Below are 72,089 nucleotides of genomic sequence, written 5' to 3' on the forward strand. Positions count from 1 at the left end.
CGTGATCAGTCAAATCTCGTCTCGAAAAATGCCACAGGGACCGTCTGGGATCGAACCCAGGCCGACTGGGTGAGAGGCAATCACGCTTACCCCTACACCACGGTCCCGGCTTAAGTTGTATGGTTCGATTAATGTCTCCCGGTAGAACCTTCTCCAGGGCACTGGCCACTCTGGGTGTGGCCAATGTTCTACCAATGTGGTCCCAACCCCATTGCCCCAAATTATTCTGGTTTTCCGGAGACCTTCCTAACAATCTTCATTAGAACAGAATCCCTCCCAATTTGGTGCACATACTGTGTCTTTCAATGTGTGCGTGTGTGTGTGTGAGCAATAAAATTACCACCGTGGATCCGTCTTTGACGAAACCTCGTTACGCACTGAAATTTTCTGAGGCTAAGTGCTAGCTTATATAGTTCGCATGAAATGTGGCAACATGGTGCAAATTTTGCTTCCTCTCCTGCTTTCGCGAAACTCTCACGCGAGAGTTTGGCACCACTGTTGCCACATTTCATGCGAACTATATAAGCTAGCACTTAGCCTCAGAAAATTTCAGCGCCTATCGAGGTTTCGTCAAAGACGGATCCACGGTGGTAATTTTATTGCTCACACACACACACGCACACATTGAAAGACACAGTATGTGCACCAAATATTGGCCACACCTGGAGTGGCCAGTGCCCTAGGGAAGGTTCTACCGGGAGGACATTAATCGAACCATCCAACTTGGGGCAATATGGGTATCAAAATTCATGGTTTTTGATACTGGACATGAAAATAACCATTTTGATAATGAAAATGGCCATTTTGACCGGATTGGCCACACCCAGAGTGGCCAGTGTCCAAGGGAAGGTTCTACCGGGAGGACATTAATCGAACCATCCAACTTGGGGCAATATGGGTATCAAAATTCATGGTTTTTGATACTGGACATGAAAATAACCATTTTGATTGTGGTGACCACAACCTAGAGTGGCCGGTTCCGTGGCATTTTCCGAACCATACTTGTTTTGGCAATATTTTCGTGTTTTGGCAATTTATTTCCACAGAGGTGCCAAAGATTGGAAACATTTAATTAGAATAAATTATTCAGGATTAAATAAATAGGCCACGATTTAAAAATAAAATGTAATAGAATATTTTTTTAGGAGTTTTGTACAAAGTTCTTTGTCATATTGGTCATGTAGAACATAACCACCTGCACCTTTTTTTTGTAACTTTGCAGGGTTTTTCATAGAGTGTAACAATGTTCTACCAAGTTGTAGTTCAGACAATTACAAAAAAATGTATATATATAAATATAAGGGGTTTCTTTATAAACATCAGTAGAGGTATCGTGATTTTATGAAACTATACTTAAACAATACCTATTATGGGAATTCAACTTTTACCATTTTCATTTCTGAAAATCCAAATCTACGTCTACGTCTTCGAAGGAGACACACCGCATTGATCAGAAAAACACTTTTGATGATACAGATTTTCGAATATGTGCAATTCTTTTCGAAACCGGTCGATTTCGACCATTTTTTGCCTTTTTTTTTGGCTCAATTTTGTGGGGGCCTTCCTTACGACCGAAGAAGCTATTTTGTGTCATTGGTTCACCCAGACAAGTCTCCATACATTTTTGGCAACTGTCCATTAAAAAATGGTACGTAAATATTCAAACAGTTGTAACTTTTGAGTGAATTTTCTGATTTTGGTATCTTTGGTAAAGTTGTAGGTATTGTTGAGGACTATTGAAAAAAAATGGGTACACGGAATGAAATTCCGATTTTTTATTAACTTTTTTTCCACAAAAACTAAATTTCCCAAAATACGTATTTTTTTTTTATTTTCGAGATTTTTTAATATGTTTTTGGGGACAAAAATCCGCAACTTTTGAGCCATAGAGAAGTGTGGTCAAAAATCTTCCGCAAAGTTATGAATTTTTGACAAAATAGTGATTCTTTGAAATAAGAAAAATTTCCTCCAAAAAAAAAATGAAATAATTTTTTTTATCAAATCAAAATCAAATTATTCATTCTACAGCATTGCCTTGGCCTTCTCGATTGCGAGATTCCTACTCGGAACTAGGAGTCCGAATTGCTTTTTGTTGAGGCAATTGCAAACCTCTTTTTACACCTTAGCTTCCATCCACCCCGGGATTCTAACTGACGACCTTTGGATTGTGAGTCCAACTGCCTACCAGCGAATCCACCGAGGTAGGACCCAGGGAGACGACTCCTACACCTGGACTGAGCTAACGACCTAACACCTCTAGGTTAGACCGGGACCAACATTTACTTCCCCATCCGACGGAAAGCGTGATCAGACAAATCTCGTCTCAAAATTTGCCACCGGGACCTTCTGGGATCGAACCCAGGCCGACTGGGTGAGAGGCAATCACGCTTACCCCTAAACCACGGTCCCGGCTCGCAATCGAAAAGTACTTAACAGATTTTTTGATAATGGGGTCCGTTTTCAAGATATAGCCACCAAAAATTTGATTTTAGCGAAATAGTTGCAGATTTTATTTTTTTTTAAATAGTGACCATGAGTGACCATTTTTGAAAATATTTTTTTCGGAAAGTTCAGAAAATTTGCTATAAAATTGAGACATTGAAGATTGTTGCTTATATTCAGCGGCTTAAACAAAAAGAAACAGGAAAATTGAAGTTTTTTTAAGTCTTACCCAAAAAAAACCCACCATTTTCTAATATTGATATCTTGGCAACTAATGGTCCAATTTTCAAACATTGGTGAAATTTTTCGATCTATTCGAAAAAAAAATTAAAAATTTTTGAATCAAGGCTTAAATTTCAAAAGGGCCAAACATTCAATATTTTCTTAATTGTCCTCAACAATACCTACAACTTTGCCGAAAACACCAAATTGATCAGAAAATTTGAATACCATTTTTGTATGGACAAAAATTGCCTAAATTGTACGGAGACTTGTATAGGTGAACCAATGGCACAAAATAGCTTCTTTGGTCATTCAAAATTTGATTTTTGTAAGGTTTGGAACGTAACTAGAATTGAATATTGTACACATATTGCATAGGATTTTTATTCAATTAAAAATTGTGTCAATTCCTATGGATCTTTCTGGGAACCCCACCTGAATGTCAGAAGGGAAGGAGAGGTGGATCAGCAAATGCAGCACACTCCGAATGAAGGTGATCCTGGGCTTGGAGGCAAAGTCGAAGGAAAAATCGAACCCCCTCCTTTAGTGGCGCCTCACCTACTTTGGAGCTCCTGCTTGGTACCAAAAGCCAAGATAGTGGCGATGTGCTGGTAGTGGCTAGTGTGGCTTTACTAACTTCCGATAAATTTTATCGAAAAAGTGTCGTTCTCCACTCGAGTGTGGTATAAATTTGAAATTATCGACTATAAAATGTAATTTACTCCGCTCGATTGGGCACTTTCTTTCCGTTTTTTTTTTTTTGCCAAGCCAGGTCGGGGAATCTGTGGAAGCTGATTTCAGAACCACTTTACGGTGTACCTATCTGGGGGGAGCTTGCTTTTTGCTATCACCTTAGTTGGTGAGAAAGTGCTGTAGCTTCAAGGTGTTGCCCATGGGAAATCTTACGAAACTAATGAAGTGGGGCGGTGTTACTCGCTGGAGGTGGTAACGGAAATGGTTTGTGTAAATTGAGGGTTCAGCTGATAATCGGGTGAATTTATGGAATCGAACAAAAGGAAAGTACTTAGAGGTTATTAATCGTTATTTTAGCTACAACTCTAATAACCATATTGACGGTAGACAGTGGTCTGGTCATCATTCCCATAACCATCCAATATTACGAAAATGCTTTTCATTCATAAATAAACCACCGAACAATGAGGCAGTCATTACCAAAATTGCTCAACTTTTTTTCGTCCAGCATTTCCTCCATTACTGTCTAAAGAAAATGGACGCACATTTGTCATGGTGAATAAACTTTCGATTCAATGCAAGCATTGTCAGTCGCGGAAAAGAAAATATTCTTGCCTACGCAGACTTGAAAAAAAAAACAGTTGGTAACGGCTGGCTGGCTGACTTGGTACTTGGTGGTCGAAACGGGGATTGACCGAACTAGCCAACCGGCTCCTTCACGGAACATTACCGTGCGCCATCTGGGCTCGAAAAGTTGTCGGAAGTGCAAAAAATGCGGAACATCTTATTCAAACAAACTCGACCAAAATTAGTATGACAACTCCTCTAACCATGAATGATTTCCCAAATCCTCTGAAGTGCTCATCACACTGCCATCACAGTCATCACATCCAATTACTCAAACGAGGGCTGCGGCAGATACCAATCACGAAACAATTGTATTTTGAGCCTCTCCCGAGCTGTCACTCCACACACACACACACACACACGCTCAACAAAGTAACGCCACCTCCCACACTCAGATGAGCTAAATTTTCCCGGGAAATTTGCTGCTCCTCAAAGTCTCGTTTTTGCTAAGCCCTGTGAAATGTCGAAAACTTTCACCGGCTGGCACGTGATGTTCGTTGATGAGCCGCGACCTTATTCAAACGTCAGCACAGTTGAAAGCTTTAACTCCAATTTGCAAATTGGAAAACAATCCGCCCCGCTCGGGTGGTGGATGGTGATGGGACGGCCTAGAAGCCGTTGTTACAAAGTAATGATTTGGAAAAAAAGAACTTGTTGTAGATAAATGTGATAAAATTATTTACAGCAAAAAAGGATAATTTAAAGTATTTTAGAGGCAGTTTATTAGATTTTTTGATATTTGAGTTTAAAAGATAAATTTGAAGGTGAGCCCACGATTTTTTTTCGCTCAATTTTTTTTTTTTGAAAACAGCCTAAGATGTTACAAAAAGACTCACAAAAATGCAGGATGGAGCAACTAACCTAAAAAAATACAAAAATCATTTACTGAAACTGTTTTTTTTTTTGAAAAGTGTTCTAAACGTCAAAATTTTCAAAAGCCGAATACGGGAATCGATTCTCCAGACAATTTTACATAAAAGTCTCCATATTGACCATTGTCCGAAGTCCAATCCTTGTAAAGTTACAGCGGTTTTAAAAATAAAAATGTTGAAAAAATTGGTTTTTTGATGGTTTTTGGCAATTTCTATATGACGGACTTGATTTTTCAGCTTCGAAAATATTTTTACCGAAAAGCTCGTCCAATTTCCCATAAGTGTGTCTTTGACCACATTTCAATTGGATGTATGGGCTTACAGATATAAGCTAATTACATTGCTCATAATTCAAACATAACATTTTTTCAGTGTAGTAAAGTAACCTGGATAATGAATTAGCTTATATCTGTAAGCCCATACATCCAATTGAAATGTAATCAAAGACAAACTTATGGGAAATTGGACGAGCTTTTCGGTAAAAATATTTTCGAAACTGAAAAATCAAGTCCGTCATAAAGAAATTGCCTAAAACCATCAAAAAACTTATTTTTCAACATTTTTATTTTAAAACCGCTGTAACTTCACAAGGACTGGACTTAGAACAATAGTCAATATGGAGACTTTTATGTAAAATTGTCTGAAGAATCGATTCCCGTATTCGGCTATTGAAAATTTTGAAGTTTAGAGCACTTTTCAAAAAAAAAAAACAGCTTCAGTAAATGATTTTTGTATTTTTTTAAGTGAGTTGCTCCATCTTGATTTTTTTTTGAGTCTTTTTGTAACATCTTAGGCTATTTTCACAAAAATTTTGAACGAAAAAAAATTGTGGGCTAACCTTTAAATTTATCTTTTATGCTTAAAAAATGAAAAATCTCTTAAAAGTGGAGTGTTTTTTTCTTTCAGTGTATTTTTTTTCAGAAAGACCGTCAAATTTCCTACAAGTTTGTCTTTGACCACTTTTTGATACGATGCAACGGCTTCGAGATACAGCAATATTTAAATGACGAAATACAAAAATATTGAAAACACGTACGCTCTTCTCAAATGTCATTATCGAGTGTTACTGGCTCCATATACACAAAAATGGCTTATATATGCCTAGGATAACATGTCTACAAAGTTTCGTTGAAATCGAAGAGGGTCGAGAAAAAAGTACCTAAAAAATTCCTGTTTTGGGCTGGAATTGCTCTCCATAATTTTCAAGATATCACGGAAATTCTTTACCACACGGAATTGGAAAAAGTTGCCCCGATCTCTTTTCGATTTGCATGAAACTATGTGCTAACTCTATTTTTTTGGTATTTCGCGACGGAGGGGCTGTACAACCCCTCATTTTTGAATTTCGAAAAAGATGTGTTTTTCCAATCATTTGAAGCCTGCATTGGTTTGGAATGTTGATGTCAAAGGGACTTTTATGTAAAATTGGATTACCGATTTGATGGTTTACATCGAATTCCGAAAAAAAAACGTAATTCTCATCGAAATTTGTTTTACAAAAAAAAACAATTCCAAAAATTCTGTTATTTTTCGTTATAGAATTATTATTTGAAATTTAATGTACTTTTTAAATCTGCAATAACCCAGAGTAATCATGTTTCCATGAAAAAAAAATGTGTTTTTGTAACTTTGTAGAGTTATTTTTTAGAGCATAACAATATTCTTCAAAATATGCACATTATCTGAATGCCCAGGAACAATGATTCATTTTGCAAACATGAACAATAGTTTTTAAATTGTTTTGTTTTTATGATGCCAATAATTTTAAATAAAATAAATTATATATTATCAAATCTATGAAGCCCCACCAATATGAAGCCTTTCACAACTCTTCTCCCATCCAGTACAAAACGGCATTCAATTACACGACAGAAAATTTCATTTGAGGTTTCCGCAGAAATTTGATTAAGTCGGAGATGAAAAAAAAGCACTCTACAAATTGCCTGCTACTGCCTGCAGTAACAACGGGGCCTAATGAACATCGAGTAATCAAATGGAAAAATGCAAAAATTTCCTTCATCAACTCTTCCAGCAAGTTTGCCTCCTCCTTCGCAGTGCAGTTCAACGCTGCTTAATTACTTTGTTTCTTCATTTCCCGGCGCGAGCTGTGCCATTTCCTTCATTGACTGTCTATAACCGAACCGGCTGGCAAAAAAACGTGGCGCAAAATTCAAGGACCCTTTAGCACCACCAGCACCCTCATCCTTCTACGCCAAATTGCTGGCACTACGTGACATCGGCCAGCTGGCAGTCCCTTCTTTCGCACGCTGGGGCTGATGAAGAGGAGGAAAATGCAATTCGCGCCAACCGACCGAGGCCAACCCGGCTGGAAAAACAGCCCCCCCTGCCTCTCCCAACTCTTTAGTTTCTTTGCTATTAATTAATTACAGGAAATCACGTAAACCGTTGGCTACGTGATTTCAGCCAGCGGGACAAGATTAAAATGAATTATGACCTCTCCGGGGGGCCCGGGAATCACAGTGGGTGATTTGAAATGGGTTTCATTTTCAAGGGTATGATGCATTTAATTGTAAATAAATGGTTCATATTGCAGAGCAGATTGTTTTTAGTATAAAAAACTTTAAACTGAAAAGGCAAATGATTCCATTCAAGTTGAGCCCACAGTGCAACCCCCTTGGAATCATGCAAAATTCTCCGAAAACGGGGTTGGCCAACCAGCTCAGTGCGTGTTTGCTTTGGTTGATTGAGTTGCTTCAAGAAAAAGGAGCAAGTTTGCAAGTCCCCCCTCCACCCCTTCAACTCCTCACTGCAACGGAAGTTTTCCTGGTGCTAACCCCCTTGAGAAGGGAACCCCAGGGGCAATTTAATTTTAATCGGATTATGACGGACATGGGGAGATTATAAGGCAGCAGGGTGTTCGTGATGGCTAACGAGTGATGTATTGCATTTGTTAACGAGAATGTTGGAAAACACCAATCAATTTGATTATTATAATTGAACAGTGCAAAAATTACACGTGAAAGACATGTGGATTTCTCTATTTTTATTTCGAGCGCTGTTAAAATTTCAACCAAATTTATTTAAATTCTCACGATGTCATTTAATGTTTAGTCTTGCAAAAAAATAAATGCAAAGAAAAGATATACATTTAAGTTCACAAATTCAAAAGTTTTAGTTTTCTCATAAGGCTGTTGCAAATATTTTTTGAAGTTTATGTCCCTCGACTCTAACCAAAGTCAAGGGGGTGGGGGGCAAAACAATAATTGAATTCCATTTTTTATATTTCAGAGGTACATTATGGGTCGCAAGGTAATTAAATTTAATTAAGGAAAACATGGAATTGACATTACTAGAAAAATATAAAGGGTACTCAGTCTTTAATGTTAGTCTATGATTAACTTTAAAAAAATATGTATCGCTATTGCACTTTGTTGATCTATTATGAGAAGCCAAAAATAACACTTTCACGCGCATGCTTCGACTTGACGACATGTCGATCTTTCGAGCGAGATCGTGCCGGGACTTCGAATTTGATGTTCAGTATAAGATTCTGTATAAAACCAATAGGAAAAGATAGGGTAAAAATAAGACGAAAAACACTAATATGGCTATATCTCTGGAAATACATTTTGGAAAAGCTTCAAATTTTGGGCCCAAGTAGTTTAAGGCGAATGTTTTTGAATGGCTTTTTGTTTGAAACTGAATTCTTGTAATTTGATAGTGTTATCTGTAAAATAGTCCAAAAAATACCTCTAAAAATGGCTTTGACCACAATTATTGGTCGAAAATTGTGAATCGAGAAATAAAATGTTTGTCTCCGACCCCATGGCTATAAATCTGAAATATAAAAATTGTGGGTATAACGAGCGGATTTCCAATGATGGAAAACAAAAAAATTTAAGAGCGGATGCAGACATCGGTCAAGTATTTCAGAAAAAGAACTCTCTAAATTCAGACTTTGAGAACCGGGTTTCGGGCCAAAATTTAATCGAAAGAGTGTATTTAAACCTTCAATTTAGTAATAGGATTTTTTTCTGGGACGACTCCTCGCCGCGCACGATTTTTTTAAGATTTCTGAGAAAAATGTTTTTCCAAAAGCAAACCTTAAACCTTTCTTTTGTAAGAAAGGCAAAAAGTGTTTTAAAATGCATTATACACCTGTCCAGTTATTTTGCAATCAATAGTTTCCTTAATATCCAAGTATTGAGGAAAATTCTATTTTTTGCGAAAAAAAAGTTTCTGCGAATAACATAAAAAATCTGAATAATTTTAATCCAGCCCAAACATGCTAAATATCAAGGCAGAATAATGAATTTTTGATTGTTTTCAGTTGATTTGACTTAAAATTTCATCAACATTTTGATTTTTTTTAAATATTTTTTCCCCTGATTGTTCCGACCGATTTTGAAGGCCGTTCATCGTTACCCGCGACAGACACGGACGACGAAACAAAGAGAAACACAAAAATTAACTTTTTCAAAACTTTTTTTTCGTAAAATCGCGATAACTTGTGATATTTATATGGGTCGTTCTCCGCCAACTCACACAGCAGTTGCCCCGACCCCTCTTCGATTTGCGTAAAACTTTGCTCTAATGGGTTATTTTGGTTCCTGATCACGAATCCGAGGTCTATTTTTCGATATTTTGTGAAAAATGTTCTAAAATGAAAAAAAATTCTAAATGAAAAGTTGACCCTTTTTGGTTATTTCAGATTCAAAAAGTACATTAAAATTCCCATGAAATGACATGTCTCACGATTTTTGACAGATGATTAATGGGAAATGGCAGCGATTTTAAAACTATTTAAACTTTTTTTTTGATGAAAAATACGTTTTTTCGGAATTTTGAGTACCTCACAAAAGTCCCTTTGACACCAAATTTTTATCTCTTCATGGTTGCGAGCTACAAATCACTGAAAAACGTGTCTTAGTAAAACACCAGAAAAATGAAAGTTTTACGAAAATAGAAGGGGGTTGGGGCAACTTTTTCCGATTTCGTGTGAGTTGTTGGAGAATGACCCATATAATATTGGCAATTGTTTGCTGTTTGCAGGTGATCTCCGCGTCAAAGTTTTCATTTTCTTTCCCATCAGTTTCCACCTCCTCCACCATTTCCACCACCCAACTTGTTGCACACCGCTCACTGTCATTTTCCCTCCCGGGCACTGCTCCTTTTTCGATGTCAACTTTGTATGCGGCTCGTAAAAACACTATTTAAAAAGTTTTCTCTCTGTTTCTGAGTTTGTTTGGCCAGGGCTGGGATCGGCAGCAGTGCCATCATCCCCGGGTAGAGAATGCATCTCGGGGACAGCTATCGATTCCTGATGCCACCGGGCATTATCGTCATTTGAATCGCAAACTTTCGAGCCAAAGTGAATGCTCTTTTATTATGTTGATTCAAGTCGAGTCGGTGGTGGCGGGAGGGTCTCTTATTTCGACATGCTTCTAATTTGGACCGACGAGCCAATTTCACATATAGTGGTTCAACTTGGCAATCTCTCAGTTGCTCCAACAGTGTGTCGGAATTACAGCCCTTGTCTCAATAGCCTTTGGCTCGGAATCGAGGACGAACTTTCGGAACCGAGGCAAAAGTTTTCCCCCATTGTGACACTTCCAGCGAAGATTTTGCACACAATCTACGGGGAAGCAAAGGACGCCGGAATTTCTGGCCGCACAACTGTGGAGTACCAACCAACAGAGTGGTGCTGCCACCCACTTTCTTGGAGAAAGACGATAGTTGCATTAGATTCGAACGGGTTATAATTTGGCGCACTTGAGATGGGTGATTTTGACGTTGGATTATCAGGTATGCGGGTTTGATGAAAGTTTTCCCGAACCGAACTGGTTGTGGTGAAACGTGAAACTAGGGCATTGGAAGATAAACTTGGGTAGCGGTTGAGTTTCATGAGTCATTAGATTGCAGAACATGCAAAACGATTAGATAGAAGGCAACTGCTTTAGCACAAATGGGTTAAACGTAATTTAAAGATTTTGTGAAACAGCAAAAAATTTATTTGTTTAAACGATCCGGAAATTTTTCACAATTTTAAATTAATCTTCAGTTGTATAAAAAGCTTAATGATTGACACTAGATTTCCAAACCTCTTTTGTTCAAAAGGTCCTTTTCACCAATTTGAACTGGCGCCCACTGGCAATTGTTCTTCGAGAAGTATCCCAAGTAACATTTTTTTCCAGGAGTTCTACAAGAGCTCTTCAAGATAGCTACAGCATAGCAGTTTGGACCGCGGTAGGATAAAACTCTCTTCAAGTACTCTTCCAAACTCCTGAAAAAGTTTTGAAGAGAATTTTATCCTACCGCGGTCCAAACTGCTATGCTGTAGCTATCTTGAAGAGCTCTTGTAGAACTCCTGGAAAAAAATGTTACTTGGGATGTTTACTGTAGCTTGGTTGAGCGTTTTAGCAGATATATTCCTGTGAATATAAAAAAAGTGTTGTTCAATCGGAAAAAATGTTTAAAAACCCTAATTTTATTACGATTTTGTCAGCAGAGTGCACAACTTCATTTTTTCTCGGCACCATAATGAACACCCTAATGTACACGAATACTCAACAAATGTGTGTTGAGATTCAAATTATAACCCTTCAATACCAATGGTCACAACACTTCACCTTTACCTTCCAAAAAAAAAAAAAAAACAGTCAAACTCCAAGTGAAACTTATTTGGGGATACTCGGAGAAACCTTATCCTCTTAAAAAAATGGATGCCATCTTCCAAATCTCATGCTTTGTCTGTGTTGTTAATTAATTTTAAATTATCCTAAATTCAAAATGACTCTTGGGCAACCTGTTCTTGAAAATCATCACATCTCATAGCGAAATCTAGTCTACGGTCCGCTAAAATCTCCGTCTCTAATTGAAGCAAAGATGACTGCTGGTTGCTGAGACTCAATCTCCTAATGTTTCAAATTTGAGAAGTTTTAGAAAACTATATTTAAAAAAAGACTTCCATGTTTTAGCCAACTTGATTAATTCCTGTAAAAGACCAAATCCCACTGAAAATGCTTTCTCTGAAAAGGGTGTTTTAATAATGATTCACTCTTGGGCACTGTCACCATCAGGTGGTTGCAAAGAGGGTCTATTTTTATAGTCCGGATCAAGAGAGTTAAATTTCCAGTATTTAGAGGGAGTGTAACTTTTAAAAAGCTTTTTCTCCGAGGGAAGTTGTGTTGGGTTCTTCATTGAATGAAAAAAATATTACCACTTTGCTGTTTTGATTGCATCGCTTGGGTGCTAAATTCATTGCAGATCAATGTTTGAATCCGGGGCTCTGGGAGAGAACAATAATTTATTTTTTGCAATTCCGTCGTGAAACTACTTACTTTTCCTGTAATTCTAGAACGACGAAATAGCCTACTTTTCTGTACCAAAAATAACAAAATCGAATAGGAACACTTTTCAAAATAAATGCTGAAAAGTTCTACTTTTCAGCACTGAAATGGATGCTGAAAAGTTGAACTTTTCAGTACTTGTATCGAAAAGTAACATTTTTCAACATTTTTTGATTTTTTCACAAAATACATGAAAATTTGACTTAAAATTTCACTCAACGGGTGTTTTTCGGAATTGCAAAAAATGTTGTATGGAACTCGTTGCAAAACTTGTTTTTTTCAGCACTCTTCGTATTTATCCAACTCGGTGAACCTCGTTGGATAAATGTACGACTCGTGCTGAAAAAATCCTCTTTTTGCAACTTGTTGCATAAACTACTATTTTGCAATTCCGTAGTGAAACTATTTACTTTTCCTGTCATTCTTGAACGACGAAATAGCCTACTTTTCTGTACCAAAAATAACGGAATCGAATAGCAACACTTTTCAAAATAAATGCTGAAAAGTTCTACTTTTCAGCACTCAAATGGGTGCTGAAAAGTTGAACTTTTCAGTTCTTGTTTCGAAAACTAACACTTTTCAACATTTTTTTGATTTAAGCGATTTTTTGTCAAATACATGAAATTTTTACATAAAATTTCACTCAGTGTGTGTTTTTTTGGAATTGCAAAAAATGTTGTATGGAAAACTCGTTGCAAAACTTGATTTTTTCAGCACTCTTTGTATTTATCCCACTCGGTGAACCTCGTTGGATAAATGTACGACTCGTGATGAAAAAATCCTCTTTTTGCAACTTGTTGCATAAACTACTATTCTATGTGTCTTTGTTTCAAACACTGGCCCTTAAGGCTGTTCTGGCTGTTAAGGCTTTTTGTTAAAAAACAAAATGTTTCTCATTATCAACTTTTTTTTTAATTTGCTTTTGTTTTCTTTTTGAATGTTTTTTTTTAATCAAGCACTCTTTATTTTGGAATTTTTAAATTCCAAAAAAAAAAAAAAAATCTTTTCATTTATGTGAATATTTTTTAGAAACAATTATTAAACTAAAAAATGGCGCAAGATTACAAAATTGTCTATTTCGTAAATATGTGCAATAATTGAAAAAACTTGGATTGTTTTTAAAAATAACAACACAGACAGACACAACATATTTTTTTTCGCTGTTCATACTGTGTTTACTACAAATTCAAGTTTTGTTTTGAATAATTTGAATTAAATTGTTTTTAAAAGAATGAGTAATCAAAAAATGATGTCAACACTATTTCATATATTTTTAAATCAAGACTAACATTTCAATAGAGTCAAACATTCAATTTAACTTCTGAAAAGTTAGTCTTGATAAAAAAATTTTTTTTGGTGGAAAGATCCGAAAATTTCACGACTGTTTCATATTTTAATATTGAAAATCGGACCATTAGTTGCAGATCTATCGACATTAGAAAAAAGCTTTGATATTTTTTATTTACTAACAATCAAATGTTATTTTTTTCTAGAGTTGTTCATCACTTTTGATGATAGTTGAGAGGATGAGACGGCAAAAAATGTAACTCGAAGGCAAGGGTCCTGATTATCGGTTCAATGAACAGAAACCACTCACTCATTGCCTATCCATTCGTCGCCTATTCCAACCTGCTAGAATTCATGAGCGATTGATACTCGCAAGCAGCCAGCAAATGGCCCGAACTGTTCACTCAGCGAACAAATATATCGTGAAAATATTTGCCTACTCCGTCGCTCGACTACACTCACACACTACCATGCTCAGCGAAGAGCAGTGATGTCAACCATCGCGACGCTCATTTTTGGTTCGCGTCACATTTTTTGTTTGTAGTGCTTTTCAGTTACGGAATTTGACAATGTTGTGTATGAAGGACTTGTAGAACACACCAAATCGTACAACTTTGCTGATCATAGTATTGATTTTTGATGAATACAAAAAAAGTTACAACCACAAATGCGTTCGGCAAACGAAAGCATCGCGAACCATTGGTCCTGAGGTCTGGAATCTTCTTGTAACTTTTTGCGTATGAATTTTACCGCTACAATGTTCTGAAGAAATGTTGCTGTTGGTGAGTTCTACAAGTGCTTCGAACACCATTTTGTCCGTGACTGAAAAGCACTATAAACGAAAAATGTGCCGCGAACCAAAAATGAGCGTCGCGATGGTTGACATCACTGGCGAAGAGCCATTCTCACAAAATGCTAGCGTGGCAGTCTTTTTGTCTTCGCGCGATTAGTTTTCCATCAATTTGATTTTTTCTTGGTGGAAATTTCTTTGAATGGTGTATGTAATGTTATGGAATCAAAATAAATGCACAATTTAATTGATAACATTGATTTTAGGCAACCCAAATCAATGAGTATAACGCAGCGCATCAGAGAAAAATTATTTTCAGTTCAGAGTGATCGGAGACGATCGGCCTGCACGAGCCGTTTGGAGACTGAGCCGATCAGAGAGAGAAGGAGAGTAGAAGAGAGAGTGTTCGGGAGCGAATGGTGTGAAAGTGACAAACGGTAGGAATTCATCAGGGCAGTATCTGGTTGAACCAAGTGGAGGAAGATCTGGAAAGTGTGGGAGTTCCGCAGCGGAATTGTACGAGCAGTAAAAAAAAGTATCGCGTCGCTTGCTATTTGTGATCGCGAATGGAGTGGTTGATTTTGAGCAAGGACCCAGGCTTCACTGAACACCAAGATCGGGTGCGCCGTGGTGCGGTTTTCGTGTCACTCTAGAACCCAAACCGAGCTGTTTATTGTCACACCATAGCAACTGTACCGAAAGCACCTTGGTACACCACCGGTGCACCCAACTGTATACCAAGATGCAACTCAACAGAATGGTTGATCCAAGTAAACCGGAGGGGACATTGTTTTGATTGAGGTTTGTTAGCCATCATCTTCGGGGTGGCCTGGCGGTTGTGATCTCAGTCTTTAAATCACGAGGTTCCTGGTTCAATCCTGACATAAATATTTTTGAGGTTTTTTTTTAATTTTTATTATTAAAATTAGTGATTACATACATTAAAATAAACTTCTTCGAACCTGCGACGCTCTAGTCAAAGGGTTAAAAAATTGAATGGATTTTTGAAGTGGAATAGAGAAAACGTTCTGTAATACAGAAAATGCCTATTTCAGGATTATATGCACTAGAAGTTAGAGTTTATATTTCATGACACTACGAAATTCTATTCCTAAAGAATTATTCTGAATAAATAAAAACATTCAAAAAAATAAAATAATAACTGTCGAGACTCGAACCAAGAACCTTTAAAATACTAATGCAGTGCCTTTGACAACCACACCATTAAGAAGTGTTGATTTCAGCATGCTTGCTAGGCATCAAGAGTTCTAAACTTCTCCCGTGTGGTAGGCGCAGAAACCAAGTCAGTTTTGTGTACCCGATCCACACCGCCGTCACACCAAACTTTGGTTTCGGTGCACCGATCAAGCTACCGAGCTGTGTCGGGTTTTTTTCGTGACGAGAAATGGTGCGCATAGAAAAACCGGTATCATAGCAAACCATTGTCACACCCGTCAAAAGGAAAGTCTGGGCAAGGACCCTTGCTCGAAGGAAGGATACATTTTACGAGGTGTACTTTTTAAGCACACATCCCAAACATGATCAACAAAAAGTTTTGGAATGATGCTTTTTATTAAACATAAAAGTACATTTTAGGAAGCTTTCACTAAAATTTCAATGAATATTTTTATGGAAATATCATATAATTGTGGTGTAGGGGTAAGCGTGGTTGCCTCTCACCCAGTCGGCCTGGGTTCGATCCCAGATGGTCCCGGTGGCATTTTTCGAGACGAGATTTGCCTTCCATCGGACGGGGAAGTAAATGTTGGCCCCGGTCTAACCTAGAAGGTTAGGTCGTTAGCTCAATCCAGGTGTAGGAGTCGTCTCCCTGGGTGCTGCCTCGGTGGAGTCGCTGGAAGGCAGTTGGACTAACAAACCAAAGGTCGTCAGTTTGAATCCCGGGGTGGATGGAAGCTAAGGTGTAAAAAGAGGTTTTCAATTGCCTCACCAATTAAGCCATCGGACTCCTAGTTCCGAGTAGGAATCTCGCAATCGAGAACGCCAAGGCAATGCTGTAGAGCGATTTATTTGAGTTTGAGAGTTTCAGTAGTTTTAAAAAATAATTTCTACTTCTTACATTTTTTTATTTTTCACACCCTCAATCCCATCACGGCAAAGCTTTCTAATGCATCCGCGGCTGATTGTTTTCGCGAAGCTCTTCAAATCCCCATGAAATATGCACTCTTCCACATCCGGGGTGCGAAAGCTTTTCAGTTCAAACTTTCTCCTCTTGGAGGCGGAACTTTTCGTGCCGAGTTCGTCGCGTTCGCGCTGGGAAAGAGATTCCATTCCGAGCCAGAAAGCAACCGGCGCGTGGCTCAAAACTATTCCCCTCTTCGTGAAGACAAAAGCTTCAGCAAATGCCAAACGCAGCGGAAAATAAGTTTTCTCTTTTGTCAGAAGGGGGTCAGGTGGAGGCGGTGGGGGTGATCACAAGATTGTCTCAAGAGCTAATTTTCAATGTCAAATGAAATTGTATCTTTGATGATAGTTTGATGATAAGTGAAAATTTCTCAAATGGGACATCAATGCCATCTACATCAGAAATAAGCTTCTAACTTATGCAGAAAACAACTTCGTAAAGTACGCCCGTTGTAAAATACGCCAAGTTTTAAAATACGGAAGAACTTTCGAAGCGTTTCATTTCAGTGCTAGATAAATTTTAGTTGAGCTCAATCGGTAAGATGAGGGATCAAAACGGATGCTGGCTGAAGGTTTCAAGTGAAAAAAAATCCTGAGTTTTTTTTTTTTTTTTTTGAAAGCTGTTTGGAAAAACGAACACCAATATCCAACGACGGTGGGGGTAGTTTGAATCATTGAGCTCCGGTGAAAAGATTTAATGATTTGCTTCTAGTTTTACGTAGGTGTATTTGATCAAAAGAAGGTAGCAACAGCTCAGATGAAAATTGGTAAATGGTAGATTAAAGTGAATCTGGAATTTTTCCATGGAATTTGATAACATCGTTTTAAATTAACAAAAAAAATGAGATAATTCTAATTTTTAATCATTTAACCTCTGACAAAAATAATCATTGAAAATTGTCATTACATACTGAATTTTAAATTCAATTAAAAAAAGCAATGCCATTTAAGACGACTAAAAGCGAATTTTGGCACCAACTGCGATGATGCATATGATGAATTGTTAATTTATCATAATGAAAAATTTGCTATGCTCGGTTGAAATAACAGCGAATAAAAAGAAAAGTGGTGCTCATCGGGTGCGAAGCACCCAGTGAATTTTCATTCAATTTAGCAGATATTTTTTTCAAATAACCAGCTGCTCATTCTTCTCAATCTGCGATTAACTAGTCAGTCCATTCATATTTCTTCGTTCGTCATGCAAACGAAGCTCTCGCGCTTAATCCGGCTGAATCCGAAGCCAATTCTTCACAATGAAAATCCTTTCTTTCCCCCCGCCATTTCAAAGCTGTCGTTTGTCATACTTTGCTCAATGGTTCCTTCTTTTGATTCGGTGGAAAATTTAATCCTTCGGAAAAGCTTTTCCCTCTCCACATTGCGCTCTTAACGCTGTCAGTCAGTGTTTGGAGCAGAAGGAAAGATTTTTTTTATGGTGCCCCAAAAGAGTAATCCATTGTATCGCGAGCTGTTATTGTAATGACTTACTTCATTGTGGTCGTTAGAGTTTGAATGGGGTTTAGTTGCACAATTAGGTCGGATGTGCTTTGGTTGTGTAATTGGATTATCGTTGGGATTATTAGGTAGTATTAATTACGTCAGAATTTTGCGGAATATTACCACAAATCAACAACTTGTTCTGGTCAATGAACAAAACATCGCAAAGTAAATACAAAGAAATGTTTCATTAATAAACTGATAATTTCGATAGCACTAGTGAACTTCATCACGGTTATTTTTATTGATGAGCAATTCTTCAAATTTTCGCAAACCTTTTTTGCCTTTTTAGAATTGAATATTACTTTGTCCATAACGCTTTTTACACTGCAAACTTGGATTCCCCACATCGTCGCCATCGTGCTAACTTGTCGTACGTGCATTTTGGGCCAAATTGAGTTAAGAACGCCATTTTGTGCAGCTCACAATGCCTCACCTTTTGACCTTCATAGATCCCCAAAATTCGATTTCAATCCTGAGATATTCAACAAAAACCGAAAAAACTCCGTGCATTTTTGTCACTTTACATATGAAAGTAGTTTCAATCTTGTCGTGCTATCTTGTCACTCCATGAAAATTGATGTAAGTGCGACAAAAGGCTAAAGGGATTTCATGCAAGGAAAGTCAGGATGCGTTTGTCGCACGTACAAGCTAGACTACCGTAATCATTTGTAATTATAACTCGGGACTCCAGCAACCAACTTCAACCAAACTTTGGGACAATGCACAGAATGGTGAGCCAAACAAAACGTGTTTGTTATTGTTTACATTGCGTGCTCTCGTTTTTGAATATTCAAGGTCAAACATTAAAACGCGTTTTCTCGGAACGTCAAAATGGCGGGTGCGACAAGATAGCACGACGACGTCGACATAAGTATTCACGCAATATTCAGCTTTTCTTTTGAAAACATACTAAATTAAATCAAAGTACACAGAAGGGGTCATTACCTTACACGGATGCCAAATCTACAAATTTTTAGAACCGTTTTAAAGGTCTTTCGTTTACCTAACCAACGATGGGTTGGATGATAGACCCTGACATAGTTAACATACATTTATGTAAGATCCAGCATCAAAAAGGTGCATAAATATCACTTAAGTGGTCATAACTTGAGATAGGGTTGTCAGATCTTCAATATTTTGGACACTTTATAAAGGCCATTCGATTACCTTACCAACGATGGGTCGGATGATGGATCAAGATATAGTTTCCATACATTTCAATAAGATCCGGCCTTAAAAAAGTGTATAAATATGATTTAAGTGGTCATTTCTTGAGATAAGGTTGCCAGATCTTCAATGTTTTAGACTCGTTGGAAAGGGTTTTCAATTACCTATCCAACGATATATAACAAACTGACGTTTGGTACGATTTCAGGTAATTCATCTAACATTTTATACATAACTTTTGAACTACTTATCGAAACATAAATTTTATTGAAACTCGATCTATGGAACCCTAAACCAAGTCAAATGCGACTGGTTGACCAAAAACTAGGGCGTCCAATTTTCCCGGGTTGTGAATTTCCCGGGAAACGAGGAAAATATTTTTCAAATCCCGGGAATTCCCGGAATCCCGGTTTTTTTTTAAACAGTCAAAATCTATGTATTCATTTAATTGGTTTTGTTTTTGAAGCACTCAATCATAAAATTAGCTCAATACTGTTAATTGATGATAATCTTTACTTCAATCTGTACAAGGAAAGCAGTTTTTAATAAGTTTAAAAATATTTAAAAAAAAGTTTTTTGTTCTTTGTTTTGCTTTGGGTTTTTAATAAATCATAATTTCTAATCCAATGTGATTCAAATTATTTCATTTTAATAATCATACAATTCTTATAAATATATTTCTTTTATATTTTTATATGAAATGACTGCAAAAGCTTAAAAAATCATTGAAACTGTAAAAAAAACAAAAAAACGAAAATAAATAAAATGAAACCATCAAATGTAAAATTTTAGAAAAGTTTAGATTTTTATGTTTTATATGAAACATGTTTTACAAACTATCTTTCAGTCACTACTGCCAACTGGAGGAAATTGGGACTGCAGACTGAAAAGGTACAGGATAGTTTTGAGCAATAAATTTGAAAATTGGTGTACACCCAAAACTGGCAGCGCTAGTCCGAGAGAATGATGGTCTCGAGTCGAGAGAATAGTGGTACCATTCACGGACGCAGAGAACACAGCTCGAGATGGGCGATAGAACTATTCTCTCGAGGTTCATTTGCAAAAAAAGTTCATCCGTCAAACAAAAAACCAAAAGTGTCGACAACGGGAATCGAACCAGAGACCTTTGACAAACCAATCCAATGACTTAGCTGCCTCGCCCACCACAGTTTGGTGACCAAGGAGAAGTCAGAAGTCGATGTATGACACTTGTTGGAGATTTATTGATTCAACTAACGAATGAACTCATTTGTTATGATGGTGTGAGTTGGTACCATTATTCTATCGATTTTGGCACTGAGCCCTCAATAAATTTTGAGAGAACGATTATCTCGATTCTGAATTTTGGGTGTACTAATTGTTTTGTTAGTAAAAAAATATCAGAACATTATGCTGTCTTAATTCGTTACTATTGCCCTAATTTGCTCCAGATGCCGATGTCTGATGAAAAATAATTAAATATGTTTTTTTATTTTCAAGTTGAAAATCATCATTAAACGTAAATGTTTAAAAAATAAATAAAATTTAATGGAAAATATTCAAAGTGCTAGGCATTTTGTAGATCCGTAAACTAAAGTTTTAATAAATTTCCCTTATAAGCCAAATATGTATTAATATATGCCGAATACAAATTTGCTAATGCTTTTAAAATTGTAATCGATTACTAAGTATTCAACTGTTCATCTATTTCCACAACCAAATCTGAGTTTTTAGACCAAAAAATGTTTTTTTTTCAATTTCGGGAATTCCCGGGACAAAATATCACAAATCTCGGGATTCGTGAATTCCCGGTTTTTTTTCAATTTCGGGAATTCCCGGGACAAAATATCACAAATCTCGGGATTCGTGAATTCCCGGTTTAGGGAAAATTCCGGGATTTTTGTCCCGGGAATTCCCGGGATGGACGCACTACCAAAAACGGTTTAGCCATTGCTGAGAACACTGAGTGACATTGTTGGAAACACACATACCCTCAGACATTTGTTCAGTTTTTGATTCTGAGTCGAAATGTATGCGAGCTTTCTGTAAAAACTTTCTTTTTTAGAGCAGGATTATAGCCATACCTCAGTGAGGATGGCAAAATACCAAAAAAAAAGAAGATAAAAACTTGGGTTATGCAAGATTCATCAAATTTTGTTTCATAGGCTATCAGGGTTTTAAATATTATAAAAAACAAAGCTTCGCGAAATTTTACGAGATTTTATAAAATATTTTTTTTGCCTGAAAAGTGGATATTCTTTAGCTAACATTTTAATTTTAAAGACCTTTTTAAGAATATATTCTTGCTTCTGGATTTTTAAATGATATTTTAAAAGGTGGAAATATTTGCTAAAACAAAAGTTGTATGGAACTCATTGCAAAACTTGAATTTTTCATCACTCGCCGTATTTATCCAACTCGGTTAAGTCCATTAAAATATACTTTAAAATTTTAATGGACTTAACCGAGTTGAATAAATACGGCGAGTGATGAAAAATTCAAGTTTTGCAATAAGTTCCATACAACTTTTGTTTTTGCAAATCCGAAAAACACTCTTTGAACAGAATTATAGGACAAATGGACATTTGAGTGCCCAGACAAAAATGACCACAAGCGGAAAACGTTTTTTTTTTTTTTGGTTATTTTAAGCATCTGTGCAAAATTTGAGTGAAATTGGTTGAGATTAACCCATTGATACTCGAGCCTAAAGCTGGTTAAAAACATGTTTTTCATACAAAAATTACTTTGTTAAATCGCCAATAACTTTTAAGGATCAAGTCTTACAGCTTTGGTATATTCTACAATGTTGTAGAGCAATAAATTTTCAATGGGAATCTCACTTTTGTTAATATTTGGATGGAAGTAGCGCATCTGGCAGATAAAACCGTAAGAAAATTGAGTTTTTCATTCATTTTCAGATTTTTCTCAAACAAACTTCACCTTCGAGTATCAATGGGTAAATATTGACCTATTTTGCTCTTATTTGGCCCAGAATTCTAAAATAGCTCAAGGAACAGTATTCAGCATGTGGTTTTTAGAAAAAGTTCCGTATTCTGGACACCCTAATGTCCATGCATTGAGTCAATGAATCGTTTAAATCATTATTTTTTTAAAGTATAACTTTTCCAAACAAGTGCTAAAAAGTTCAACTTTTCTGGATCCATTTCTGTTTCTACAAAATCCATAATCATTTTTATATGAAACGCAAAAATTATATAAAAATGCAGACTGCCTCATTGGCGCAACAGAGAACTCCTTATACGACACACTACTTTTCAAAACATCTAATTAATTTCCTTGATCAAAATACTTGTGCCACTTCGAGGAAATGTTTGTTAGTTGAACCGAAACCTTGTAACTAGTTTCTCGGTTAGTAATAACTCCTCTAGTTCAAGCGAGCTGCGTTCTCGGTACACTCTCAAAACGTCACTTCTTCCGAATTCATTTCCGCTTTTAATTGCAAAACGCTCCGCGCATCGAAACGATCCACAAAAGGGGTTGTTCCGTTGCCAAGCTGCAGTGGTAAATCGTCGTTGCCAAGTTTCCGCGAGACGACGGCGGAAAACCGGAACACTCATCTCTTGATGCCTGGCACTTTCCTGTGACGCTAACTAACACCCTCCACCCACAACTGCAACTGCAAACGACGGTCGCCGCTCCGAATGTTTCTATTTTCTCACTTTATCTCCGGTGGCATCCGTTTTGCAGTGAGTGAATTTTCCCTTTTCCCTCATTTTAGATACTTAACCATCACATTTCTCTCGTGGGGAGCACCACAAAGATGTTCTCGCTACGATGCAGCGAATTGCGACAAGAGATTGTAATTATTGTGTTCATTCAGATGGTAACTTTTGCACTAAAACTGGGTACTGGGATAGTTTCATTAGATTGGGGGTTGCTGGGGTAAAATGGTTACATGGAGTATTGGCAACAATCTTTCTTTACGAACTTCTTCAAAAGTTACTCTAAATTGGGTCAAAAGCGTTCAAGATCTTGTTGATTCCCCTGAAGTGGAAAATGATGCTAATAGATTTTGTATCTTTGCTGGGTCCTGCAGTAACTGCCCCCGAGTAAGTTTGCGCCCCGTATCACAAAGGCAACACAGTTGGCACCTCTTTAATGAACCACCATGACCAGCCTAGTTGTAGGCAAACCATCACCGCTGATAACGAGATTTCATTTAACGTGATTATAATTCTAGACAGGGAATTCGTAGCGAAGCAAAATTTACCACTTAAACTAAATGAGAGATTGATTGTGAAACATACCATTAGAATAATTGTCTCGTTCAATTTTCAAACAGTCGAGAAATCCCTTAACAGAAGTTAACTTCAAAAGAAGCACTGATCCACAATGAGCAAATCCCACACTCATCATCTTGCAATGTTAGATTTTCCCATAAGCCTTCATGGTTCTTACAACGAATGGAATACATCATCCAACTTTGCCTCAGCCAAAGTGCGCCATGGCAGGTGCATGCAGCCAGTTCCGTTCGGTTTCTGGTTTGCCTGGTAAGCCCAGGGAAAACCCTTTCCGTGTACCTTTCATAACATATGACCCAGTATTACACCTTTCTGCCTGATTTATTGCACCTGCTGAAGATTTTGCATTCATCTTCGGGGAGCGAGCAGAGCGTCGGTTAGTGTGTCGGTGTGTGTGTGTGTGTGTGTGTGTGCGAGAGAGTATTCTCTTAGCTTGGTGGGAAAGCCTGTGGGAAATCTCAAAGTTTTCCGCCCTAAAACCCCGAACCATTCGAGTGGAACTTGTAATTCCTGGGGTAGAATATTGGTTACACTGGGTTGTTCCAGATATTGGAGATGCTCTTCCGTACGCATCGCTTCCCAGCGTATGCATTACTGCTGGCGAGGGAAATATTCTGACAGAATTTCTGACGATTAATGGCTCGAGTATGTTGTCTTCTTGAGACTCTCTCAAGATCTTGGCTTGATACTAACAATAGCGAGCAATAATCATCTCCCGGGATCGAGATACCCGCAAACTAGACAAATTTTTGTGGTAATTTTTCATTCAACTTTGCAATTTTCCGGAACTTGTCTCTTGATTTTTTTGTTTTATTTTAATTTTTGTATTTTTTAATCCGGATGAAACCATTTTGCATCATTATTTTGGCCATATAATTTTCCATACAAAATTGACAGCTGTCCATACAAAAATGATATAATAAAATTCAAAAATCTGTATCTTTTGAAAGAATTTTTTGATCGATTTGCTACCTTTGGCAAAATAGAAGTTAAGGACTACACTAGAAAAAATTATACAATGTTATTTTTTTTTCCTTATTTCTTTTTTTGTCACTAAAACTTGATTTGCAAAAATCGTATTTTTTATGTAAAAGTTTTAGGATACATCATTTTTTGGAATCAATAGTGATTTAAAAAAATCTAAATATTGTTCACAAAAATTGTTCAACTTCATTTTTCGATGTAAAATTGAATGTGCAATCAAAAATTACTTCAGTGAAATTTTGATAAAGGGCATCGTTTTCAAGTTATAGCCATTTTTAGGTAAGTTTTTTTGAAAATAGTCGCAGTTATTAATTTTTTAAAATAAGTGCCCATGTTTGACCATTCCTGAAAAAAATATTTTTGAAAAGTTGAGAGAATTCTCTATATTTTGCTTTTGATAACATTGTTGACACGACCATAAGTTGCTGAGATAGTGAGATATTGCCATGCAAAGATTTAATAACAATTTAATAACACCCAAAGAACCCACCATTTTCAAAGGTCGATAACTCAGGAACTGATGATCTGTTTTTCAATGAATTCATGAAATTTTCCAATCTTTTCGAAAACAATATTTTATAAATCAAGACTAACATTTCAAAAGGACCAAACATTCAATATTACTTCCTTTTGAAACGTTAGTCTTGATTTCAAAAAAATAAAATATTGTTTTCAGAACGATCGGAAAATTTCAAAAACGTACTATTGAATGCTCCGGATTTTTTTTATTTTTAACTATTGAATGCTTGACCCTTTTGAAAAGTTAGTCTTAATCAAAAAAATATATTAATTTGTTAGAATAAATCAACTAAGCAGAAGTGGGCAAAAAAAGAGCGAGCCGCTCAAAGAGCCGGTTCATTGAAAAGAGCGAACGAACCATGGCTCACAAAAACAGAACCGCGTTTCTTTTTTGAACTCTGGTCTTTTGAAAGAATCGTTCCAAGATACAATAATTTTTAAACTTGTTATGAATAAAATTTACAGAATTTCCATCAAATTGTAATGTTGAATTAGTTTTAGAGTATTGAAAATGCAATTTCAAATATTTCAATGGTGATAAAAAATTAATCCCAACTTTGTCCTTAATTAAAAAAAAACAGCAGGTTTAAGAGGGGCTATTTCCCAACATTTTAAGATCCGAATCGTCATGTTTTATTGGGATGTCTACAGCAACTTTCTCATCAATATATATTGAAAGTCTCTCAACAGCATTGATTGCAATATAAACACAATATTTAAACACCACTTAATAATTTTCAAACTCATATTTTCAGTTTCCTACCTTTTTTGAAATTCCAAAAGTAAATGATTTCCTGAACAGGATGAAAAAAAACCATTGCGTAACTGATCGTACATTAAAGTATTACCCGAATACAAATGTGAGAATTTAAAATTGCTTAACCCTCGACAACCCAACTCCGCCTTTGGACGGGCTTAGATCTAAAAAATCGTCAAAAAACCTTTTTTCAACCAATTTTTGATCTTTAAAAAGCATTGGAAAGAATTCTTCTTAACATTTAAGAAAAATTAAGGGTTAGCAGTTTAACTTATAATTTCCTATAATTTATGTAAAAAGAAGTATGCAGTAATAGTGTCCTAGATTAAACCACTACGCATTTTTTACAATTCAAATGGAACTGGTGCCATTTTATAACAAAAAATATGAAAAACAAGCAAAAAATTGAAAAAGTGTCTGTAAAACCATGAAAAAAATAGATAGGCAAAATGAAATGATAGGAGGTGGTAGAAAAGGCCAAATACTAGCAAAAAGAAACATAAACTAAACAAGAATAAAGCAAGATTTAATATTAAAAATAAAACAAGAAAAGCATATAACAAGAAAAGTAAAGTTTATCGCAGAACAAAAGTTGCATAAAATGATTTCCTAAACAAGGGGATAAAAATTTTCGAAAAAAAAATGGACAGTAGACGGTTAACTTGTAAACTTTTACCCAACATCTTCTTGCCCGAAAAAACTTAAGCAATTATAGATTTTATTTTTCAATTTAGAATTTAAAAACGATTTAACAGAATATTTTCTCTAAATCAGTATAAGTTCAATGTTTGCAGAAATAAACGCAATTTTAAAATTCAATGCAAAGAGTTTTCATGGGCATCTTATTCATAGCTCAATTCTTTCAAATAATTTATTTAATTCCAATGTGAAATACACGGAGAAAAAAGAGTTCCCAAAATCGTGAACAAGCGTTCATGAAATTGGGAACCACGAACAAAGTGTTCAAATTTCATGGTACGTTTTTCAAAATCGTACCATGGGATTTGAACACTTTATTCGAGGTTGCCATTTTCATGAACACTTGTTCACGATTTTGGGAACTCTTTTTTCTCCGTGTAGCTTTAAAAAACACACTTGTCTTAAATATAACCATTGCATCCATATTTTCAAAAAGAGTGAAAACCCCGTTCAAAAGAGCGGCTCATTATAATGGGCGAACAAAAATGAGCGGTTCCTAAAAAGGAGCTTTTTTGCCCACGTCTACAACTTAGCAACCTGTTTATTTTAGAAGTGAAGTGCAGGGCATTGATAATTAGACGCTTTTTTGATTAAATTCATGAGACCTCATTTTCAAGCTAAAATTCAATATTAAATTATGACTTATCTTGTTTCCCATCAAATGTGTCACATTGCGTACATGAATATTAATTTTGCAAATCGATCAATCTAACCCAAACACGTCAAATAAATCAAAACACAATCATTGTTTCCCCTACTCCAACCACAATTACTCCCCCTAATTAATGTGCACTGTTACCACCTCCCATACTCCTCCCAGCCTGCAAATCCACGAAAATCCATTAATAAATTAGCGACTGGGGATGACCTAGTTTTTGTCGCCGCCACCACCACCATTTACGCGCCATCAAAACCGTCGAATGTGCCGAACCTGTTGAAATTGCGACACTAATTTACTTTGTGTTCACCCACAGACGCGCGCCCTGGTTTTGGCATTGAGTTTTTCCCGTGAAACGGTACGAACCGGCCCGAAAATCCTGGTAAACCCCGTTGAGCCGGCCCAAATTCAATTACGCGCTGCAATCAACCTGGAAATTTAATCATCAAGTTAGTTACCACATTCACGGAAGGCTGCGCTTGACTAAATTTCGACAGGCTTTTTTTTGCTGAGTAAAGTGATTTCAATCAGCTTTAAAATGGGAATAAATTGCATTCACGTACTTATTAAGTCATGAAAAGCATTCTGATGAACTCATTTGACATTTATAATTTCAAGTAAATGATTTAAATGCAGTGTTTTGATATGTCAAACACATCTTAGTGTATTAAGTTGATAATTTACTAAGTACCACTCAGTGCCCGCCGAGTAACAAAAATTGTCGACAGGAAACGAACCGTGAGTGAATACGATTCAAAACCAGTTAGCGTTTTTGAATCGACAAAGTATGGAACAGGCAAACAAGAGCTTTTGAAGGGACAAAGCAAACTACAGAAGCTGAAAATCTGATTGAACAAATTCATTAGCTTAAAACTTGAAATTGCAGGAAAACTCCCCCTCAAAACAAAGGCTCTTTGTGATGCGCGGTGGCCCGTACCAACAGTCACCTGAAACTGAGAAATTCCAACAAAGCTCTATTTTCTGAAAACCGTTGAAGCTCCAGATACCCTAGCGCCCCATTGCTGAGCCAGGAAATGTTTCGCTTGTTTGGAATTATGTGGCGAAATCATCCGGTACCATCAAACCCCAAAAACGCGATGTTTTGCAAATTGCATGCAGTTTTCCAGTGGTAACAATGCTGACCGTGCTAACGAGCGGTCGGTCATCGGATTTTCCATTGTTGCCTTTGTTGAGCTGAGAGAGAGAGGGCTAAGCTGGGACACCCCGTTTTCCGATCAATAGCCATAATATTGGATCGCCTGCACCGTTGTTGTTCCGCCGTTCGAGGCGGTGAATTTGATGGTTCCGATTTGCCAGCACCTTCTCCTCACTCCGGTGGGTCCGCTTGTTGAAAATGGGATTTGTGTATTTGATTGTTGGCTTGTTTTGTGCACCCATCATGAATGGTAATGTGTGCTTTGGGTATTCAGGAAGAATTACTTCCGATGTGATTATCATAACAATTTGATATTTGTTAACCTGGGTTTGTTTTGAAAATAAGTGTATCAGAGGAGTGTTAAAAATACCTCAATGTCAAACTGGAAACCCGATTTGATGGCGTATTCAGAATTCCGAAAAAAGGACTTTCCATCGAAAAGAAATAGTTTCAAAAATTCTATAGTTTTTCGTTACTCGACTGTAAAACATTTTGGAACATGTCATTTTATTGGAAATTAAATGTTCCTTTTGAATCTGAATCTATATGTATAACATTGTTGGACATTGCTACATGAGCATGAGCATGAGCATGGTTGACTGCCACTGAGCTGCAACTTCGTTATTGACAGATCAGCTGAAGTTAAACAATTAAATAAAAAATGATCAGTGGGAGCCAATCATCCGTTCACTGTTTAACCCATGAAGACCCCGACTTTATCAGTCAATACTGGCATCCTCCCAAGAAGCCTGCAGTTCAACGAAAGGGAGGAATGTTAGTCCGATATAATAGTTGAAGTTGCAGACTCATCAAGCACATAGTTTTTCGCTATATACTTGTTGATACCACTTGAGAGCGTTGAACCCACAGCATCTCCTTCAAACATCACATGATTTTTTTTTTGTTAGTAGGATTATACTTTTCGATGCTTCCCGAGCTCCGATGCTATGGGGAGGACTTCCATAATATACCCGTCGCCGAGCCTTTCGAGCAACGATGCTATGGGAAGGTCAAAACACTCGCACACAGATATTTAAATAATAAATGAATGTAATTTTGCACCACGATTACCCAGACGACTCAAACCACCAGCATGCCTTTCGATCAAGGATGGTATAGAAAAGACTTTTTTACAGTAATTTGATCTTTTGAACACTTAGACCTATTTTAATGCAACAACAACGTGCCTTCCAATCAACGATGATGTAAGAAGGTCTTCTTTGATTATACCAATCAATTAAAAAAGAAACGAAAATTAAAGTCAGCACACCATAAATTGAACTGGTTTCTTCTACTTGTGGGCAAGCCAACCAGGATGAAACACGAAACAAAATTATTTTCTTTTCACACACAATGCCACACAATTGACCACGCGTCACCACCCAACAAATTGAACTCTATAACTTTGATGGGCATTGCTACTCTATAAAAACTAACCCTGCAAAGTTACAAAAAAACACACATTTTTGAAGCGAATAATTTAGTTCTATATGAAATAATCTCCCCTCTGGGTTATTGCAGACCGGCCCGTGGCTTAATGGCTACCGCTCCCGCCTCATAAGCGGAAGGTTCATGGTTCGATTCCTGACCGGTCTCCTTGATTTTTTTCAACTGTAATTGAACTTTGAATATGAACAAAACACGCATAGAATCAGGTGGGATTCGAACTCACACCTTTGGATTGGAAATCGGATGTTCTAGCCATTTGGCCACCAAGAGATTAATACTCTTTGAGTGAATAAATCCGTAGTGGTGAAAAAATGTCACAAGGTCATTTACTATATAATACAAAAATCCCTTCCCCAACGATTCCCCTACACACCACACACCATTATAATCTATAAAGAACTCGAACCGGTTGGTACGGTATGTCCCCGGCTTCTTCTTCTTCCCCTGATGGTTCTATAAAATGTGGGTTCCGTTCATAGAATTGGTCTCATGCGGTTAATGCAACGCAGTAGGCCTGGCCGCTTCAATTCGGGGGATCTCGAAAGTACTACAATCATTAATAATGAAAAGAAGGATCTTGAGGCGTAATCTAACCTTAAGTTCTTCCCGGATGCTTTCTTCGGACTGGCTGCGCTTGTGTTCGATTAGATTAGATAATCATTAGCATTTCCTATATAATATATAATCAAGTAACGAAAAATGACATAATTTTTATAATTAATTTTGCATTGCTTTTCGATGCAAAATACAGAATTCTGAATACGCTATCAAATCGGGCGTCCAATTTCACATAATAGTTTCTTGGACATCAAATTTCTGTTTTCGCTAAAACTGTTGTTTTCGTCAAATCATACATTTTTTGAAATTGCAAAACAACCGAACTAGTGTAAAATGCATTTCAAAACACTTTTGTCATTCAAATGTGGAGACTAAACACTATTTTTTTTCGCTATATTTTTACTGAATTTTTATCTACTGAAACTTCAGTAATCGATTCAGTAATTTAGATTTTTTTAGGTATTTCAGTTAACAACATTTGATTTTGCTTGCCATCAAATAAGCATCGAAACACTTGTTGTTTACATTTTTCAAAAGATTACAATACAAAATTTAAAAACAAAATTCATTTTAAAGATGATTTTCTCTCGTAAGCAAATACTGATTTTTCAGCAATTTTTTATTCATTGCCTAATTTAAGCAAATGGAATGTTTAGGGGAGCTTCTCGTATTTTTGGCAGGTTAAGCACTCGATGCTTACTTCGTCCAATTTGCCGATTTTCCCTATTTAAACATCTTAATTTGCAAAACTATACATAGAAACATGCTTGCTCACTTCTTATTGAGCTATTAATAACTTAATTTCAGTTAGAAACGCTTTTTATGAGCTCTAATTAAATGTCAAAGTGCTCATATGGCAACGTTAGAGGCACGATTTAATAAGATAATGTTCCCGTACTGAATTGCATTCAGTTATTTTTTTTTTACTGAAATGGCTATCCCAAAATTTGCTGAGTATGGCTTGTTATTGACTTGCTATTGAATTTTTTTATTCCCCTCCCCCTGACTTAGGCCATTGCAAATATGTTTCAATGTTGATGTTTGTTATATAAACATAAAAATATTTTTTTCTAAATGAATAAAACTTTTTTTTTGTGCGCAGGAAATTTAATAAATGTTGTTAAGTATGTATATTATAAACACTGAAACTACATAAATTCAATTAAAAATTATTTACACAAATTTTCACCTTCTAGCTATTGGCATTTTACAAGCTTATTAATATTTGTGTTTGTGTTTCACGTGTGGCCCGCACTACACAAAAAAAAACATTTTCGAATGTTACATCTTTTATGATGTAATACTTTTGCACGTCATTAAACATTCAAATTTAAGTGCAATTTGATGTTAATTTGCGACAAATTATACGTAAAAATCGTAATTATCAATTGAGTTTACATTAGATTCATTTTTTCCGTGTCGAGTAAATTCACATATTTTTTTTAGGCAAAATCATAACTATCCCAATGTCTACCGATTTTAGCTGTCTAAGACGCAAATGAAATGTTGACCTTTCAAGAAAAAATAGTTCCGAGTCTCAAAAATCAAAACTTGAAATTTAATGATCCAGGCAGGGTCTTACTGTGTTCACCCACACACAGCTCCGACCCATATTTGTTTTTTTTGTCAAACTTGGTTTCCAGGTTCTGTTTTTCGATACGTTTTGACATAGGTTCGTTACGAGACCTTTCTTGTTGTGAAATGAGTTCTTAGTTCTTAAAAAATAAAATACAAATAAAAATACATTTTTTTCTGAGCAATTTGTAAAATTGAAACTGAATGATTAAAATGCCATAAAACTTGCTTGTAAAAAATGTTTAGAAGTTGTTTTTATTAAACAATAACGATTGATTCTTTCGAGATGCTTCGATTTTTCAATTATAAATCTTTGTTTTCGGGACGTTTTTTTCTTAATTATAATATTACATTTTAAATCATAACCTAATTGGATAGGCCACCAGCTTATTCTTCACAATCTCAAATGTTATTTTTCCCCATCTCATCTAGTGGAATCGGCTAGCCGAGCACCGTGAAAGCACAAGGGCGTTAATTTGGCGCCAATTAATTATTCAAACCACTGACGCGGAAAAATCTGACTACCCAGCAGGGTCACAGCCTTCAAGCTGGGTGATTTTCACCGAAGGGCAAAAAGTGAGGTATAGCGTGGGGAGTGCACCTGTATGATTGCATGAATAATTAACCCGAGGCGTCCAGGAATTGACCTCCCGCGAAGCCGTGTAGCCTGCAAGGACTCTTGACTTCATTCAGCCAGGTTCTGGGTTGTAATGATTGTTTTTGCGAGTTTTGCTTTAACCAAGATTTAACTAATAAGTAGGGGAGAGTGGGGAGACTTGATCCCCGGGGAGACTTGATCCCAAGCCTGTATCTCGTCAGCATGTGGGTAAAACAATTAGCTTTGTTCTAGAAAGTTGTGCGAAATTGACTAAAACTCATTGTAGAAAACAAAGAAAAAAATAAAAAAAATGTTTAGATTGAATTACACAAATTTTTCTAAGAAGTGCTGCAAAAAACTTCCAAGAGATCTTTTTTCTTTATTTTGATAAGTATAGAAAACACTCAAAAATTATTCAAAAAAATATTTTTTATACATGAATTGTTTGATAAGCATATTAACTCCAAAACCCTTACGCATTTGACGTTAAATTTATCGTCATACTATTTTTACAATCAATTGTTTAAAAAAAGTGCGTTTAGGGAGACTTGATCCCTGCATTTTTACAGTCACTGGAATCAGCCTCAAGATTAAATAATTGGGCTGGGTTTTTATACATAGTTTCCTTTAGTATAGTTGTACATAACTTACTGCAGTTTGAACCATTTTTCAAAAGTTTTGTAAACAAAAATAACCAGCTATTATAAACATGCTCAATTGTGATCTAAAAAAGAAAATTTTCATTTTTTAAATATTTTGCATGCTAAACTTGTTATATTTTGAACACAAACGTACAGGTTTAATGTGAAATTGCTGTAACTTATAGAAAATTAATAGTTTGGATGAATAAGAAACATTTTGCTTAAGATTTCTTCAAAATGTTGAAAGGGGGATCAAATTACCCCCAACATTTTGAAAATGCCAGTTTAAAACATTTTTTTAAAACGCTTGGCATGATTCGAAGAGTTTATCTGATGAAATACCCTTATCAGCCAAACATAGTTGAATGTTTAGGCTTTCAATTCATGCAAAAAGATCATAGTTTTGTGAGAAATTGACAGAGTTATGTGCGACTCAAAAAAAGGGGATCAAGTCTCCCCACTCTCCCCTATGCCTTGCCATGGTGTTAAACAACAAGGCAATGAATGTTGGAGCTAATCATGCGACAAGTCCTAGGTTTTCAACGTCCCTGCTGGGACGCTTCGAAATGGCCCGACAATGGCACTTACGATTAATTACACTGTCATGTTGACTGTATACAGGAGATTCACGCTGGCAACCGCAGCATAATCCAGATCATATCTGGTGTAGATGCCACCAAACGGCGTACTAGACCGTGTATTGTGACACCGTGAATCATGATTGCGATATCGCGATCATTATTCGGACGCTCCGAAGGAAGCCAACCGCACTCACGTGTGTGTTTGTGTGCAAAATCCCCAGGAGACTGGCAAATTAATGCCGACAGCTGGTGGCCACAGTCGTGTGGCCTGGAAAATGAGGCTTTAAATGATAGGCTGATGAAAGTGGTCACGATTGGGGGCTGATTTAGGGCCATATATAGTGCTGTTCATAAGATTACATGCCAATGAATTCAGTCAATTTAGAGGACATAAAATGCCAACTAGAGGGTGACGAGCGGAAATTCCCGGGAAAAATTTTCCGGGAAATCGACCAATTTTGGACCTCTCGATTCCCGGGAAATTTGGTCGAGACTCCCGGGAAATTTTATACTTACAAATATAAACCCAAAATTAAAAATTTAATCAGAAAAACATTTGAAAAATTCAAAATTTGTTCAATGTTCGATTCTCCAATTTGAATAAATAAATGCTTCTCTAATCTTCTTATTCTGAAAGTGTAAATTTAAACGTTTAAAAAAATCCAATAACTATAATTGAGAGTAACCAAAAAATGTGGACCCCAAAATTTACCTTGAAAGCAGTAACACACCGGGAATGAAATATTTATTTTTTTTAAGAAGGAAAACCTTTTCAAGATAATTTTTATTTCCATATCCCCTATCAAGCATAGAAAAACTCATAATCTTGTTTTTTAAATTCTCGCTGTATCGACGTAATTTCCTTTTTTGATGTCAAAAAGTAATTTTGTGTGTTTGCATATTAAATTATATTTATGTTGGGAATAAAAATCAGGCATAATTTGTAAAGTTAGTGTCCGCTAATTGTGAACATTTACAGTTGATCTTAAAAAGGAAAAATCAACTTAAAGTTTTTACTTTGTGTCGTTATTTATCATATTGCAAAAATGCCATATTGCATAAAGGGAAAATTATATATTAGTTATATTTTTACTTTCAAAAAATCTAATAATAAGTTTACCCAACTTTTGAAAAATCATTCAGTGCGAATGAAGATTCGTAAACATTTTAAACTGCAATTTCGAGTCCCAAAAAGGCTCAAGAAACGATTTTGTATTTGTAGATTGAGGTAAAAAATTAAAATGAAGAAAAAGTTCCTTAAAACAATGCTTACTTAAATTTACATTTCATTGGATTAGTATGAATTAATTGTATCTGAATTCATTAAAAGAAACGTTTTTTTACTTTTCTTTTTAAGGTAATGACACTATTGGCTAGTTAAAAAAAATCCCGGGTCCCGGGAATTCCCGGGAAATAGCAAAACTCAACTCTCGATTCCCGGGAAATTGAAAATCTCGAGAGTTGTCACCCTCTAATGCCAACTTTCCAGAAATTTCCAGGATGTGCAAAAAATGTTGGAACGAGTTATAAATTTTTGAATCAATACTGATTTTTTCAAAAGCTCTGAAAATTGGTCGCAAAAAAAAAATTCAACTTCTTTTTTCGATGTTAATTCAAATTTGCAACCAAAAGTACGTCAGTGAAATTTTGATAAAGTGCACCGTTTTCAAGTTAGTTTTAGGTGACTTTTTTGAAAAAATAAATCAAACAAAATTTTGATCTTGGAAATGGATTCTACGTCCAATTTCCTTCAAAATTGAGTTTAAGACCAACCTTCTAAGATTTGTGGTTCCTGAGCTATCGCCGTTTGAAACTAGGAGGTTCGCTCAAGAATCGCCAAAATGTCAATTTTTTGGGGAGGTACAAAAATGGAGGGGTGGTCCGATTTGGATGGAATTTGGGATTCTAGCATGTTTTGATAGTATCAACAGCCCTGCCAAACTTGAGCAGGATCAGAGAGGGAAATTTTCAAATTTGCACTTTTTCGTGCACAGTTAAGATGGAATGACCCCACTTTTGAAAAAAATATTTTTGAAAAGCTGAGAAAATTCTCTATATTTTGCTCCTTCGGACTTTGTTGATACGACCTCTAGTTGCTGAGATATTGCAATGCAAAGGTTTAAAAACAGAAAAATTTATGTTTTTTAAGTCTCGCCAAACAATACGCCATCCGTGAAATTTTCCGATCTTTTCAAAAACAATGTTTTCAAAAATTTTAAACCAAGGCTAACATTTTTAAAGGGCGTAAAATTGAATGTTTGGCCCTTCTAAAATGTTAGTCCTTGTTTGAGTGAGACACATCACATCAATTTTCCTGTTTTTAAACCTTTGCATGGCAATATCTCAGCAACTAAGGGTCGTATCAACAAAGTTCAAAAAATCAAAGTATAGAGAGTTTTCTCAGCCTGCAAAAAAAATGTTTAAGTGGGCAAACATGTGCACTTATTTAAAAAAAATGAAAAACTGCGACTATTTTCAAAAAAGTTACATAAAAATGGCTTCAATTTGAAAACGGAGCACTGTATCAAAATTTCACTAAAGTACTTTTTGATTGCAAATTTGATTTTACATCGAAAAATAAAATTGATAAATTTTTGCGACCAATATTTTGATTTTTAAAAATAGTGTTGATTCAAAAATTCATAACTTGGTCAAAGATTTTTTGCACAACCTGGATATTTCTGAAAAGTTGTTATTTGATGTCCTCTAAATAAAAATGAAAATAGTGTTTTTCTGCAAATCTAGTTTTAATTACAAAAAAAAATATTAAAAAATCACCTATTTTTTACCGTGTATCATTTTTTTCCAGTGTAATCCGTTTCCATACCTACTTTGCTGAAGACACCAAATCGATCAAAACATTCCTTCAAAAGATACAGATTTTTTAATTTCATACATCATTTTTGTATGGACAGATGCCAAATTTGTATGGAGAATTATATGGACAAACCAACGATACAAAATGGCTTCTTTGGACATAGCAAAGGTACCAAAATTGTTTCAGCTGGATTAAAAATTACAAAAAAATAAAATTGAAGAAAAAAGGCCATTTTCATAGAGAATTGCTCAACAACCCGAGCATGGGTAAATAACAAGGGAAATGCGTAATAATACCTTTCTATGGTATCAATACCAAATTTTGGTATTCCTGGACCCTTAAAAATTTGTCTTAAGGATTATGCAAGAGCAAAATGTGGTATCATACCAATTTAAGGTATTGTTTTGATATTGCAAAATTGCAGAATTTGTCAATGGTCGAACACCACATTTTGGTATTATTTTGGTATTAAAGTGTTTTACCAAATTCCTCTGAAACTATGGGAAAATTTTGACCAATTTTGACAAAATAATTAATTTTGCGCTAAAATGATGTCTCAAAGCGAATGCTTTCATTGAAAACCGGAAATTTCAAACTTGATTTTAAACATTTTTGATATACCCCCTACAGAAATGACTTAAAATTGTGGAAAATTTTCTAAGTCAGGATGGCACATTTTGTTATTATTTTAGTATTAAAGTGTTTTATCAAATTCCTCTGAAACTATGGGAAAATTTTGCCCAATTTTGACAAAATAATTAATTTTGCGCTAAAATGATGTCTCAAAGCGAATGCTTTCATTGAAAACCGGAAATTTCAAACTTGATTTTAAACATTTTTGATATTCCCCCTACAGAAATGACTTAAAATTGTGGAAAATTTTCTAAGTCAGGATGGCACATTTTGTTATTATTTTAGTATTAAAGTGTTTTATCAAATTCCTCTGAAACTTTGGGAAAATTTTGACCAATTTTGACAAAATAATTAATTTTGCGCTAAAATGATGTCTCAAAGCGAATGCTTTCATTGAAAACCGAAAATTTCAAACTTGATTTTAAACATTTTTGATATACCCCCTACAGAAATGACTTGATATTGTGGAAAAATTTCTAAGTCAGGATGCCACATTTTGGTATTATTTTGGTATTGAAAGGTTTCATCAATTTTCTCTGAAACTATGGATTTTTTTAAATTTTTGACGAGATAATAAATTTTACGCTAACTTGACTTGAAACCCAAAAATGTTAAAGCTGATTTAATTTTTTTTTTGTGATATACCCACTAATATTTTTTTCAAAAACGTTGAAATTTCTCTAAGTTGGGATAACCAAATACTTTGAAAAACGAGTCAATCAACAGATTATTGAATTTTGGTGAATTTCAATCCAGTTTCATTTTAATAATACTTATTTTTCAATCTTGTTATTTTTCAGAAGCTTCAAGAACTTCAAGTACAGCCGTTCATCAATGACAAATGCATTCGGTGTTGTGAAGAATATCACTAAAAACAACATGGAATCATCAGGTGAGTAGATTTGGTTGTTGCATAAGGATCATTTACGTTTTTTCACTAACTGCAACTGCTGCACTAAAAATGGTATGAAAATAGCAAATTTTGGTATTACTTGTGCAAATACCAGCGACCAAAATGTGCTCTTGGTTGCCCAGTAATAGATGGTACAATACCATGAAATCAAACCAATATCATGTTTGTGGAAGACCACAGGAATACCAAAATATGATTTTCCAAGGGCGCGGGAATACCTAAAAATAAAACCATGACAATACCAAGTTTTGATATTCAAGCAATTTTCAAAAATCCAGAAGACCTCAACTTGGTATTGAAATGATTTTATTTTGTGGTATTATTTTACCTTTGGAATAACATGGTATGGTATTGTTGTGCCCTTCCACATACAAGCTTTTGGTATGATTTCATGGTATTTTACCATCTATTACTGGGCAACCAAGGGCACATTTTGGTCGCTGTTATTTGCCCAAGTAATACCAAAATTTGGTATTCCCGTGTTATTTACCCCTGCTCGGGAACTTATGGTCCGACATACAAAGTTAAAATATGAAACATTCGTGAAATTTTCTGATCTTTCCGAAAACTACTTTTTTAAATCAAGACTAACATTTTAAAAGGGAAAAAGTGCGGTGCTTCGGTGGACGCGTAGTCCTGTTTTTTCGTGATAATTTTCGTCTCTTTTGTGTTGCTATTTGTGTGCATGGGGTGATTGGTTTTATGTGAGTAGGTTTTTTATGTTATTTTTTTTCTCTCCATTTCCTCAGTTTGATTTGCGATTCCTTTCCGTCGGGTCGTGTTTTTTTTTCGCGATCGTCGTCGGTGTGTTTTTCGTTTTTTCGTTTTTTTTTTTTCGCGTGCGTGTATGTGTGTAAAGGTGCGGCTGGCTCTGGTTGTCATCAATGACAATTGAGTCAGTCTGATTTGCGATGCCTTTCGGTCGGGTCGCAGGGTTTTTTCGCATTCGTCGTCGGTGTGCAATAACAACAAAACCTTATCATACCATTTCAGCTCGATAAACATCGTAACTCGTCGTTCGCTTCGTTAATCAGTACCCCACTAAACATGAATCATGTAAAACTCTTAAAAACATCTCAATTAAAAAGTCAGACTGTTAATCCTTCATCATTTAATTACAAATAATTTTGGTTCTATCTTTCCACAGCCGGCTGTCTAAGATTAAACCATTTCAATTAAAAGTTAACAGCCGATAAACGGGAAATGTCTCATCCGCAGCATCCGATTGCTTGCCTTGAGAATAAAACATAATACCTTCAACAAACACTATGATTTTGGGTCGCATCATCATCTTCTATGATGAATCCTGACCAAACACCCTATCCTACTAACAAATTTTCAGGTTCCTGGCGCTTGTGGGGTGTAAGCACAGAGTAAATCAGCTGCCCTAGTAGCAACCTGCGCTAACTAACATTCCCGTCCCTTAAAATCGAGATCTACAAACTGACATGGCGGGCGCCGTTGGTGGCCAATGACTGTTACCTATTCGCAACTGATCTAGCTTTAGCAATCATGATGTTTTATCTTTTCAGCGCATTCATACATGCTGTTGATAAGGGAATCACCACTAGATCGTCGAAGCATATAATCAGTAGTGCTGAAAGGATATTACGGTTCTGTTCAGCAACGGAGGGGCAACCATGGGTGATCTCTCATGCTCATGCTCATGCTCATGCTCATGCTCAAGACTAACATTTTAAAAGGGTGCTTGTTTTCAAGATCCTCAATCACCAAAAAACACTTCAAAACCACCTCCGGAAACCCGAAATATTTCCGGTGGTCAGGAACCATTCTTCCAAAACTGACCATATCCTAAGCAGAATTAAAGCCTTTTTGCCTTCCTCACTTTACTGAGAAAAGGCTATAAAATCACTCGAAAAACGAAATTCTTAATTTGACCTCCTAGACCCACCTTCATGTATACTTATCGACTCAGAATCACATTCTGAGCAAATGTCTGTGTGTAGTGCGTCCATCCCGGGAATTCCCGGGACAAAAATCCCGGGATTTTTCCAAAACCGGGAATTCCCGAATCCCGGGAATTTTCATAATTTGTCCCGGGAATTCCCGAAATCGAAAAAAAATCAAATTTTGGTCTGAAAATTCAAATTTTGTTGTAGAAATAGATGAACTGTAAAATACATAGTAATCGATACGAACTTTAAAGCATTAAAATTTGTATTCGGCATATATCAGCTTTAATTTGACTGATAAGGGAAAATTGATTATAATTTAGTCATAGATCCGCAAAATGCCTGGCGCAATACATATTTTGTATTTAATTTAACGTATTTTTGAAGACTATTTATCATATTTATATTTATGATATTAAAATTGAAAATTATCATCTTAAATTTTTTTTTCATCAAACTCCGGATTTTGGGGCAAGTAACGAAATAAGACAGTTATTTAAGAAAAAAATTGCATCGTGTTTTGAATAATTTTGATTAAAACAGGAACAGAAAAAAATTTAGTACACCGATTTCCAAATGTATTGCTCTGAAATCTCCTGTACCTTTTCAGCCTGTATTCCTGATTTTCCCTAGTTGACGGTAGTAACTTAAAGAGAATTATTAAAATATGTTTTATATAAAATAAAACATTCAACAGTTATGTAAAATTTTGCATTGACTGTTTTTTTTAATATGAAGGACAATAGCTTATAGGACCTTTTTTTCAAAAAAAAAAAAACTCTTTTTTGTTGTCGCTTCTCGTTTTTGTAGATATTTTCCAAAAAAATGTCTAGTTTTTCTAGTTATGGCATATATTAAAATATATAGAAGAAATTTATTTATAAAACACATCGAAAATTTAAATTTGAACTTTTTTTAAATAAAAAAACAATTTCTTTTAAGTTATTTAATAACTTTCGTCCTTGTTTAGATTGAAGTGTAGATTGTCACCAATTATTATTATTGAGCTTGAAAAGATATCAAATATTATGAAAACATACATTTTATGACTGCTTCAACAATTTCCCGGGATCCCGGGAATTCCCGGGATTTCAAAAATATTTTTCCCGTTTCCCGGGAAATTCAAAACCCGGGAAAATTGGACGCCCTATCTGTGTGTGTGGTGGGATGTTGATCAAAAAAATTTGCACTGGATTATCTCGGCACTGGCTGAACCGATTTGGACCGTACTGGTCTCATTCGATCCGTCTTGGGGTCCCATAAGTCGCAATTGAAAATGATAAAATTTAGTAAAGTACTTCAAATGTTATGCTAAAAAACGATTCTAACAAATGTCCGGAAGATTGTAAAAAGGGTGGTTTTTGTAAGAAACCCTGTCATGCTACACATTTTTAGAAAGGTATTCGAAAGACCTTTCCAATGAGTTCAAAAGATTGAAGATCTGACAACCCTATCAAAAGTTATACGCACTTAAGTGTTATTTATGAACTTTTTAGAGACCGGATCTCATATATTTCGATAAAAACGTTGTCCGGATCTATCATGCGACCTGTCGATGGATAGGTGATCAAAAGACCTTTCCAACGAGTTCAAAAGATTGAAGATCTGACAACCCTATAAAAAGTTATGCGCACTTAAGTGTTATTTGTGAACTTTTTAGATACCGGATCTCATATATTTCGATGAAAACGTTGTCCGGATCTATCATGCGACCTGTCGATGGATAGGTGATCAAAAGACCATTCCAACGAGTTCAGTAGATTGCAGATCTGACAACCCTATCAAAAGTTATAAGCACTTAAGTGTTATTTATGAACTTTTTAGAGACCGGATCTCATATATTTCGATAAAAACGTTGTCCAGATCTATCATGCGACCTGTCGATGGATAGGTGATCAAAAGACCATTCCAACGAGTTCAGTAGATTGCAGATCTGACAACCCTATCAAAAGTTATAAGCACATAAGTGCCCTGAATTATGAAGATCTGACTATACTTAATCTGATGGTATGAATAATTAATCAAGTTGATAGACTGAATAACACCGCCATTTTGTGTCTATTTTGGATTGCACCCTCTAAATGTGAGGAAGGCAACAATCACCTAAGGGTGGATTAAAAACGTTTTTTAATATTGAATAAATTAAATTCTCCCCCGTTGTAACGTCAAGCTACATATTCTCCAATAGAACAGAAACCAATACGTAAATCCTAAAGGTCTTGTGTTTGAGTGGGGTGGAGTCGCGTAAGGAAGTGGCTTGTTTTAGTCTTTTATAATCGCTAAGGGACGACACAAGTAATTAATGCTTTGGGAACGAATGAACTAAAGCTTCCATCGAGGCGAATGTAGAATTACAGAAATCTATTTCAACTGTCAATTTTGTGTTTTTTCGCTTACCCTTCTAGGGCTTTACACTGCAGAATATCGAACATTCAACTGCCTTAATTGCATTTTCATACCGGCGTTTATCGCTATCATTGACTTGTTTGCACTTTCTATTAGTAAACCCGTCGCTTATGGGAAACCTAGCGCGGTTAATTATGTCGTCACCAAATTATTAAATCACGGAATAAATTACACGGTAAACATGGCTTTTCCGGTTCAATTCATGGTTTGTTTAATATCAGTTTCACACAAGCAAACCAAAAACAATGTGATGTTAGCATTTCGAAATGGCATTCTCAGTAACTTTTTTTAAACAAGTTTTGTCTCAACAAATATATCTGATTCAAAAACTATTGCTACATAAACATAAACAAAAAAAAACCTAAAAATCAATATGCCCTTTCCAACTATCTCGCCCCAATTGTTCACTGCAGGTGTTTACCATTGAACTTTGATCCATAATTCATCGTGCGCAAAACGGTCGGCGGTGGTGGTCATGGCGAGTTCGTTCCGCCTGTGAGGAGTGTATGTGCTATTAACTTTATCCTCCCCTTTCCCGGCAGACCAATTTCCTCGTACAGTTTGAGGTTGACCACTTCCAACTGGGCAATAAATTTTGAGGTCAGCGTGGAACGTGTGTGATGTCTCTTTTTCCAGCAGGCAAATGCAGCACACTACAATGGGAAAATTCTGCGCGTTTGGAGTGTTTTTGTATAGTGGAAATTGGGCAACGCTATTGTGTTATTAGGGGGATGTTTTGAAGTTTAATTTACAGCATTTGAACCTTCAATTGTGTTTTTTGGAAAATTGGAATCTATTAATGTATATTATTCTTTACTTCTCAACTTCATGTTCCTACAAAAGTGATGATGTTCGGTGGAAAAAATTATATCCTTTTTATTTTATTTATTGCAGCCTCGACCAGTACATTAAATTTCCCCCTAAAATTACATGTGCCAAATTTTTTTTACAGTTGAGAAATCAAAAATAATAGAATTTTCGAAAATATATTTCGCATTTTTTCAATCAAAAAACGTTTTATCGCATTTCTGAGGACACCATCAAATCGGGCGACTAATTAAGCATAAAATTACCTTTGACAACAAATTTCAGAGTTATCACTATTTCAGGCTGCAAATTATTGAATTTTTTTTAAATTATCTTATCACATGTCCATAAATCGAAGAGGTCGTACCGACCCGCTGTCACGAGATATCGGAAAAAAGCGTGTTTTTTCTGATATGAGCAATTCTCTTCCAAAAAGGTCTATTTTTAATTTTATTTTTTTGTTATTTTTAATACGGCTGAAACTTTTTTGGTGCCTTTGAAATGCCCAAAGAATTTATTTTGCATCATTAGTTTGTCCAAATAATTTTCTCTAAAAATTTGGCAGCTGTCAATACATGAATGATAAATAAGAATTCAAAAATCTGTATCTTTTGAAGGACTTTTTTGATCGATTTGATGTCTTCAGCAAAGTTGAAGGTACGGATAAGATCCACACTGAAAAAATTATACACGGTATACATTTTTTGGTGATTTTTGATTTCACTTTTTGTCACTGGGTAATTCTCCGCCAACTCACACAGCTGTTGCCCCGAACCCTCTTCGATTTGCGTGAAACTTTGTCCTAAGGGGTAACTTATGTCCCTGATCACGAATCCGAGGTCCGGGTTTTGATACCTCGTGACGGAGGGGTACGACCCCTTTCATTTTTGAACATGCGAAAAAGAGGTGTTTTTCTATAATTTGCAGCTCACCAATGTTTCAGCTCACAAATGTTTTTTCTGAGATATCGACATTAGAATATGGTGGGTTGTTTGGGTGAGACTTTGAAAACATTAATTTTCTTGTTTTAAAATCTTTGCGTGGCAATATCTCAGCAACTAAGGGTCGTGAAAAAGCAAAATATAGAGATTTTTTTCAGATTTTCATTTTTTTTTTTAATTTTGGCAAATATGAGCATTTATTTTAAACAATGAAAAACTGCGACTGTTTTCAAAAAGTTAGCTAAAAATTGCTATTACTTGAAAACGGTGATTTTTATGCAAATTTCACTAAAGTATTAATTGATGTCAAATTCGACTTTACATCGAAAAATGAAGATGAAAAGTTTTTGTGAAAAAATCAGTATTGATTCAAAAATTCATAACTCGATCCAAGATTTTTTGCACATTCTGGAAATTTCTGAAAAGAAAAGTCGGTTTTGGCAAATTAGAACGATGTGATTGCAGGCTCGTTCCTCAGCTTGACAGAACGTCCATAAACCATTTTTGTCGAAAATGAGTTTATGATGACGTTTTACTATACTTAACAAACACTACAAGATGCTTTAACCCGATTTTGGAAACTCGCTTCCGTTTTCCGGATATTGCAATACACACTTGTGACTTAGACCAATTTAGCATCAAAATGATTGTGCACACTTATGACACGTCATACATGTTGTTGGAAAATATGGAATTTTTTTCTTGTTTTTCACAAATTTATGTACACACATACTTTCTAAAGGCAATGCAACCTTTTGTTTATAAAAATATACTGATTAAGTTGATTAAACCATTGATTTGAGCTAATTTTAGTTTGTATGGGAATTCTGTGCACACTTGTGACACGTATTACAATTTTAATTTCGAAACATACTTGTGACACGTGCTTTTCAGATTTTTGATTACATAATTTACTGTATCTTTTAACTGGAGTAACCAAATAAGTTGAAACTTGGAGCGTTTGTTAAGCGATAGTATACGAACCGATTGTTTGGCTCTACCGTTCATAGTCTAATCTAATCTAATGTAATCAGACCCTAGCGCAGCCAATCTTTCGAAGGGATCCTGGAGAGTGCCTTAGGTTAGATGACGCCTAGCACTCTTCTTGTCATTTATTAACATTTGTAGTGCGCCATTGCACCGGAATGCATGGAAACATCACAAGCGTTAAAGCGGCCAGGCCTACTGCGTAAAGCCGTATCGCAGAGATGACTCGTAATTGGGTTGAGTTTGAGCACTGAGTGTTCGAACAACAACACAATTCTGAATCGACAGGGGAGGAAGAAGCGTGGGGACACACCACCATACGCTCCGAGATTTGGTTGTATTCGTTGGGAGCACCATGCTAAGAAGGTTTGGGTACTCCGGGACCCTCTGGGATGGGACACTGTATTTACACTATTTGCCGTGGTTATAGCGCCACAACTCGCTCTCTGTAACAGTATTCCTAATTTCAGTTTACGCTCACCAAGTCGTCATGGCCTACTGGTTAGCATTTTTGCTTACCAATCCAAAGGACGGAGGATCGAACCCCGTCTCGAGCGACTTTGATTTTTCGTTCATATTCATCATTTCAGATTTCCATGTCCTTAACTTTCTCGTTGGGAGCAGATGGGAATCGAACCCAGAACCATTCGCTTACAAAGCGAACCCCGTAACCAGTCAGCCACGGCCGCTCCTCAATGTTTGGCTCTACCGTTCATAGTTTTGAAAATATTTATCATCAAACTTTAAAAATCAATTTTCTCGAAAAGTACTAAATGGTCGTTGTCACAAGATAGCACACCGCTGATGAGAAGAAGACGTGTTTTGGTTTTCGTTGCGCGGCCAAATGCTTTCAGAATGAGGTGGAAGAGTCCTCCGATGGGGACGAGTGTCGTTCCGTAAACGGAACGTGGAAGCGGAAGAAGACCAGCGACGGAGTCGTTGTCGAAAATGGCCAAGAGGAGCATATTTTCAACAACAACAAGTTCATCCCGCTGGTGAAGAACAACAACTACAATGGTAAACAATCCGGGAATGGAGACGTTTCAACGGTACCAGCAGGGATGCCAGGTCTGGTGGAAGTCGAATCCGTAGACTTGTTAAAAAAAAATTCAGGTGGTTGGTGTCTTGGGAACCCAAAATATTTTTATTCTAGCTAGGGGTTATAGAATTTCCAAAACCAAAAGTTTTCTTTTTAAATATTTTTTTTTACTAAAATTGAATTAAGGTTTTATCAAGATCAACAAAAATTAATTTCAAATTTCATGCCTAATTTTACGAAACTATATTTCCACAGTTGTGCTACTGTACATAAACTACAAAATATCAATGATTTTTTGAAAATATGTTTTTACATGATTTTATGTGCATATGTCCGTTATGATGGTTATAATACATTGTGCGGTGACAGAATGACGTTTCTTTTTTCAGTTTTTTGCTGTAACTCGGAAGTTTCAAAGAAAACATCCTCAATATTTTTACAGATTCTGAAAGTAAATAAATTTGTTATAAGATATTGGGCTAACGGTTTAACGTTTAGGTTGCTGTTTTACGTTCGTGTTTTTCGACGAGAAATTTATTCTATTTTCTGGATATGATATGCTTTGGAAAAATGGTTCCTAACAACCGGATATATTTCAGGATTCCAAAGGTGGAATCACAACATATATTTCGCCATTAAATCAAGTTTTAAAATTTTCCTACTGGTATACTAGCTCGGAGAATGTGTCTTATAAACACAGGGAAATGCATTTTAATGTTGAGTTGATTGCACTCCTATTTTCAAGACAACTCTGATTTTTTATTATAAAAAATGGTTTACCATAATTTGTTAGGTACCCTATTTAGAAGAAAAGGCAACATTAATATTGAATTTATGTGTATTACATAAAAAATATGTCCACAGTCTTATTCTCATCATTGTTATATAATTTGATAAACCTTCATATTATATGTTATATTACTTAAATGACATTTGCAACGTTTTCAAGTGGTTTGTAAATAGTCGAAAAATTTTATCTTGTGAATGAACTATCGGCTAAGATTTTCATATTTTTAAGGCCGTCGCAAATATTTTTTTGAAATAGTGTTTTTAAATGCATTTTGTACCTTCCCACTTATTTGCAATCATTAGTTTTAAAAATATCTAAGAACTGACGATTATTTTTTCGAAAAAAAACCTTTTTAGTAATGTACAACGGAAATTTACTAAAAATCAAAATATTTTTTAATCGATCGCAGACATGCTAGATATGATTTTTAACTCTAACAAAAAAAAAACACATTTTTATAATTAACTTTTTAAATTCCCAAAATTTGTATTTAATTAAAAAAACGTATGTTTGGCCGTGGCTTATACAATTTTTACGCGAAACATTTTAAACTGCATTTTTGAAAGTAGAATCGAACTTGCAATCGAAAAGCAGTTTTTAGAAATTTTGATAAAGCTTTTACAAAGAATTTTTTTGCTTCATAAGTGTTCATTTAATTTTTTTTAGTTTTTATTTAAGTACAGATTTTGTCTTTTTGTTCTTGCGATACAGCCACTTATTTGAAAAAAAAAATTGAATTTGAAATTTTCCGCAAATCCTAAGCCAGGGCTACCTAACATCCGGCAGCGAAGGCATTCTATCTGGCCTACGGCGGTTTTCGAAAATTGTTTGTGTAGACCGTTCATGAAATATTATATTAATGTCATAAATTAAAAAAAAAAAACAATTACATGATAAAATTTTAACATTTTTCCAAAACATTTTTTGAAACATTTATATGAATTTTGCTTTTATCCTTTTTGTACAAAAAGAATCAGGGACGTGCTGGTATGGAGAGAAGTTACAAATTGTCTATATTTTTTTTTAATTTTTACATGGATTTCAGGTTTTGGGATATTACAGCGTTATTTTGCCAAAATTGACACATTTGAGCAATTCTCTACGTAATCGGTATTTATTCTTTAATTTGAATTTTTATATTTTCAATGCAGCTGAAACTTTTTAGGTGCCTTTGGTATGCTTTAAGAAGCCATCTTGCATCACTAGTTTGTCCATATAATGTTCCATATTTGTATTTGGTCCATACAAAACTGATTTATGAAAATTCGAAAATCTGTATCTTTGGAAGGAACGGTTTGGTGTCTTCGGCAAAGTTGTATGTAGAGAGCCTGGAGCTTATTAGAGAACGGACATCTCAAACCAAAAGTACCAATCGAAGCACGAGAACTGTCAAACGGAGGTACCAATCGAGCATAAGACAAAGGATTTTGCTCGATTGGTACCTCCGTTTGATAGTTCTCGTGCTTCGATTGGTAGATGTCCGTTCTCTAGGCTCTAGTTGTATGTATAAGGCCTACACTGAAAAATATGACAAACGGTAAAAAATAAGTGATTTGTTATTTCACTTTTGTCACTAAAACTTGATTTGCAAAAACACTATTTTTATTTTTTTCTGATATGTTTTAGGGATATGCAAAATATAGAGAATTTTTCAGCTTTTCAAAATATTTTTTCAAGAGTGGGCAAACATGGGCACTAATTTAAAAAAAATGAATAACTGCTACTATTTAAAAAAAAAGTAACCTGAAAATTGCTATAATTTGAAAACGGTGCACTCTATCAAAATGTCACTTAAGTTTTTTTTTATTGCAAATTTGATTTTATATCGAAAAATTAAGTTGACAAATTTTTGTGACCAATATTTCGATTTTTTGAAAAAAAAAGAATTGATTCAAAAATGTATAACTCACTCAAAGATTTTTTGCCTTTTCTGGAAATTTCTGAAGAGTTAGCATTTGATGTCCCTTAAAACATATCAGAAAATTAAAAAAAAATAAAAATAGTGTTTTTTGCAAGTCATGTTTTAATGAAAAAAAGTGATATAGAAAATCACTAAATTTTTTTTACCGACTACCATATTTCTTCAGTGTTGTCCATACCTACAACTTTGCCGAAGACACCAAATCGTTCAAAAAATTCCTTCCAAAGATACAGATTTTCGAATTTTCATAAATCATTTTTGTATGGACAGCTGCCAAACTTGGTATGGAAAATTATATGGACAAACTAATTATGCAAAATGGTTTCTTTGGGCATACCAAAGGCACCAAAAAGTTTCAGCCGGATTAAAAAACACAACAAATTCGATTGACCGAAATCTCAAAGAATTGCTCATTTACCATATTAATGCTCTGGGCAAATTTGGTATTAGTAATTTAGAAATATTGAAATAATAATATTTATAATCAAAAATATGTTTTATAGATGGTTTGAAAAATATTTTTCCTTAGTTTTGTTTAAAATCTTTGATTTCACGAATAAAAAATAAAAAAAAACTGAAAAAAAATTTAATACTAAAATTAATCAAAAAAAATCAGATTCAATGTTAGATTTTTGTTAAATTCTATTTTTAAATTTCATGTCAATTTAAAGTAGAAAATAGAAACTAGAAATTAAATCATCGATTTAAAAATACTGCAACAAGCAAACTGGGTTAGGGATTTTTTATCAACCTGTTTAATAATCCAATTGCAATTTTTAAATCAGAATTCTTTAAAGCAATTGGCAAACATTTGAATTTAAAATCAATTCATTACAGTGGGGAAATATTAAGGAGGGCGCCAAATTGATGCTTCGCCAAGGGTTCCTTGGACCCAAGGTGCATCCCTGAAGAAAAGTAACATTTTTCGTAGAGCAAAAGTTACTAAAAATGACCTCATGAACACGGGGAAAACAATTCGCACTTGTAACCTCTTCTTAGAGAAAGTTACTCAAAACCCTATACAATATTCCTACTCTCAATTGTTGTTAAAGGTTTTGATCCGGAGAATAACTTTGTAGAACATCGCAAAGCGCTAGGAGTTGATTCCGAAAAGAAACAGGATGTTTTGGGATATTTTTTTTGTTTCTTGGGCACAATACACACCACATGTTCTAATTTCAATCCAAATTTGCCTTTTAACTCAAGTTTAACTTATGTTACGATTTTGTTTTAAATTATTTACTAATTTTTTATTTACACCAACATAATTATTTTTCAATCATCGACTTGACGTGACTTATCTATAAGCTGCACTGGATTTAAGCCATCGCCTCATTTCCGCTAGACGACTTTTCAATTTAACGATCCTCAAAACTTCTTGTAAAACAGATTGTTCAAAACGTTTTCATAAAACATTTTTATCACGCAAAAATATAATTTCACGTCCTTCATACAATTATCAGCCGGTATGAAAATCCGTAGATTTTGGAGATCAATCCGTAGATCCGTAGAAATGGCCGAAATCCGTAGATCTACGGAGAAATCCGTAGATATGGCATCCCTGGGTACCAGTGGTTCCAGTGGCCAAGAAACCGCCACCTCTGGTGATAAAGAATACGAGCTACGCCAAGCTGAGAAGTGTAATGTTGCCGTGCACAACCAAGCCAAGTTACAAGCTAACTCCGTTTGAGATCAAATTGCTGTGTTCCTCCGAAGAGCGTTTTGAGACCGCGCGGGCCCACTTGATTGCGAACAAGGTGGAGTTCTACACCCACGAGAAACGAAGCGAGCGGCAACTCCGCGTTATCGTCAGAGGACTTCCACTGGCTTCACCAGAATTCGTTAAGATGAACCTCAAGGAATCGCAAAACCTGGAAGCTGTGGAGGTGCACGCCGTACATTGTTACGTGTCCCAAGGGGTACACCAACCTGAAGCAGCTGAGTGAAATCAAGCGCTTGAGAAGATTTCACATCCGGTGGGAGGCCTACCGGAACAAGCGACCGAACGTGACCCAGTGCAGGAACTGCTTGCAGCTGGGCCATGGGACCAGGAACTGTCACCTCAAGGGGAGGTGCAACAACTGTGACGAGAGACGGACGAGTGCGAAGTCCAGGAAGTTCAGCCAAAGCGGTGTGTCAACTGCTCTGGAGCCCACGAAGCTACGGACCGCAGCTGCCCCCAGCGTGCGGGTTTCATCCAGCGGCGACAGCAGGCGTCGAAACCAAAACCGCCAGCAAGGAAGGCGGAGAAGCAGAGTCCAGTTCCGGACGGAAAATCGAAGGATCGCCCTCGACCCGCAGGAAGCAGCCAAGGTGGCCCCCGAGACGGTGAAGCCACGGAGGAGGAAGTCAGGGAGGTGCTCTACAGTTCAACTGAGCTATGGGGGATTTTCTCCGAGTACATCGGCAGGTTCAAGACCTGCAAGACCCGCTTGGACCAAGTAACCCTTGTCAGTTACATGATCTCCAAGTATGGAATTTAAAGAGTTGTTTTATTTTTTTTATATATTGTTTTTACGGATCCTCGGTCCTAACCTGGTCACAGTACCTAAAAGGACCTAATAAAAAAAGTTAAGAATAAAAAAAATTAAAAAAACGATGTGATCGGAATTTTAAAGGTTATTGTTTAAACGAATCGATTGAAATCGAGTTTTAGAGATCTGTCAAGGTTAATAAAAGAGGTAGGTAGAGGACGCTTCACAAGAAGATTTCTCAATTATTTAAATGCATGTGCGACAAGATAGCAACATCGGTACACCCAAAACTGGCAGCGCTAGTCCGAGAGAATGATGGTCTCGAGTCGAGAGAATAGTGGTACCATTCACGGACGCAGAGAACACAGCTCGAGATGGGCGATAGAACTATTCTCACGAGGTTCATTTGCAAAAAAAGTTCATCCGTCAAACAAAAAACCAAAAGTGTCGACAACGGGAATCGAACCAGAGACCTTTGACAAATCAATCCAATGACTTAGCTGCCTCGGCCACCACAGCTTGGTGACCAAGGAGAAGTCAGAAGTCAATGTATGACACTTGTTGGAGATTTATTGATTCAACTAACGAATGAACTCATTTGTTATGATGGTGTGAGTTGGTACAATTATTCTATCGATTTTGGCACTGAGCCCTCAATAAATTTTGAGAGAACGATTATCTCGACTCTGAATTTTGGGTGTATGAATCCGAGTTTTTTGTTAATATAAAAAAAAACTCCAAGTAACTAAAGTCTTGACTACAAACATGAATGACAAAGCACACACAATGGCACTCGTTATCATGCAACTAACAACCGGCAAGAACGTGCTCATCGCCATTGCTGCCATCAGGAGCTGTTTTATTATTTTTACAACCATCACAAAATATTAATTGAATCCATAACCTCGTGATCCCCGCCGCAGGTCGCGTCCATTCCGTTTGCATTACAAAGGACCTATCTTGACTGACGACGACGACGACAACGACGATGTGTTCAGTGTTGCATGTAGTTACCGAGATGCAATCAAGTGCATTGGCAGCGGTGTGTGTGTGTGTGTGTGTGGGTGTTTGTATGTGCGAAAAGCTCTTCTCTCTCAGTTGGATCATAAAAAGAAGCTTCCCACATGCAGGAGACACGTCCGTGCTTGTCTATAAAAATCACCCTTCGTGAGCAAGAGTGACGACGACGACGACGACGATGGGAACGAGATGATAAATTCATTCAATCTAGTTTTATTTGTAGATTTTCCATGAATCAGTGCATCTTCTTTGTGTGTTTGTGTGTGTGTGTGTGTGCGAGGGAGTGTTTAATCTTGTAAAGTGCAACAAGGGTTCTACACTGTAGCTTTGCGTTGAGTACAGTTCAGAATTGTGTTTGCAGTGCAATTGTGTTCCTTTCGTAGAATTATTATTCTTGTAGACGTGCCGGGTGAGCTATGAAGTGGATTTTTGTGACGAGATTAAACTCGAGCTTTTGTTGGAGAGGGCTTCTGCGCTAGATTAATACAGTTGATCATAAATTGAGCTCTCTGTTTGCACATCAAGAAAATGTCTGTCAGTGGCTGGTTTGCAAAGTTTCAGGGTGAAAGATAAAAAAAAGTTTCATTTTTTTTAAACGTGTTAAGCTTGCTGTTTTAGAAATAAAATGTATTGAAAAATAGAAATATTGTTAAATGAAAGTAAAAAGTTATTTCCCCTTGTAGAGAATACCCAAAGGGACTCTCACGCCAAATTTCAACTCATTTGGTTGAAAACTGGCTTGTCTCAAGCGAATTCAAGTTTACATGGGATTTACCATGGGAAATTTTTGAATTGTTCATTTCTTGAGTTTTTATTTTTTTTCATAGGACCAATAAACTAAATTTCCAGTTTTTTTTTGTGTTTTTGAAACCACTTTGAGTCAGGTGTGTTTAAAAACATCCAAAAAGCAAAATCTAGAAATTTTGTTTAATGGACCTTTTCATAAAAAAATCCAAATTTGCTCCTACAAGCCTGAGGAAAACATGTAGAAACCTCTAAGATGGTCAGATAAGAGCGGAATCGTCTGGAGAACAACTTTCCAGAAGGGACCAGGTCGATTTGTCCAACCCTCATCGGGCTCAACAGCAATATATCCGGGGTTTTCGGAACCAACGTTTTTCCCCAGAAAAGCATCAAATTTTCCTTAGCATGCTACGAATGCTTGATGACCACCGCAACGCCACATGTCAAATAGCTACCTCCTCCTAAAAAAACAAAAAATCATTTATTAAAGCTGCCAAAGTATTTGAAAACCTGTTATGGGAACCGATTCCCCAAACAATTTTACATAAAAGTCTCCATATTGACCCTTATGTCCAATCCTTATAAAAATACAGCGGTTTTAATAATAAAAATGTTGAAAAACGGTTTTTTTTGTGTTTTTTGCAATTTTTATATGACAAACTTGATTTTTTAGACTTCCCATAAATTTGCCTTTATTAGGCAATGCATGGGCTTACAGATAGAAGCTTAATTACATTGTTCATAACTGAAAACAGTATATTTTGTTCAGTGTGGTAGAAACCTGGATAGTAAATAAGCTTACGTAAATTTTAAAACGAGTCAAATGTCGAGTCTGTAAAAAGCAATCTGATCGAAAATTGGACGAGTTTTCCGGTAAAAATATTTTCGAGACTGAAAATTCAAATCAGTTATACAGAAATTACCAAAACCCACCAAAAAACCCTTTTTTTTCAACATTTTTATTTTTAAAACCGCTGTATCTTTATAAGGATTGGACAAAGGACTATGGTCAATATTGAAACTTTTATGTTAAATTGTCTGGGGAATCGATTCCCATTATAGGTTTAGATAGTTTTGGCATTCAGAGCAGTTTTCAAAAAAACAGTTTTGATGAATCATTTTTTGTATTTTTTAGGAGAAACATACCATCCTGACATCACCTTTAAATTTAACTTTAAAACTTAAAAATTGAAATAATCTCATCGAAGCGGCGTGTATTTTTATTTCAGTGTATTTTTTTCAGGAAGCCCGTCCAATTTTCTACAAGTTTGTCTTTGACCACTTTTTGATACGATACAACGGCTTCGAAGTACAGAATTTTTTAAATTACAAAATACAATAATATTCAAAAAACTTAAGCAATTCTCAAATGTTATTTTCGAGTACAATTGGCTCCATAGGCCTAGGATAACATGTCTACAAAGTTTCATTAAAATCAAAGATGGTCGGGTACAAAATCACTAGAAACATTCTTGATTTGAGCTGGAATTGTACTTTAGTGAATTTTCGTTAAAGTGCACCGTTTTCAAGTTGTAGTCATTTTTGGGTAATCTTTTTGTAAAATAGTCGCAGTTATTCATTTTTAAAATTATTGCCAATGTTTGCCCTTTTTTTAAAAAAAAATATTAAGAGCGAGTCCACGAACAGGGCATACCCCTTTGTATGGGACGTCGTTTGGACCTCACCAATCTGCCTGAAATTTTCAGGGGTTGTTTGTACATATAAAACTAGCATCTGGCCAAAATATGAGCACTCTAGGTCAACGGGAAGTGGGGCAAATCGGGACACAAAGTTTGAAGGTTCAAAAACGTAAAAAATCTTAAAAAGGCTATAACTTAGGCAAAATTCAATTTAATTTCGAAATTCAAAATGCAGGATAGAACATCCAAATTGGTTAATTCTAAAGGGAGTTATTGGCATTTTAGTGAAAAAATAGCATAATTTTCAAACTCAAATAAAAAAGTGTTCCATCCAGATATCAACTCGGATCGACCTGCAGCTTGTAGGGGACATCTGGAACTACCATCTGAGACTGAGACCGGGTTGGGTAAGGCAGTTTAACATATTGAATAGGCACTTTTACTTTTTGTGAATGTTTTGGTTGTCAATTTTTGCTCGGGACACCCCTTAGATCCCATTTTATGGTGATAATTTTATCATATTCGTGTTCCTGAGACAATTTCACAATAGAAACATACTTTAAAATGTATATTATCATCCATTTTAACCCTTTAAAAAATGAAAGATAAAAAAAAATTAAGAAGCTGCTTTTTTTTGGTGTCATCTAGTATCCTTGGAAACGAAATTGATTTTCAATAAATGTGAATCAAAGTTTTTTTTTAACTTTCATTTTTTAAAGGGTTAAAATGGATGAAAACAAACATTTTTATGCATGTTTCTAATGTGAAATTGTCTCAGGAACACGATTATGATAAAATTATCACCAGAAAATGGGATCTAAGGGGTCCCCCGAGCAAAAATTTACTACCAAAAAATTCACTGAAAGTAAAAGTGTCTATTTGATATGTTAAACTGCCTTACCCAAAGCGATCTCAGTCTCAGATGGTAGTCCCAGATGTCCCCTACAAGCAGCAGGTCGATCCGAGTTGATATCTGGATGGAACACTTTTTTATTTGAGTTTGAAAATTATGCTATTTTTTCACTAAAATGCCAATAACTCCCTTTAGAATTAACCAATTGGAATGCTCTATCCTGCATTTTGTTGCATTTTTGAAGCCCTTTAAGATGCATTTTGAATTTTGAACTTAAATTGAATTTTGCCTAAGTTATAGCCTTTTTAAGATTTTTTACGTTTTTGAACCTTAAAACTTTGTGTCCCGATTTGCCCCACTTCCCGTTGACCTAGAGTGCTCATATTTTGGCTAGATACTAGTTTTATATGTACAAACAACCCCTGAAAATTTCAGGCAGATTGGTGAGGTCGATGCGAGATGGGTATGCTTTGCTCGTGGACTCGCTCTTAAGAAACTTGTTCTTGAGTCAAACCATACTTTGGTGATGTTTTTCGGCGATGGATGTATGCCTCCGAAAAATATTTGACGCAAAATTAAAAATCAAGCGAATTGGCCGCACTGGTTGCTGCGATCAAACACTGCCTGTTTTGACAGCTGAGCAACGGTCGTTTCAATGCGGTTTGGCGCGCAACGAAGCGCGCGAAAATAAAGGAACGAGAGAGAGAGAAAGAGTAAATTTTCACTCCCGTTTGAGACGTGATCGAGTAAAGTCAAGTTAGCTGTAAATACGATTGGAATAAAGTTTTTGTGGTAGGAAAGTGAATTTCCAAGTGTTTCAATCTCCGACGATAGACGGTAAGAACAATCCATACAGTCCACCTGCAGAATCGAATTTGGGGAATTTGACCCCAGAGCAACTCTCTACGAAATCGGCCGATTTCGACCATTTTTATTTTTTGTATTTTTTGATTTGACTTTTAAGTTTAAAAACTTTGTGGGGGCCTTCCATATGACCAAATAAGCTATTTTGCGTCATTGGTTCACCCATACAATTCTCCGTACAATTTTGGCTGCTTTCCAAACAAAAATTGTATGTAAATATTCAAACAACTGTAACTTTTGAGTGAATTTTCTGATCTTTGGCAAAGTTGTAGGTATTTTTGAGGACTTTTGAGAAAAAAATAGGTACACGGATTTTATTTTTTTCAGATTTTTAATCAACTTTTTTTTACTTAAACTCAATTTCCCAAAATACGTATCATTTGATTTTCGAGATTTTTTGATATGTTTTAGGGGACAAAAATCCGCAACTTTTAAGCCATAGAGAAACTTGGTTAAAAAATTTATCGCCGAGTTATGAATTTTTGAAAAAATAGTGATTTTTGGAAAAAATTCGAAGTTTCATGCAAAAACAAATGTGACATTATTTTAAATGTACTCATGTACTTATTTTTAAATGTACTTTACAGATTTTATGATAAAGGGCTCCGTTTTCAAGATATAGCCACCAAAAGTTCGATTTAAGCGAAATATTTGCAGTTTTGCCATTTTTAAAAATAGTTGGACCTCGGGTTGCTGAGATAGAGCCGCTTTAAGAAAAAGAAACACGAAAATTGAAGTTTTCTTAATCTCACCAAAAAAAACACCTTTTTCTCAGCAACTAATGGTCCGATTTCCAATGTTAATACATGAAACATTCGTAAAATTCCGATCTTTTCGAAAAAAAATATTTTGAATTTTTTTTAAATCAAGACTAGCATTTTCTATGGGCGTAATATTCAATGTGTGGCCCTTTCACAAATGTTTCATGCATTAAAATTGAAAATCGGACCATTAGTTGCTGAGATATCGTCATTACAAAATGGTGGGTTGTTTTGGTGAGATTTAGAAAACTTCAATATTCGTGTTTCTTTTTCTTAAAGCGGCTCTATCTCAGCAACCCGAGGTCCAATCTTCAATGTCTCTTTGACAATTTTATAGCAAACTTTCTGAATTTGTCAAAAAAAAATATTATTAGAAATGGTAGCTCCTGGTCACTATTTTTAAAAATCGAAAAACTGCATATATTTCACTAAAATCAAACTTTCGGTGGCTATATCATAAAAATGGAGCCCTTTATCAAAAAATCTGTTAAGTACTTTTCAATTGCAAATTCAATTTTGCATAAAAAATAATGTCAAATTTGTTTTGGCATGAAACTTCGATTTTTTTTTCCAAAAATCACTATTTTTCAAAAATTCTTAACTCGGCGGCAGATTTTTTGACCATGTTTCTCTATGGCTCAAAAGTTGCGGTTTTTTGTCCCCTTAAACATATCAAAAAATCTCGAAAATCAAAAAATATGTATTTTTGGAATTTGAGTTTTAGTGAAAAACAAGTTGATAAAAAAATCTTCATTTTTTTCCGTGAACCTATTTTTTTTTCTCATAAGTCCTCAACAATACCTACAACTTTGTCGAATACTTCACTCAAAAGTTACAGTTGTTTGAATATTTACATACAATTTTTGTATGGACAGCAGCTAAAATTGTATGGAGACTTGTATGGGTGAACCAATGACGCAAAATTGCTTATTTGGTCATAGGGAAGGCCCCCACAAAGTTTGAGCCAAATAAAAAAAATACAAATAAAATCCATTTCCGGTTTTGGTAGAGAATTGCTCCCCGACAATGTTTAATAAACAAAAAGATTTTCACAATATGAAATGATGTTAATTAAAAAGAAAACATGTTTTTAAATTGAACAAAATCTAAATATCAATCATCTTAATTGGTACCTGTTTGTGCAATCATACTGAAGATACAAAACAAAAGCTTGTTGTTAATTAAGGCCACATTTTTATGTACTACATACCTCATCCAAGTATAGGATCATCGTCGTTAAAAAATTGTCTGAACAAAATAACAGTACCTGCATGATATTGTTCCAAGCAAGAAAAGAAGATCTCACATTACCATTTCCCGCACACTGTGAATTTCATCCCATAAAAAATGCCTCGCATGGATGCACCTAATATCAAACCACTGGGAAGCTCCCCCCTAGTTGAGAAACCATAAAATCAAAGCTCTTATTTCTTTTCTCTTTTTTTTTTTTTTTTGTTCTCAGAACCTGCATTTGAGTCCAATTTCCTGATTGCAGCCACCACACACACACAGGGGTTGAATGTTATTGAAATTCGCCCCGTTTTGCATCCCACAGTCGTCAGCAGAACAACAATGACAACAAATGGCAGCAGCGAAGCTTTTGCGTTTGAAGCTCGTTACGTCAAAAGTCAGCCACAGACGAAGGCGCAGTAACAACTGGAGGAGGATTGGAGAGGGGGTGGGGCAAGCTTCCCATTTGCATTTTCACATATGATCGAGCATCCAAAAAAGCTCAAAGCATGAAACTAGACAGGATTGGAGCAAGAGAGGACGAGCGAGGGACAGTTTTGGGGTGATGTTACATACAGCGAGAGCGAGTCATGCCAAAAGCACACTTCATATCGGCTAATTTGCATAGAATTGAAATTTCCCCCAGGAGGAGTGTGTGTATTTCGGGAGTTCAATCTGGGTGAGTACTTGCCGGCTGCCAAAACCGGTCCAAAAAGCCAAATAACGGGCTGTGGGATCCCGAGTTGAAGGTTTTTTGAAATCTGTATCTGTTCATGAACCGGCTTTATTTTTTATGTTTTACAAAAGTTGAAAATCATTCTCACTTCTATAAATTTTCAGATTTATCCTTTAACTTAAAAAAGCACCTTAGCTATTCAGATTACAAAAATCGTTTTCAATCTGTTTAGGACAACTTGAGACTTTTCAAATAATCACTTTTTTAGACCACAAACTGGAAAAGACCTCTGCATTAAAATTTTGGAGATGAAATTTGTATTTATGATTGAGTCACAAAACACAAATGAAAGAAATATACATAATCATGTTAAATATTTCAAAATATCAAATTAAAGTTTAATCAGAAATGTTTTCTGCTCGGGTCTCCACTGCTCCCAATGTTGCCTGCAGTCAGCCGGAATGGCTTTCTCAACGAGGAGCGTTTGAAGCGCTTCCAGACAGCAGTTTCCGCTTCCGCTTGGATGATGCTCTACTCTGCACGGTGACTTGCCGGATGCCAGGACTGCTGCTGCTGCTGCCAGGGGCTGGGGATAAAAACGAATGGGTTAAGAGATTGGAAATCGATGCAATTGGATTTGATTGTTGGCTTGCTTTTATACATCTGGTAAACCCCCGCTGTGAGGGGGAATATCTCGGTTAAATTCAAATTTGAACTTCGATATGGAAAGGGGTGTGTGTGTGTCCAGGTCAAATTACGACGAAACGTTTTTTTGAAGCTGTAGTTCAAACGCAAAGTTCTGATGGATCCAAAATAGAAATGTTACTTAACTATGCATATTTTCGTTATAACGAAAGCAATTCAAGCCATATTATGGCAAATCTCTCGAGTCAAAAGACATAATTAATTTTCCTCAACCTATCCCTGAATTTCCCCTGTGAAACACCAGATAACAGCAGTGTCTGTCTTTTTGAGGGCACACAAAACGTTGAGATTGAATCTCTGATTGTCGAGCAGTGCTGGCTCGCTCATTTGGCAATGCACTCACTAACTTTACCCCAGAAGTTTGTCCTTTTATCGGAACCCTGATGATGCAACGCAAAAACTACCAGACTTTCCTACACAAGGAGCGTGATTAATTTTTGAATTAAATATACTTTATTGAATCTTTCTTATAATAATTACATTTGGTTTACATAATAAGTGGTCAGCTGTGGCTCTTCAGCTTTAGTTTGCTTTTCGTGATTTAAACACTGTTCATTTTTATAACTTTAAAAGTATATGATTTATCATTTTTGTAACACTAGGTACAATGAGGAAAAAAAAATGTTAAGAAAACATAACCTAACCTAAAACTAACTTAATCTTACCATAAACTAAACCAATCCTTGAATCAAGGGGTATTCAGATATAGCACATTTTTCCCTGAATTTCAAACATTTTTCTTGAATCTTCTGATCCAACATTTTAACTTCTGCTAATTCATGAACCTCACTTGATCTTGTCCAGCCAGGAACATTCAAAACCATTTTGAGTACCTTGTTTTGGACACGCTGGAGCTTCAATTTATGAGTTCTAGCGCAACACTCCCAAACAGGTACTGCATACTCAATAACGGGGTAAATTATTTGTTTGTAAACTGCTAACTTATTTTTCAAAGATAGCTTTGATTTTCTGTTAATTAAAGGATACAAACACCTGATGAGAATGCTGCACTTGTTCAATATTTTATCTACATGCTGCCGAAACAAAAGTTTCGAGTCAAGTATGAGACCTAAATAGACAACTTCCTTTGACCAGGGTATCGAAACATCATTCATTTTAATCAAAACATCATCCTTTGGGACAAATCTGGCCGATTTGGAAAGTGGAAAAATGATGGTTTGAGTTTTGGCTGCATTTATGCGAATTTTCCAGTCGCCAAAGTATTCGGAAAGAACGTCAAGACCCTTCTGAAGACGGCCAACTAAATATCTGGTTATTTTACCCTTATAAATAACGGCAGTGTCATCAGCAAAAAGTGACAACACACCATTACCAGGAAGAGTAGGCAAATCAGATGTAAAAATATTGTACAGAAGTGGGCCAAGAATACTTCCTTGGGGAACCCCAGCATCAATGTTGAATAATCCAGAAGCAATCCCATTCAGAAAAACCTTGAACGATCTCTCCGAAAGATAGTGCTGGATAATTTTGATAAGATACATTGGAAAACCGTATAAATACAGTTTATGTATCAAACCATCATGCCAAACATTGTCAAAAGCCTTCTCAACATCCAACAAAGCCATAGCAGTTGATTTAGACTCAAGCTTGTTCTGCTTGATGATTTTAGTTACTCTCGTAAGCTGATGAGCAGTATTATGTCCCTTTCGGAAGCCAAACTGCTCGTTCAAAATTATATTATTATCGTTGGTAAAATCCAAAAGCCTTGAATAGATGACCTTCTCAAAGAGTTTGGACAGACTACTCAAAAGACTAATGGGACGATAACTTGTTGGCGATGTTGGATCTTTTGAGGCTTCAAAATTGGTATGACTTTGCCCAGCTTCCAATTGGTGGGGAAGTAACCAAGTTGCAAACATTTATTGAAAATATTGGCTAGATGTTGAAAGAACTGATCACTCTGTTTTTCAACACCAGATTAAAATGTTATCAAAGCCTGGAGCTTTCATATTTTTCATTTGTTTAACTGCAACTTTGACTTCCTCACCAGAAACATGGGAATCTGCAGGAAATTCAAAGGTAGAGTCATTGATTGTTGAAATACTATTGGCAACTGATGTTTCTTTACGGCTGGTCATGGAAGCGCCAAGATTATGTGAACTAACAAAATGAAGCCCAAGTGCATTTGCCTTTTCCTCGGATGTAATCAAAGGAGAATCCTCAACAATAAGAGGAGGAATAGGCTTTGGTTTGTTTTTAAGAACTTTTGAAAGTTTCCAAAATGGTTTTGAATAATTCCCAAGCTGGCTTACATGTTTTGAAAATTCTTGATTTCTGATATTGTCAAGTCGGTCTTGTATGATTTTGTTCAAATTGTTCACTGAAATCTTTTGTCATAGTCCCCAGTCCGTTGATATTGTCTCCTATAAACATTCCTAAGTCTAATCAAGTGTTTAGTATCTACGTCAATATCAGTTACCTTAAAATTAACAGGAACCTCCCGAACGTTGGCAGCCTCTGCTTGGTTGATAGCCTGCTGGATCACCTCCAGCGAACGATCAATATCAGCAGAAGTTTCCGGGTGTTGATCATAGTCGATGTTGCTGTCGACCACTTGCTGAAACTGCTGCCAGTCAACGTTGTGGTAATCTTTCCGGGTTGGTTGCCGCTGCGGAGTAACGGAAGCTCCAACCTCCACAACCACCGGATAGTGATCAGAACTCAACTCTTCAAACACCTCAGGATGAGCCACGTTCTCAGCCATATTGGTAATGAAGAAGTCGATGATTGAGTGATTCCCAGACCGAGCCACCCTCGTTGGACGATCCGGACTCACAACGTTGTAGTATCCGTTTTGCAGATCGTTGTGCAGAATCACTCCGTTCCGATTCCTCCTGCTGTTGCCCCAAACTTCATGCTTCGCGTTGAGGTCACCAGCGATGATGTACTTTGCGCTCCGCCGTGTCAGCTTCTGGATATCGCTCTTCAGTTTTGCTGCTGAACCATCTCTGGCATTCACCTGACGTGGGCAGTATGCAGCAATGAAGAGTACTGGGCCAACCGAAGTGGGAATTTCCACCCAACGGCCTCGATGATGTCCAGCTTAAAGTGTGGCAGCCGGCGTGGCTTGAGATCACGATGAACAGCGACAAGCACACCTCCTCCTCCAGAGGTGGTCCTATCGAGCTGCGTCGCGATCTTGTAGTTTTGCAGATAAACTTTTTCACCGGGCTTCAGATGAGTTTCCGTGATGGCAGCTACGTCGATCTCCTTCTCGCGAAGAAAATCCACCAGCTCTAAATTCTTCCTCCTAATGGAGCAAGCGTTCCAATTCAGCAGCTTGAGGGACCTACGATCCATACTGGATGACGAACGAGGTCAGCACTTCAATCTGCTGGGTCTTGGTTTTGCATCCACGCAGTGCAGCGGACATCTGTTTGAAAATATTGAGGAGTTCGGTTGAGGTGTAAAGATCATTACCATTTTCCTCAACTGCTGGTTCTTGGGTTGGTCTTGGCTCCTGGCTGAAGCCCGGTGGTGGCGGTCTCGGCTCCTGGCTGGAACCCGGCCGTGGATGATTCATCTCAGCTCTCTTCCTGGGATCCAACGGCAACGGTGCCAAGTTTGGGACCTGGCGTCGCGGTTGAAGAGGTGGAAAATTTTCCTCCACCAGGGCTGGAGGAGTTCTACGACGCTGAGGCTGATTCTTCGTCGATGCTTGCTGCCGAATTTTCACGAACTCAGCTCTCTTGGGGCACTTTCGGTCGGTTGACGAGTGCTCACCGTTGCAGTTGAGGCACTTCACCAGCGAATCTTGGATGCACTGGGATGTGATGTGCGCATCGGTACCACATTTGGCGCAACGACGCTTCAGGTGGCAGTTCTTACCTCCGTGCCCGAAACCCAGGCAGTTGAAGCATTGTGTGACGTCACGATGCACTGGTCGGTATCGCTCCCACGACACGATAATGTTGAAAACCGCTCGAATTGCCTTCAGCTCAGGAAGCGTCGTCGATCCCTTAGCCAAATGCAGCAGGTAGAGCTGGTCACGGTACTTGATGTCTTTGTTGCGTCGGCTCATTTTGTGCACGGCCAACACATCCAGTTTCAAAACTTTTAGCTCGGCAGCTAATTCCTCCACTGGCATGTCGTACAGACCTCTGACGACGATTTTGTACGGCTTATCCATGGCGACATCATGGGTAAAGTACTCCGCCTCGTTTTCGGTCAAGTAATCCTTGACCAGTTGATAGTGCTGCCTGGATTGCACCAGCACCTTAAATCCGTCCTGACACAGACGAATGTTGCCTAGGACTTTCCCAGACTTGATGAGTTCAACCAGCCCCGCTCGAAAGTCGATCGTTGCTGCTGATTGCCGCACATAAAAAGGAGGCAGTTTCTCCTTTCGCTGTTTCACTTCATTCTCCTTTGCTTCCGCTACCTGGTCCTCGTCAGGCAGTCCAGCAAACTTGTTGTTCTTCAATAGCTGCTCCTCGTGCGACGAAGAGTTCTCCTCCTCCTCATCCATCGGTACAGTACCGTCGCTCTTTTTCGTCTTTTTGCTGTTCGATGTCACTTCCAAAAGCACCTTCCTTTTGGAAATCCCCGGTTTTTGGCCATCAGTTGAGGCCTCAACCTTCCTTTTGGAAATTCCCACTTTTTTGCCTGCTTGAGCCGCAGGTAGGGCAATATTGCCGGTGTTTTGCGCCGGGACGCGACGAGTCATGTTGATTCAGACAACCTTCACCAACGAATGCTCGGATAACAATGAGGAGCGTGATTACATCCCCCGAAACGATTTCATTTTGTGCGAATAGTTTGTCAACAATCGTTCCGGGACCTGGCTTGCCGATCACAAACCGAGGTGATGATCATTCCCGCTATAATAAACCGTTAACATGTGTGTGGTGCTCGAAGCATTATTGAATGTTTGGGCCCTTTTTAAAAGTTAGTCTTAATTAAATAAATTCAAAATGTTGTTTTCGAAAAGATCAGAAAATTTCACGCGTGCCTCATTTTTAACATTTTAAATTGGACCAGTGTCTGCTGAGATATCGACATTAGAAAATGATGGGTTGATTGCGTGAGACTAAGATCACATCAATTTTCTTGTTTTTAAAGCTTTGCATGGCAATATCTAAGCAACTAAGGGTCGTATCAACAAATTTCAATTCAATTCAATTTGTGTTTTTATTAGAATTTACCAGTTTTGTTCCAGGATGTTACATTTGCAATTCAGAGATTTGGAGAACCTTTCAACTGAGATCAATTCATAAGCCTTTACAGGGAGGGTACATATTTCTACGTTTAGATTTTGCTAGCTGAGTGCTCTTTTAGGGAACATAAATGTTGAGAAAAAACCCTCGATCTATGATCAATAAATTTCAGAAAGCAAAATACAGAGAATTTTCTCAGCTTCCTAAAAATATTTTTTTTCAAGGCTGGGCAAACAAAGGTAATAATTAAAAAAAAAATAACTGCGATTTTTTTTAAAAAAGTTCCCTAAAAATGACTTTAACTTGAAAACGTTGCCCTTTATCAAATTTTCACTTTTGTGCTTTTTGATTGCGAATTTGATTTCACATCAAATATGAAGTTGTAACATTTTTGCGACCAATATTTTTCGATTTTTCCAAAAAAAAAAACAGTATTGATTTGAAACAGGAGTGCTCAAAGTTTATGAATGGCGGGCCAAATTTTAAGTTCACATGAACTTGCGGGCCAAATGTTGTTGTTGTTTATTTTATTAGCGTGACAATAATCGAACGAGCCAAATGAGTTTTTTTAAATGTCGTTGTGTGAAACTAAAAATAATCGTCTATAGGTGAATGAAACTTTGTAGACATGTTATCCTACACTTATATAAGCCATTTTTGTGTATATGGAGCAAGTTTCACTCGATAATGACATTTGAGAAGGGCGTAAGTGTTTTAAATATTTTTGTATTTCGTAATGTAAATATTGCTGTTTCTCAAAAACGTTGATACGATATTTTCACAAAAAAATAACGAAAAAATCGTAATCAAAAAGTGGTCAAAGACAAACTTGTAGGAAATTTTACGGGTTTTCCGAAAAAAATACACTGAAAGATAAAAACACTTCACTTTGATGAGATTTTTTAGATTTATAAGTTTAAAAGTCAAATTTGAAGGTGTAAGCTTACGATTTTTTCGTTATTTTTTTGTAAAAATATCTCAAGATGTTACAAAAAGACTCACAAAAATGCAGAATGGAGCAACTCACCGAAAAAATAGCAAAAATCATTTACTGAAACTGTTTTTTTTTTTCAAAAAAAGGCTCTAAACATAAAAATTTTAAAACCCGAATACGAGAGTCGATTCTCCAGACAATTTGACATAAAAGTCTCCATATTGACCGTCTTCCTAAGTCCAATCCTTGTGAAGTTACAGCGGTTTTAAAAATAAAAATGACAAAATTGGCAAAAACCATTAGAAAACATTTTTTTCAACATTTTTATAACATATTTTTATAATTACATAAAACCGCTGTAACTTCACAAGGATTGGACCTAGGATAGTGGTCAATATGGAGACTTTTATGTATAATTGTTTGGAGAATCGACTCTCGTGTTTGGTTTTTATAAATTTTGATGTGTGAAGCACTTTTAAACAAAAAACAGTTTCAGTAAATGATTTTTGTATTTTTTTAGAAGAGACATACCATTCTGCATTTTTCGTGAGTCTTTTTGTTACATCTTAGGATATTTTCACAAAAATTTTGAACGAAAAAAATTCTTCAAATTTGACTTTTAAACTTTAAAATCAAAAAATCTCATAAAAGTGTAGTGTTTTTTTTCTATCAGTGAGAGTGAGATACAGCAATATTTAAATTACGAAATACAAAAATATTTAAAACACTTAGGGTAGAGTAGTCATCAATGAGACACGGGGAACAATGATAAAATGGCTCTCACAAGTCGTAGTTTCAACCAATCAGGCTCATATTTGGGGGAAAGGTGTGTCTACGGGATACGCGTCTGCCATATTAGTGGCTTTGGTTATAGACGCTCCCTTAAAAAGTTATTCATAAATGTTTGATTCTGGGGTGTAAAAGTAAATTATGGACAAAAAATACTTTTTCGCTCGTAGGCTGCCATTTACACCAAAACTAATATTTCTTCAAATTTCTTTCGACGTTCCATAGGGATTGAGTTGGGCTACAATGTCCTTTCATTAGATTTGACCAAAATTTAGAATATACCCAGAATCCAGGGCTGTCTCATTGTTCCCCACTCATGTTAGCCCATGGGTAACAATGAGACACTTTGATTTTTCTTCATTTAACATTTCAAAATCCATGTAAATCTTTCAAAACATGAATTGAAAGTGATTTTTGGTATATTTATAGAGTTTTAACTTCATTTAACCAGACATACAAAGTTATTTGGTATAAATATATGGATTTTACAAAATTTAAATACTTTTTAGTATAACTTTTGTTAATTAAAGTTTCATGTTGGCAAATTTTTTCTAAAATGTTCAAGGCAAGTCACCTGTAACGGAACAATACAAAAACATGATGTTTTACTAGAAAAGTATTGATTTTCGTAGAGTGTCTCATTGTTCCCCAGCTGGCTCATTGTTCCTGCCAAGTGCGTCTACAATGAGACAGTTGAATAACTCTGGCTGTAGATGTCGGATCGATCTCATATTTTGGTCAATTGTTGAACACACTAAAAGTAATAAAATGCAACAAAAAGCTCATTAAAACATGCTGATGAAAAAATTAGAAAAATCGTTGAAAGTTGAAAACCAAAAGTGTCTCATTGATGACTACCCTACCCTACGCCCTTCTCAAATGTCATTATCGAGTAAAACTGGCTCCATATAAACAAAAATGGCTTGTATAGGCGTAGGATAACATGTCTACAAAGTTTCATTGAAATCGGAGAGGATTCCCTATTGGACATGGAATTGATCTTTACAAAACATTTTTTTTTTAATATTTATTTACAAAAAAAAGCTTTCAATCAATTGGATAAATTTTATTAAGATCAGAAAAAAATTGTTAATCAAATATTATTAACCTGCTTTTCGTTGCAACTTTCGTGCACAAATAAAATAAACAATAAAAGGCATTTAGTTGAATACACTTGTAAGTAATTGTTTTTTTTTTATTTCTTTTTTTTAATATTTTTTTATTTTTTTTAGAAGGGATCACACAAACCTTATAAAATTGAGAAATTTTATATTTGAAATAATGTACAACTTTAATGATAAATATCAATTTGGGATTTTTCAAAAAAAGATCGTTTTATTCCAATAAAGTTTCGATAAATTTAATTCTGCCTACATGAGATATGTACTTAGATTCTTAACCTACACGTTATGAGTTAAAATCAAGAGGTGGAAATAATTTTTGAATTATAATAAACCTATATTTTAGATAACTTTACAATTTCCTGCTTTAATCAAATTCGAACGTTCTATGATTCGATTCCAAAAATGTTTGATGAATGTTTTTTTATAAAATTTACTCTTTTAGTCATATTCAAACGTGTTACCTATATTGTTTTTAAAAGATAGATTTTTCAACACAATATTTCTGGAGTTTTTTTTAATTTTTTATTACTCAAATTTGCAGTTTTTGCTTTTTGGGTGTTTTTTAATACCCCTGACTCAAGGCGGTTTCAAAAACACCCAAAAAGCAAAAAGTGGAAATTTGATTTATTGGAACTTTTCAAAAAAATCGTCAGATTTGATTCTTATAATCGAGATCAAAGTATGAGAAAAATAGTTCTATGTAAACAAAAACTAAAAAGGTTCGGAAAAACAACATAAACTTAACCTTAATTTTAAGGAATTACAAAAATCATTTACAGATGCGTCATTAGGCCATTTTACAGAATCATTCGAAATGGGTCCGCAGGCCATAAAAAATAACCTCGTGGGCCACACTTTGTTCACCCCTGATTAAAAAAATCTTAACTCGGTCAAAGATTTTTTGCCCGTACTGGAAATTTCTGAAAACTTGACAGTTGATGTCTCCTAAAACATATCAGAAATTAAAAAAAAGGTCAGGATTCAAAGCACATGAACTGACAAGCGAATTCTTGACCTGTCATTAAAATTTAGATTATTATTATTATTATTTTTTTTTGAAAATAGCAGCTCTTTTACCAAAATTTTAATGTGAGTGGAATGGAGGCAGTCAGTAGTTATCAGCGGAATAAAAATCGTTGTTCTTAAATTTCAACATTAGTAAGTCCTGATTGTTTTTGTAAAAAAAATGCTGATACAACAATTTATTTGAAATTGTGTTTTTTACCGAAACAAGTCAGCTAATAACGATTGTTGAATTCGCGACGGAACTGTAAATTAAGTGAAAAAAGTTTTTTCTGTTCCATTTTTCGGGATGTTATAGAACCATGGAATTATAAATTATTGAAATTTGCGTGAAAACTCACTATGCCTAGAATTTGTGTGCATTATTGTGTGCATCTGGTACCGAAAAACATGTCTCACGTGTGGATTAACTCAATTGAACAAAAGTAACACATTTCATCCAACAGCAAATATCCACTGTTGACCAAAGCTAATAAAGTTTACCTCATCAGCAATACCGACTGTTATTCTAACGTTTGCTTACGCAGTTCAATTCCAAAACAAAGACTAAATCATGTAGATATAAATTCCTGGAGCGTTGCGGCTTCACCACATCTAATCCAGCTTACCTTGGGTAAACATTTGAATGTAAACCATCGGCACCCTTCAAACAAAACATAAAACGGATACTTCGTTGAATTTTGGTGAACAAATCCCTGTGGGGATGAACTGGCATACAGATGTGTTAACTTACCGTAGTAAAGTTATTTGAATATATTTGGTCAACTTTGACATTTTATTAGTCCAATCATGTTAAAAATCTTTTATTTTATTAATAAACAACCTAATTATCATACATTTTTCACAGTGCAAACCCAGCGTTTCACAATTTCCCCCAGCACGACAACAACACACGCCAAAGCGATGACGTTCCAATCCAATTTGTATTCGGCGTGCGTATCGGTTGCGTTTGATCAAGTGCCATCAACAGAAAGGATAACGGGCGCAACACACGAAAAACGTTGGAGTGTTTTTGTGTTTTGTGAGCTTACAGGAAACTATAACAAAAAAAAAGAAAATCTCACCACAATCGAACCAGACAAAACCTGTTTTTGGGGTGGAGATAAAAAAAAGATTGAACGAGTATCTTGTTACCTGTGGAAAACTGCAGGCATCGCCATGGGGGAAGGGCTCGGGAAATGCCTCAACCATCCGAGAGTTGAAGAGAGCAAGATTAGCTTGCGTAACGCACGGTCCAAGCTTTCGTGGTGCAGTCGTGCACGTGGTGTGAATACCTGCGTGCGTGGAAAATCATCGGAAGAGTTGAGTTTATTTTTTTTATGAAAAAAAAAAACACAAAATGAAATCCTCCTTTTCGAAGAACGTGCAAATCAGATTGGACGCATCTTTTTGTGGAATTTATCAGAGATATTGAGAATGTAAAATAATAGTCAATTAGGGGAACGTCATGTCATTTTAACGAGCATCTAATGTTGGCATATCTGCAGATATAGCTGCTAAAAGGCGTTTTCATCTGAAATCAAGCAAACAATCAATTCTCATTTCTAGAACAACTCCTGCCATTTTGGCAGTTGTCCTTAGTTGAAGTTCGTTTTTGGCCCAAATGACTTATCGAAAAATCTAATTTTAAACATATTTTTGGGAATTTCTCGAAAAGTACCGAAATGTTTGAAAATATCTACATCAAACATGCTACAATGATGTCAATACGATTCCTAAGAACAAGAAACACGCTTGGATGGCTTGTTTTGACCCTATCTTTGTATTTAAGCATCATTTTAGTTTCATTTGACCCACTGTCACTGAAATTTTCGAAAAATTGGCATTTAAGGTAGTGTTCATAAAATTCGACCATATTTTAGAAAAATGTTATTTAACTATCCAAGAACTTTTTTACGTTGAAAGATTTTTGATGATATTTGAATTTTTTCTGTTATAAATAAATTACGAGTGTATCGTATCATTCTTACCCATAGCCGGGTTGAATGTTTGACCCTTTTTGAAATGTTAGTCTTGATTCCAACATTTTCAAAGTATTGCTTTCGAAAATGTTGGAAAATTTCACGAATGTTCATTATATAACATTGAAAATAGGAACATAAGTTGCTGAGACATTGGCATTACAATATATGGAGGCTTGTTTGGGTGGGACTTAAACACCTTCAATTTTCCTGTTTCTTTTTCTTTAAGGGGTTACACTCATGTAAATCGGCAAAAATTGCACAGGTTGGTATGAGCACACATTCAAACTATTTTTTTTCAATCTGTTTAATTCAATTAGGAAATTAAAATTTATTTGCCGAGCTCGGCAATGTTACAACAAAATCTCTCAAAATTTAGATGAAAATAAATTTGAAGTTAGCAGTTTCAAATAACGGGTGCCACGATAGCTCAAAATTTTGGTAAAGCCTCTTTAAACCAGTCCCGTGTGCATGACGAAGGCCAATTTGAAAAAGTTTATTTCAAAAAAAGATAAAAATATTTGTATGTTTTTCATACATAAAATTATCTTTTCTTCAGGTTTTTTAAATGCAGCATTTCAAAATAGGGCTTCGTCATGCACATGGGATGGGATATGTCATGCGAGTCTGCACTCCAAACTTCAGCCAAATCTCATTTCGAGATATCGTTGCAACCTTAAATCAACTCGGTGTTTAGAGAAAAACTCTCACAAAATTTGACAGTTCAATTTGCGCATGGCAAAATTGTGAGCCTAAATCATTTCTTTCAGGAGTGATTGAAAATCATATTTTAAGTGGATTTCATAAATTTCTATAAAATGAAATGTTTTGATTTTTTACATTTATGTAATCCCTTAAGGCTTATCTCTGCAATCGGAAGTTCAATCTCCAATGTCGCTTAGACAATTTTATAGCAAATTCTCTGAACTTTAAAAAATATCCAGAAAAGGCACTAATGAACACCGTTTTTTTAATCTTTTCGATTGAAAATTCAATTTCAATTAAAAAATTAAGTAAAAAAATTATATGAAATATATTTTTCCAAAAATAAACGTTAAAAAAATTGTGAGTTTTTGTTCCCTTAAACAAAACAAAAATATCGTAAATTAAATAATACAGATTTTGGGAAGTCGAGTTTTTGTGTTAAAAAAGTGAATTAAAATCGGCAATATTTTTTTTCGTGTGACATTTTTTTCTGAATATTCCTAATCAATACCAACAATTTTGCTGATAACAAAAAAATGGTAAACAAATTCATTCAAAAGTTACAACTGTTTGAATATTTACGTACCATTTTCGTATGGACAGCTGCCAAAATTGTATGGAGACTATAGGTCTCAATGACACAAAATAGCTTCTTTGGAGCAATTCTAGCCCAAAACAAGAATTTTTTAAGTACATTTTTCTCAACCCTCTCCGATTTCAATGAAACTTTGAAAACATGTTATCCTACGCTTATATAAGCAATTTTGTGTATATGG

This window comes from Culex quinquefasciatus, chromosome 2, assembly GCF_015732765.1.
Source record: "Culex quinquefasciatus strain JHB chromosome 2, VPISU_Cqui_1.0_pri_paternal, whole genome shotgun sequence".
NCBI classification, from domain to species: Eukaryota; Metazoa; Arthropoda; class Insecta; order Diptera; family Culicidae; genus Culex; species Culex quinquefasciatus.